The following is a 72,089-nucleotide window of genomic DNA, read 5'->3' as shown; positions in this document are numbered from 1 at the left end:
TGACCTAAGAATCTTACTTCTCCTCTATCCCAATTATTCTTATATTTGTTCTGTTAATCGTATCCTGGATTTCCTGGATGTTTTGCATTAGGAGTTTTTTTATATTTTGAATTTTCTTTGACAATTGTGTCAATCTCTTCTATGGTATCTTCTACACTTAAGATTCTCTCTTCCAATTCTTGTATTCTGTTGGAGATGTTTAAATCAGTAATTCTTGACCTCTTTTCTAGTTTTTCCATTTCCAGGGTTGCCTCTATTTTTGTTTTCTTTATTGTTTCTACTTCTACATTTAGGTCTTAGACCACCTTATTCAATTCCTCTACCTGATTGATTGTTGTTTTCCTATATTTCTTCAAGGGATTTATTTGTTTCCTCTTTAAGGGCTTCTACCTGTTCACCAGTGATTTCCTGTTTTTCTTTCAGTCTGGGCATCTCTATCTAGAGCTTGCTTTTATTGTCCCTGGGTTGCTTCAGGTCTCCCAGTAGCCCTGTGGCTATGGTTGTAGCAGACTTCCTATGGGGCCTTCCAACTCGAGGGTAGTCAGAGGGGCAGAGATGCTGCTAATCTGTTGCCCTGGCTGCAGCAGATCTCCTGGGAGTTTTGGAGCCTGTTAGGTCTTCAGAGAAGTGGTCAAGCTGTAGTTCTGTGTGAAGAAAAACAATACAACAATATCAACCAACCAGACACCCCATAGCTCCCAGGGACTAAACCACCCCATTCTGTGTTATTCTCCCGGAGGGGGGGGTATGGACTGTGGTTTCTGTTCCCTGTGTCCAGCAGAACTCCAAAGAGGCTTTTAGTCTATTGCATCAGTTGCCCTGCATGCTGCTGAGCTCCTGGGAGGTCTTTAGAATGTGGTATTTCTTTGCTCTGTTGCTTATGTGCAGAGGAACTATTGTGATTTTTGTTAAACCTCTAGTCTTTTTTGAATCATTTTTAGTGGTGACTTTATTTATTTGCATTTCAAATGTTAAAACCTTCCTGGATTCCTATCTACAAACTCCCTTTCCATGCCCACTCCCTGCTACTATGAGAATGTTCTCCTACCCACCCACCCACTCCTGCCTCACTGCCCCAGCATTCTCCCATCCTAGGTCATCAAGCCTTCTCAGGACCAAGGGGCTCCCCTCCCATTGATGCTAGGTTAGGCCATCCTCTGCTACATGTGCATCTAGAGCCATGGGTCCCTCCAAGTGTACTCTTTTGTGGGTGGTTTAGTCCCAGGGAGCTCTGAGGTATCTGCTTGGTTGATATTGTTGTATTGTTGTTCTTCCTAGGCTTCCAAACTGCTTCATTTCCTTCATTCCTTCCCCTAACTACTCATTGGGGTCCCAATGATGCTCAATCCCATGGTTGGCTGCGAGAATTTGCATCTATATTAGTCTGGTTCTGGCATAGCCTTTCAGGAGACAGCTACATCAAGCTTCTGTCAGCATGCACTTCTTGGCATCAGCAATAGTACCTGGGTTTGGTGTTTGAATATTGGATGGATCTCCATGTGGGGCAGTCTCTAAATGGCCTTTCCTTCAGTCTCTGCTCCACTCTTTGATTCTGTATATCTTCTATACAGGAGAAACTCTGGATTAAAATTTTGGAGATAGGTTGGTGGCCCCCACCCTCGATTGGGTGCTAAGCCTATCCTCTGGATATGTTCTCTACAGGATCTCTCTCCCCTTTGTTGAATATTTCAGCTAAAGTCTTCTCTGTTGGGTCCTGGGAATCTCTGGGTTTCCTGGCATCTGGAACTTTCTGGTGGCTACCCCAAGTTCCCCATCCCCCATTGCTACATACCTCTGTTCAATTTTCTGACCCTCTGTATATATACCCTATCTCCTCCCCTACCTCTTCTCTTATAGCTATACCAGTAGGCTCTGAAGTCTGTCCATCATATTAAAATTTTATTCAAATAACTGAGGCTAACTTCTGCTGTGTAGAATCAGGAATGTTAATGGCTTCTGTCCATTTTTTATCACGTGTAACCATTACAATTTTAATGAAGGTCTAGAAGGTAGCAAGACATAGAACAAGAAGTGGTAAGCGAATCAGTTCTGGCCAACAATTTTTTCCCTAATAACATAAAGATTTGTCACAAAAATGTGATGTCATAATCCCCTGCTATGAGCCTTTATTAGAAGGAACACAAAAGCATTTTTTTCTTCTTGTTTATGTAGTCTTTTCCATGAGAACACCACTGAAGAGAAAGCTCCCTGCAAGCTTGGATAAATGCTTCCAACTGAAACAAATACTACTTATATTGCTGAAGGTTGACTAGAGGAATAGAACTGAATATATATATATATATATATATATATATATATATATTCTTATAATCTATGGACCAGCAAGTCCAACAATGCTCTATCTACAGAATCAAGATTCAATAATTTTAGTAGTTGTTCAGTCCATGAGGGTGAATGCTCAACTGTTCTCCAGTATATTCCAGAATCAAGAGAAGTACACTCTACCACCTGTAGAAAAAAATTTGACTTGCTAATGAGATCAAGCAGTCAACAATAGGACATTCTTCCTTCTTCCTTGTTTTTACAAATGCTGGCAGCAGAAGGTATGGCCAAAGTTAAAGGTTCATCTCCCCACCTCAAAATATCTGGATTGTATATGTACCTTCATACTTCAGATATTCTGATTAGATGTTGGTCTTCCAACTTCAAATTATTTAATTAAGAAAAAAAAACCCCACAGATGTGTCCATCCATTTGGATTTAATTATTTTCAGATGTAGTCATGATGACAACTAAGAATAGCCGTCACACCACTGGAACCCAGGGTCCATAATATCCTTGACTCTTGTGAGAACAAACTTGACTCCTTGGATAGTTTGTTATGTTAACACAAGCATTTTAAAGCAACATAAATTGACAGAATAACATTAATATTTGCAGGCATATTTTGCGAAGCCAATAAAGATAGTCACCTAAGATATCACTCATCAAAGAAAATGAAAATTTCTCTTCTTAAAAATTAAGTCTGGGAAATGGGGCACTGTGGATTTTGCTATTCATTAACATTTCATATTATGTACAGGCCTGAAAGTTCTGCCAATTTGCTGTAAACATATCTTCGTTAGAGAACTGTCAAACTCTTCATTAATATAAAATGTCTCTGGATCCTTGAGGCAATTAAAATATTAGGTACAAGGGATGGAAGTGAGAGAATAGATAGGCATACCTGTGTATGTATGATGTTAATGCTTACATATGAACACAATTTAGTTGAGATAATTCAAGTTTCTAAAATATAATATTCCATGGTGAATTAACAGTGTGGACAAACTATGGATCCATTGTATATCACCCACTACCATCTACTATATATTTTTCTACTTGAAAATGCAGAATATAGTAATAAACATAATTTCTCAAAAATAAAAATATAAATCACATAAGTCATAATATAAAAATTTTCTACTTTGTTTAGAAGTAAGAATAAAAGAACTTGATATAAAATCATAGTTTAATGATAGTCTCTATCTGGACCAACCCCAGAAGCCCCTCTTAGGGCTGACCATCAGCTACTTTCCACACCCACTAAACTGGAGAAATTCTTTAGTGAGTAAATTCACTTGCCTCCAAATGATCTCAACTTTAACCCTATGCTATGGCATAGAAGTAGAAACACAAGTGATTATCTTTGTCAAGCAGTCTTGTTAACCATATAGTTATCTGATTGAAGAGATATTGATAAATATCTCTCACTGGAATAATTACAATGCATTGTTATTTAATATACATCCTGCCCCTACCTACAATAATATTATTAAATGAATTTTCTCTCATAAAATGGGGAGTCATAGAAAATATTCAACTACAGAAAGAAATATAACATTTTCACATAAAAACATAAAAGAAAAACAAAGCAAATTGTTTAATCATCTCAGTATAAAATCTTTGAGAAAACTTACATAAAAGTACAAAGAATGCTAAATATCTAGATGCGAAGGGAGAAAAGGAGCCAATGTAATTTAAGGCTCCAAACTAGGAATTATTTCAGATGAAGAGATATAGATGTTTTATCTTTAGTAGAATTCAGAATAATATTTTGTTGTATATTTAAATATTGCAACACTTTACATATATGTTACACTTGTGTTGCTTGGTATTCTTGTGGGTCTACTGACATTGAGAGCAGGGGCCATCTCTGACTGGTTTGTCTACTTTTGAGGCACTTTTCCTTATGCTAGTCTACCTTGTCTGACTTTAATGTGAGAAGAGATGTCTATTCTTAGTGCCACTTGATATGCCAAGTTTCTTTGATAACTGTAGAATGCTTACCTTTTTCCAAAGGGAAATGAAGGAGGAGAGATGAGGAGGACATAAGTGGGGGTGCTGAGGAACATGCAGGAGGAAAGAAAAATGTCTTTAAAACTCATGGAATGTGGCCCAGAAGTTACACAGGCTTCTCACTGAGAAGCATGGTCCAAAGTACACATGTCCCGTGGACTTCATGCTGGTATGGAGTTTCACTCTTCATATCACTCTTAATCTAAGTGTTGTGTGAAAACTGTAAATGGGCTTCCAGGTCCTCACTGGACAGTATCATTGGCACTGGCCATTGTAATGCTTGATCTCTTTCAGATATTGCTGCTGGGACAGATTAATAATTCATTCATCACTGTAGGAAAGAACTGAGAACTGTAGATTGTCAGCTATGACCACTGTCCTTAGAAATCATTTGGAAAAATAAATTGTTTATGAAGTTAACTGGTTTTGTTACTGGCTCAAATGTAGAAAACCATAGGGAACAATTTGAAGTTCAGAAAGGCACACTCTTAATAGTTAAGCTAGGGAATTTTAAGGTCAAGAAACAAGTACAATATACTGATGCTTACTGCATCTTTCAATTGTGTATGTGTGTGTTTGTGTGAGTGTGTGTATGTGTGTATGTATATATGTGTATATATGAAATGTTTGGTGCTTTGCTCCATCAATGTGTATATATCTGTCTGTCTGTAGGTCTGTACGCATACATGTATATATAAAGTAATTGGAGACATGCTTTTGCATCATTCACTCTGTGTGTGTGTGTGTGTGTGTGTGTGTGTGTGTGTGTGTTATATGAATTTTCTCTTTTCTTTTCTTTCTTACAGGCTCCTACGAGTTAAAAGCATTCAGAGGTTTTTGTTTGTTTGTTTTGTCATTGTTGTTCATTTGTTTTGTTGGCTGGCACACCCTGTGGCCCACCAATGATTCAAGCTTTATTCCCCAGAGAAAGTCTGCTCAATAATTTCTCTAATCTCTGGCTGCCACGACTAGCAGCCCCTGTTGGTCTCTATCTGGACCAATCTCATCCCTCTTAGTGCTCACCACCATCAGCTACTTACAGCACTGACCCCAATCACCTATGTAGCAGTATGCTGACTGACTTGGTTTACTTCCTGTTGTGCAGAGGTGGTTTCTTGACAGGGGGATGAACTGGAAAGGGAGAAAGTCTGGCTGGCAAACTATAGTCAGGATGTAAAACATGAGAGGATAAATTAATAAAATATAAAGGGAGTAATTTATTGATACTATGATCATACCAGATTTCCTGATTGATACACGGAACAATTAACAGTAATGTTTAAATTTGGTTGTATGTTGTAATTAATTTATTATGTATATTTGTTACCAAATATTGCATGTTGTACAATAAAATAACTTCTTAAAAAGTTGCATGAAACTGCATGTTATCTCTTCAAAAAAATTCTATAATGGAGATTGTTTTTTTTTCTGAAAATTTTATATAAATATCACTGTGTTGCAGTAAAATTACTAATAAAAGTACCACAAAATAAGTAAAGTTAGCCAGTGAAATAGTTACCTACTTAAACATGTGTCTAGCCCTGAACTCTATATACCTTAATGAAACTGTATATAGCTGGAGTAGTTATTCTAAAGCTAGGTACTTTCTTAGGATATTAGAACTCAATGTTAATTACAGTTTATACATATATCTACCGGAAAAATATTGATGACAGTTGAAATTTGAGAAAAAAATATTGGACTATGTCTTTTGTAATTTTTTTTAGTTTAGTTTTTCCCCATCTTTATTAAATTGGGTATTTCTTATTTACATTTTAAATGTTATTCCCTTTCCCGGTTTCCATGCCAACATCCCCCAACCCCTCCCCCTCCCATTCTTGTGGTCTTTTGCTTGCATTCTGTTAATCATTATCAACTTCTTCCTATAGGTTAGGAAGGTGACTTCTGTAAATGATAAGAGATCAAAAAAATACAATCTGATTGCAGTTTGAATCACAATTCATTCTACAGAAGGAAACTATTCAATATTGTGGGGCATGTTAAACTGTGTCACCAGACAGAAAAACTGGTAAGGTCAAGCCACTTAAGCAACACAACCCTATAACTGGCACCACAATGTGGTCTTTCCCAACTGATGCAAACCACAGAGAGAGGCCCACATAGACCCCCATAGGAACTCCAGATTAAGCAAAGACCTTGAGTAACCCCTGGCCCTTGGTCTACTGGTTCTTCGGCACTAGCCCAAAAGACCCAGGTTTTTTCATTCTGAGTACAGACATTCTGTCCCTTTCCCACTTTTATTTTCAGGTGGAGTGACTATACTGACGTGGTCTAAAACCAGACAGTCCAATTGACCATTAACAAAGACTCCACCCATCCCTGCCAAGCAGGTGCCACCAAACCCATGCTTCTTGTCTTTCCACTCTACTTTTAAAGTTTACAAACACACACAAAACTACCTCTCTCTCTCTCTCTCTCTCTCTCTCTCTCTCTCTCTCTCTCTCTCTCTCTCTCTCACACACACACACACACACACACACACACACACACACACACACCAGTCTTCTAGCAATACCAGTGAAAAATAAACACTGTTGGAGGTGGAAGGGGGGAGAACCATCCTGCTAGAACAAATATCCATCATCCTCAGTGTGGCAGAGCAGGCTCCTCCCTCCATCTAGGTGAAAAGAGCCCATCAAGCAAATCCTAATGGATGAGATCTTGTTGTTGAAAATTTAAAAAAAAATCACACCTGAAACCTTTAACCCCTAGAATTCCCGTTTTTCTGTTTAAATGCCTAATTTTCTCCCTAACAGAAACACCTGAAACAATGTTCATGAAATTTAACCCAAAATGGTTCTAAATTTTTTCAATTTGCTTAAAATTTCTTTTAAGCTTCAAAAATCACATTTAATCTACCCCCATAGATAAAACCAACTACATTAAAAATCACTATTTAATACTTACTAAAATGATACTGACTACTTAAGCCAGGTTCTTTATAAGACAAGCTGTTACTGCCTACCCCAGATGTATATTTAATATGGTATTTTTTCCTCAGCTTCCTAAAGCAGGTAAGTTTACAACTCTTCTCTGCTTTCCTTAATTCCACACAGGTAACTCCATACTTAAAGGATTCCATCTAGGACTAAAATTCTTTAAACACTCCATTATTTTTCTAGGACTATAGCAACAGACAGTCAATGGGTTTCCAATGAAACTGTTATAGGCTTAACATATACAGTGTATCTTCTGTGCAATGTTTCTCTGCTATGATTATTCTACAGGTTTATCTCTACAGAAAGGGAAAAAGACAGTTCTGTCACTCCAGGTCAGATGGAGATTGACCCTCCATCTCCTTGGACCCGCCTTGGGCTGAGAAGCTGCTTTTATTCAGATACATCATCTCACTCAAGACTGTTGACAAAAGCAAACACTGAGATCCAGAGATGACAGCCTTGGTTCCTTCCAGTGACAGATGAACTCCCTTGCCAGACCCCAATGGTTACCAAACTTCGGAAACTTACAAGATCATAAGGAAAACGTTATGTCAATAGAGATAAAACAAATGTGGTTCAAACGCAGGGTTAATGCCCTGACAAACTCTGTACAAACTTACTCTCCATTTCAATTCACTGAACAATTAAGTTGATTCAACAATCCCTTGTGGTCCTAGCCACCACCCCTCACTACCTCTCTGGCTTATGTTGTATTTTATTTTAATGCTTACTCCCTGTCCCATCCGAAGTTTAATTACAAATAACATAAGAGACAGTCACTCCAATGACACCTCCCCTTTAAGAAAAGAAAAGTTAAGAAAAAGGAGAAGTTATGGGGCACGTTGAAACCTGTCACCAGACAGAAAAACTGGTAAGGTCAAGCAGAGAGCAATTCTAATAATTGAGCATGATGGGTGTTTGAATCTGCTTCCAATCTGATTCATCTCCTGGAGCAGGTAATCCCACTAACAGAACCATGAGAACTAGTCACATAGCATGGAGCCCAGAGTTCTCCATGCTAATGAGTTATCTAGATGGGTCTTGCCTGAGGGTTTAACCAGTCAGCTTCCCTTCCTGGACATTAGTTACTGCAATAAGTATATCATAGGCACCCTTGTCACTATGAATAATCAGTTTGGACAAGCAAGAATTTTGCTCTCTCATCAAAAACTGCCTTGGGGAAAAGTATTTCTTACCAAGCTGCACTGCCTAGGTGTCCTGTAGAAGGCCCCTCTGCACTTTTGACACTCATATAGAACCATAGCCATGGCCCCACCCTGTGTCATTTCTCATGCAGAGAAACATGGATTGATACCTCCCATCCTTGGCTATGTTCTGCCTCCCATGAGCAGGCATCTGTGTATCAACAGCCCAGCACCCCGATGGTGGCAAGGAAGGAATGTAGTCAAGCACATCTGAGTTGCATCTCCCAAGGAATCCTTCACACACCATGGTGGCAAGGAGAAATTCAGACCCACAGAGTTAATTATAAATAGAATTAATAAAAGTATACTTTTGATATTGATATTGAATATTTTCTTAATCCAAACTTTAAATATCATGTTACTATTTAGCAATGACCTGGATAATTATTAGCATTATTATTATATTATAGCAGTATATTATATAGAGATGGATTATACATTATAATCTATATTATCATTATTCATACAACGTGTGTTTTAGAGAGCTACCTTCTTGATATTTATCATTTTTTATAGCAGCAAAAATAGGATGAGTGAATAAACAGACATTTTAATACTACCATTTCATAATGCATCATAATAGTGCTACCAAAATTATTAATAATTATTATTAATTTTTGAATCTTTATCTAATTTAGAAATATTTGGAGATGAAGCTTTTGCTAAGTTTTCATCTTGGTTTAATATTATTTTTAATTTATTCAGTTTCCCTTTTCTATATGTATTGTACTGGACTCTGGACCATGTGAATATTCTTGAAATGTAATTATGATCCGAACTGTTAGAACTGTTCTCATTTTTTTAATTGTATAAACTCCCAAGGGCATGTTGGATCTATGAGAGAAAATTATTGTTCTTCTCTATTAAGTTATTGGCATTTCAAAGATGAAATTTAGCTCCACATTATTTCTCAATGTTTTTTTACTTATGAGGGTACTTTTATGAAAATTAGAAAACAAATACAGACTAGAAAGTAATGTTCTAATGGTTTAAAAAGTATTTTTAGTGCCAAAATTTTCCTTCAGTAAAAATGTTATTCTTAAGTAATAAGTATATTAAGTCTAGATTTTTAAATGTATTTGGAATAAGTCGATATAGGTCTTAATATTTAAGCATAAAAATTTATAATTGTCTATTTAACCTTGTCAAAAATTTGAAACTGATGCTAGTTCCAGATAAAACTTTTAATGACTAGATTTAAAATCTTTACTTTCTTTGTAGATTTTTTTTTGTTTTTGAATAGAACAATGTGAATACTCACTGCACTGTTGTGTTTTATTAATCGCTACTTCCTCTGCCTTACTTTTGTCTCAATTATCTTTCCAGACTGACAAGCAAACTTCATAAACTTCCAGCAATGGAAAAATGATTCATACATTTAAATTTTTATGCATAAAATCATTTAACAATAATGAGAAGTGATAAATATATATCAGTTAATGTAAAATTTTGATGAATGTGTCACCCTTACTATTTTGGTCTTCTTTGTATCTGTGTGAAAAATGTCACTCTAAGACTTCACTGACAAATACTGTTTAAAATGATAAGAGAATCTGCAGAAAAACTGGCTAAACTTTCTACTTTTAAGAATATCATTAACTTGAGTGTCAGGTATGGTATTTGTTACCTATAGCAATTGTTAGACCACATTCAAAATATGTTTTTCCATAATTTAGGTTTTCTTGATGTAGGAAATAGATCCCTATAGGCAGCAACAACAACACCATGCTGATGGTGAAAACTGCTCATAAATGTTGCAATGAAGTTAAAAGGGAGATTAAGTGTTAGAGTATGAGGCAGTGAAGAATATGAATAAATGAACATGTATTTGGGTATAATAACAATGTTAGACAGATAATAAGGGAGAAGGCTGTATGCCAGTAAAGCAGGCCAACTGGCTCTCAAAATCCTAGAGAGAATAGAATGACACTCTTATCTTTCCTTATATTATACTTCTAATGCGACTAATTAAAAAATATTAATTTACCAATAATGATGTCATCTAACAGGAAGCTTCCATCTAAACTATCACCCCAGACAACCCCATACACAAGATACCAAATATGAAGTAAGCAAGAAAGAAGGCAGTTACAATTCAAAGTTTAAGATAGAATTAACTATCTACCACGGCTGACCATGTAAACATGACAACAAAAGTAATGCAGCCTAATTAATAGCAAAATTCATATCTGAAATTTCAGGGGATCAATTAAATGCTGCTCAAATAAAATAAGTGAAAATCAAAAGTCTCAAAACTAGAGTCAGGGAAAAGCCCAGTGCAGGACTTCAACCACACCTGCCTGGGTAAACTGATCACAAACTGCATCGTCATTGTCTCTAGTTGAGCTAGTACTAAACAAATGAAACGTGTATGACCTGCATTTTGCTCTGTACCATGACAATCCAGAGAACTGATCCATTTCATAGCAATTACTTCAAGATTTCTTTCATCCACTGCCATAGTCCACAACATCGCAAACAAAGAAATAGATTTTCTCTTTATGGAAAACAAGCTACCACTTTTAGGAGTTTTTCTTACTTTTCTTTAAATTCTTCATCTTATGAAATAATTCTTAATAAAGCCTGCTTTTGACTTGCATACTCATGCAAGTATCTATATGATTAATCTTCTATTTTGTAATACAATAAATCAGGGCCGCTGCACCACGTCAATCTTTAATAGTCATGAATGTTGGGCCATAGTTCTTTAAATCAATCATACTAAGGATATAAAAGGTCTTATCATTTTTTAAAACCTGTGGAGCAGTCCAATATACCTCCACATATTGCATCTCTTATTCCTGCTTCTACTGCGAATCAGATTCTCTTGGTCGATAAATAACAACTGTGCAACATGCTGGATTACATTCAAATGTATGATTACCTCAATTAATGAAAACACACTAGACTACTGAAACCAATCCAAGGATAGTATATAGCCGAATGAATTTACTGAGATAGCCATTAAAGTATGGGTGACTTGTACATACTGCACCTCTAAGAAGTTGCTGCTGACAAGAAGTGCATGCTGACAGGAGCCTGATATAGCTGTTTCCTGAGAGGCTCTGCCAGAGCATGACAAATACAGAATTGAATGCTAGCAGACAACCATTGAACTGAGAACAGGGTCCCCAGTGGAGGAGTTAGAGAAAGGTTTGAAGGAGCTGAAGGAGTTTGCATAAAAACAACATAAAAACAACAATATCAACCAACCAGAGCTCCCAGGGACTAAACCACCTTCCAAAGACTACACATGGACAGACTCATGGCTTCAGCTGCATATGTAGCAGAGGAAGGCCTTGTTGGGCACCAATGGGAGGAGAAGCCCTTGGTCCTGCCAAGGCTTGACACCTAGTATAAGGGAATGTCAGGGTGGGGAGGTAGGAAGGGGGGTAGGTGGGTGGGTTTTGGAACACCCTTACAGATGAAGGGGGAGGGGAGATTGGATAGGGGGTTTATGGACAGGAAACTTGGAAGGGGACAACATTTGAAATATAAATAATAAAATATCCAAAAAAATAAATAAAGTCATCATCTATAGGTGACTACTTGTGAAATCTGTATGACTAGCAATTTATGCAAGTCATACGGGCAACTCTCAACTGAAGAGTCTCTTTTCTCTTCCTCAATATATATGTGTCGGTTTTGTAACATTTGAGGAGGAATTTCTTAGTCTTGTAAATTTCATAAAATTACTGAATAATAATAGGTCTCTTTCTCCCTTCCAGAAGGGAAAGTTTCATTCCAGGTCAAACAGCTTATCAGCTTATGTTATGCAAAATGATTGTTTTGTATGCAATTAGTTACCAAAGATAGTCATTTACATAAAATTTGATGAAGCAGTAAAAGGTAACAGATATATACTCCAAAATTAGGTTGCAATCTTTGAAACCACTTTATTTTCTTAGTCATCTTAATTTTAAGACTTTGATGTGCAATGTTTTTCCTACTGGAGTTAGTTTTCCTGTAGATATGTTACAACTTTGTGTAAGTAATCCATTTTTCCTTTTTTAAATTGAAACTAGATACTTCTCCCATACAACACTTAACAATCCCTGTTTTCTTTTGCATCACTCATCCTGACTTAGACTATCACCACACCTTTATATGATCCCTCCATGTCATCTTCAGAAGAGAACAGGCAACCAAGAGACAAAACCTAAACAGACTAAATAAGATTAAGAAATAAAGGGGGGGGGGGCTCATTTAGAAACTGGACTAGGCAACCCAATAGTCTGAAGTGCAGGCAGAGTTGAAATACACTTGTTCCTACTGTAAGGTGTCTCAGAAAAACCACCAATCTAACAGCCATACATGGATTTCTCCATGAGAGGAAAAAAATCCATTCAGAGGGTTGCCTGGGTAGAAGAGAGGATGGGAACAGGAGGTAAATGGTAGGAGTAGGAAAGTAGAGAAAGGGGGAGGTAGAGACACATATACAGACACATACACAGACACAGACACACACACAGACAGACACACACACACACACACACATACACAGGAGAGAGAAAGAGAGAGAGAGAGAGAGAGAGAGAGAGAGAGAGAATCAATAAACTTTTACTAAGAATTAGTAAAACTTACTGAGTTTTCTGCCCAGATTTTGTTACAGTGTAAATATGCCTGAGTTTTTCCCCTTTTTAAAAGGGAAAAAAGTAGTCCGCCAGATGTGTTGGAATGTATTTCGCAAGAATTAATTCTAAATTTAGAAAATGGCTTAACATTTTTTTGAAAGTCAGAGCCTTGGACTGTACATTTCCCAGACTCCCGTTAGAAATTCTAGCTTTCCTATTCTGATGGAGACAACCACTTAGAAATACTAAATACTTTGTAAGTCGTTAGTCTGTAATCCTATCTCACATTTTTCACTCTTCCTGCCTCCGTGTCTTCAGCATTCACCTCCAGTACCGAGTCACAATTGTCTGTTGGGAGGAATTGTGCTCCTCTTTCACATATTTCTTTCTCTAAATGGTATTCCTGAATTCTTCAAGCTTACTAGATCATTTCGACTGTGAGTTCTAGAGTTCTGTGTGGCTCTCTACCATTTGAAATTCAAGGCTGTGTTTCAGTGTTCCTTTCATCTCAATGTTTATATGTTGGTTCACCAATTTCATAAAATCAAGGACCAACAGTTTTTCATACTCAGGAAAGAACGATGGTCCTTTACAAATAGTTGCTGAATTAGTGAAGAGATGGATGACACTCGTCTTGAAATACTGAAATGTTGGTCATTAAATATTTAAGTAAAAATGTGACCAAAATGTTTAAATGTGAAAGATATAAATTAGCACTTCAGGAATTAAGCAGTTTCCCTTGTTTTCTGCTGCATTAACACTTGTCCAGATGTCCTTTTTTTTAAATGATCACTAAACCTAAATTTTTGTAAAAGAACATAGACACATATACACACTTATGTACTCTGTATAAAAGAAAACTTAAATAATTAAATATCTTTTGAATGTTTTTAGTATTTAAGATAAAGTCTTAATTTATTCATATCTGTAATATTCTGCCAAGTTCCTAAAACTTCATTCCTTATTTTCAACATTATTAGGGCTGGGGATGATTTTTTATATGCCATAAGAATAACAATAAAAATTTCTTATTTTATTTTCTTCCTCACCTTTTATTTTATTATCATTACTTCTTTTAGATGTATGTTTATATTCCAGTGACAGAATAAAAGGATGTATATGGGGGGGCAGGAAAATTTAGGAGGAGTTGGATGAAGAGAGACTTTAATCAGAATATCTTATTTGAAAATATCTATTTTCAATAAAAAGAAAAACAGTAAATCTTCAGGGTAGCACAAGCCTAGCTATTTGGAAGGACAAAACAGGAGCACACACAGGTGGCCTGCCTGGGCTGCAGAATTAGCTACTATTTTAAAGGGTAGAGTGTGTGAGATCAGTTCTTAGAAGCAATGGAATGGAAATACAAAGGGATTTGAGGATAAGCTCACTGCTATAGCATTTGAATAATCACAAACAGGCCTCCCCCAAGGCTGAATGTGTTGTTTGTACTTTGATCACAAAATGAAAGGTTTAGGGAAGATGTACAATTTTATTGGAAAGGTCTTGTTGAATGAATATATTTGTTATTACAGAAAACTGAACAGGAGAGAAGAGGAAAGGGAAACTTTTCTGATAATAGTTAACAGTGTAATCACAATGGAAGTAAGCCTCAGGTTGCTTCGAAGACTACTTCTTTCCTGAACATATTTTAAAAGATAATGATTACTTTTGTATGAAGATTTTAAAAGATAAGTTATCATTGTCATGAATAATTTAATTATCCCCCTGATAGTGACAAAATTAAAGTCTATTAATGAAACTACATAGTAACTTAAAGATTCTACATCAATGCCAAGTACATTTCAAAGAAAAACTATTGAGATCCCGGGGAGGAAAATGGTTATAAGATACTAATTTTGAGTAGTCTCCAAAGACACCACTGCATGCTTTCTAACTATATGAATGAAAATATTTAAATGTGATGCTGTTTTTTAAAGTTATCACTAAAATATAATTAAGTTACAAAAGTCAAGAGGAAAGCCCCCAGGATTTTATACACGAGCCCTATGATCAGTGTTTATAAGAGGAGGAAGACCTCAGAGCTCCAGAATGTGGGGTGCAAAGGAAGAACTAAGGAAGAGTTGTGGTTATCTAACTTCCTTTGAACATAAGTACATCTCGGGAAGGGCAGAAATAGGGCCATAGTCCTAACTGAGTGTCCTGTGTCTTTCCTACTTTCTCCTTAGAGCCTTAGAACTAGGGACTTAGAATTAATAACTTAGAGTCAACCCCTTATTGCAGATGTTACAGATGCTGCTACATCCTTAATCACCAAGGAAGGCAAAATATCTAACATGTTAGTATTTGTATAGACAATACTAGTGAATATATATATACATACATACATACATACATATATATATATATATATATATATATATATATATATATACATTTACACGCCAGATTTTATTTCCCTCCCGGTCCCAGTCCACCCTCTGAGTGTTCCACATACCATACCTCCTATCTGCACCCAGTCTCCACAAGGATGTCCCCATCCCACCTACCCTACCAGACTTCTAAACTACCTGGGGCCTCCAGTCTCTTGAGGGTTAGGTGTATCTTCTCTGACTGAACCCCAGACCCAGCAGCCTGTGCTGTATATGTGTCGGGGGCCTCATATCAGCTGGTGTATGCTGCCTGGTTGGTGATACAGTGTCTGAAAGATTTTGGTATTCCAGGTTAATTGAGACTCTTATAAGGTCTCCCTACTCCTCAGCTTCCCCAGATTTCCCCTAATTCAACCACAGGGGTCAGCAGCTTCTGTTTATTGGTTGGGTGCAAATATCTGCATCTGACTCTTTCAACTGAATAATTTTTGGTGAAAATATTTACAATGCATTTGTAAGTTCAAAAATAAATGTGCAAATGTGGCAACCAGTATTAGTACACTGGTTAGTGTATACCTGCTATTATTAAACTCTATCAGTTGGAAGTTAGAGGTAGGTCGATTAAGAAATCAGTTATCCTCAGTTATACAGAAAGTCTAATACTAGCCTGGGTTGCATTGGATCATATCTCTATAAAAATCTTTAAGTTATACTTTTCAACATAATGTCTTTATTTTTATGACATGTTCATCATTTCTAAAATTGCTACACACATCACACACACACAAACACACACACACACACACACACACACACACACACACACACACACACATATATATATATATATATATATATATATATATATATATATATATATATATATCATGGCATTCAAGATGGCATTATGGTTATTAGATATAAATGTATGCTGCTCACTACAGCAGTTACTCAGCAATTTTTTAATCATGTTTTTCTCTGTTAAGAGACATTGATCTCTATAACACCTCAAATAATAAAACTGATAAGAAAAAAAACCTTTTAAAAATCATTTAAAATTTTAAGAAATACTAATTGTTCACAACAACAACAAAAACAACAACAACAACAACTCGAAATGCTATCAAAAACTACTTGTACATTGAGTATATACAAATAGCTATGTTAAATAAATGCAAAAAATAGCTGTGTTAAAATATTTTAGTTTAGCGCTTATGTTACTTAGTTGATTATATAGTATCAAGAAGAGATAGAAGCCCCGTTTGCTTGTATATATTTAGTTATATTTTGGGCTTCCAAATTGTTCATTCAAAAACTTCATTGAAAATAATTCTAACTCATGCTGCAAAAGCAAATCCCTTGCACAATGTACTATCAACAATATATTGTCCTACGCTGAGAGGTGTTCATTCTGGTAATTTTAAAAAAGGCTTTCAACTTGTGTAGAGAGTAGAAAATTTGCTCGGTGCTTGCATGCATTGCAAATTTACTGTTTTATTTTATTCAGCCCTAATGGTTTTCATTATCCCCCTAGTTGATAGAATCCATTTCTAAAACCAATAATCTCTTGAAATCCACTGAGCCTCAAATTACTCATTAGGGGACATTTTCAAAGATCATTACCTTTCCCATAGATTTTCACTCTTGTTCTCCTACATTCTCCCTGGCAATGCTCCTTATATCAAGAGAAGGCATTTACTCATTGACAGAGGAGGGTACCATGAAATACAAATCAGGAGTCGATTTACTTCTAGGAACCATCTACTGCACTGACTCATGATATATCACCTCATACTTAGTATTTTGTCTGCAGATGTAATAAAACATCGTTAAAATATAAATTAGATCTCATATTTTTTGATAATTTATTTCATTGCCTTATCATAGTGTTAGAGTATGAATAAATGTTAATTTCTCTTTATTGATTTACTTTAAGAGGTTAATAAAAAATTAATCTGAAAATAATACCATTAAATCACTTAATACTTTACATAATATAGATGTCTAATATCAAAGATTTTTTGTTGTAATAAAATGAATAACTATTTTTTTAAAAAGAAAATAACTTAATAGATACATTTTTTCTGGAAAATGTTTCTTCCACCAAAACTTAATATTGTGCTATTGTATGAAGAACCCTATAATACTGTACTCTGGAAAACCCGGCATACATATTCTAATATTTTGCATGGGAAATATTTAAATTTCAAAAAATTGAAATTCTTTCATATACATATTTCTCAAAACTTCTGTTCCTTATAATTTAAGTTTTTATTTTTCAACTTTGTGAATAGTGTCTACAACCAGAAACCTGCAAGAATTTTGTTTCACTTTTATCTTAAGTAATTATTAATCACCTGATTATGTGCTTGATGTTTAGATTAATAGCTCTCTGGTTTTTTGTTTGTTTGTTTGTTTGTTTGTTTGTTTGTTTCTGAAATAACTCTAAGCATAGTGTCTGGCAATTAGAAATTTTAAAGGTCTTTGACCTTTTGATGTTTTCAGCAGTCTTTACATTGCGAGTTTAAAACTGCTATAGTGTCTTCTACCAATAGAGTTGCCAGTGATAATTGCTTAACTTCCCTGGATCTAAAATAAACAAGATGCAAGCAGATGACCCAAGCTCTGGCACACAGATGCATAGAACTAGCGCAAATTCGGGGACTGTGACAAAGGAAGGGAGGTGCACTACCGTGCTTCATGAATTTGTAGAAATAACGGGACAAACAAGACACATTACCAGAAACAGCTTGGGAAATGATTTTAGGAGGTGCTGAGGTTAGCTAATATACACCAGCAACATGTTCTAGTCATTAAAATAAGGTTGGGGGGCACTTTTCTTACTGCTAAGCATCTGGCTAGTGTTCATCCTTGATAATGATTTTGTGAGCTGCCTAATAACTTCTTAATAAATTCCCTTTCTGCTTAACCCAGCAAGAGCCTTTTGAAATGCTTACAGATAAAAACACTCAGATGAGGAAAAGTCGTTTCCAAATGTTAAATAACAATTTTTTTTACACAGTAGATTATTCATAAGATTTACTAAGTAAACTGAATCATGCATTACGGGCTTGTCTGCCTGAATTCTTTTGAATTTGTCATACACATTACTTATCTCATAGATTTTTAAGTATAGTGTTTTCATTTAGAAGCATGTATAAATATAACTTTCTTAAATTCTACTACTGCGAAAATGTAGAGAATTTTAATTATTCCAATGAAGGAGAAAAAAGTTATCCAAATACTTGTGTACAATCATTGATAGAAAAGATACCTGATAGCAACTGTGCGATTTTAATATATGCAAGTAAGAGACTGTGCAAAAATTATGTCTATTATGATGTTATTTAATCTGTAGCTGCATATTCTTTCAAAATATTAAATTATCGTTTGAACATACACATGGAATACCTTCATTTTAACTATTTCATGTCATGCTTTGTAACATTACTAAAGCGGCCTGTTTGCATACTGTTTTCCTACAAAGTCTTGTTGCTAATTAATTCAGCCATATAAACCCATAAAATGAACACTAAAAAGACATAAAAAATAATTGACCTCCCTAAGGCAACTTTCTTGGCTGTTCTGGGAGGATATAGATTCATTAAAGTACTTGTCGTTACTTGTGTTCATTAAAGGAAGAAACAATCTATTTTGTCATCAACAAACCAAACATACTTCCTAACCTCTCACCAGCTCCAAGTTACCATTTACTTTAATTGGTCTGACCCTGACTATCCTTCGGGCTTTTGAGAAAATAGGCATATTCAGTGTGGAGTACAATTAAGTGGGCTTCTACAAAGCTCCTGAAGTAGCTTTGTTAAATATAAATTGACAATAAACAAAGTTCAAGTAAAAATGAATTATAAGTGCCTCTTGCATTCCTAGAAGTCTGAACAAATTACAGCCAGCCTAAAAACTACGAAAAAATGCTTTAGAAAGCTATGGATATTAATCAAATTCTTCTTCAATAAAGATAGCAATGGTATTACAGAATATCTTTTAAAGATCTATAGAATAAATATTATAGATGTGGGCTTGATAGGTTGTTATTATAATATGAAAGTTACTGACTAAGCAAAGGCAAGTGAAAAACAAATAACACATGCTTTAAAAGAATATAATAATCCCACCAAGTCCCCAAAATGAAGGCTTTGTGTAGTTAAGAGGCAGTGAATCGCCTCATATCTTCAGTGTGAGAAATTGCAAATATGTGTAACAAATAGCCATATCTAGTGCTCGGAGGATGGGCTAAATAATCTGTCTCCCCATATGCTTGTTTGATGGAAGCCTTAACTGAAATCAAGGGTAAGGGATTCTTACGAATCTATTTGTTCTGATCATCTGTTCTTACTGTAATATTTACTTTAATATTACTAATTAATATTTGCTCTATTACTCCAAAGGGTCATTTTTAAGTAATTAAAACTTAAGGAGTAAAGAATAATTTTAAATTTTATTTTTTATTCTTTGAATTTTCAGGCATGTACTGAAATTTGTTTCTTTGTTTACTACCCTTTTGTCATCCTCCTTTTTCCCATTTAAACTCTGTCATACTTTGAGCATCTTTCTGTATGTATTTCCTACTGATTTCAGTTATTATTTCTTTTATGAGTGTGGGGTGAAGGATATTTATTGTAGCATTAGCTACATAGCAGTGGCTACATCACTGAAGAAAATGACAGTTCTTTCCTATGTATTCATTAAATGTCCATAATCTGTCAGAGAAGAGTGGGGCTTTGTGAACTACCACAACATACTTTAAAAATGGTGATGGGCAATTTCTCAGAAAATTAGAAATAGTTCTTGCCAAAGACCCAGTTATACCGTTCCTGCACATATACCTAAAAGATACTCCATCATACTCCAAGAGCACATGTTAAATTATGTTCTTAGCCATAACTTTATTAACAATAACCATAAATTGGAAACAACACATTTGTCCTTCATCCGAGGAAAGGATACAGAAAATGAGATACATTTACACAATACAAAGCTATTCATCTACCTAAAACAAATGTAACCAAATTTTGCAGGCAAATGGATGGAATGAGAAAATTTCATCCTGAATGAGGTAACCTGGTCCCAAAAAACATGCATGGTGTGTACTCATTGATAAGTGGATATTAGACTAAATGTTCATAATACCCGTGATACACCCTACCAACCCAAAGAAGTTAACATGGAAGGAAAGCCCAAGTGAGAATAATTGAGTAGCACTTAGAAAGGGGAACAACATAACAACATAGTCATGAGAAGCAGAGGAAGGGAGCAATCTAGGTGGGGATAGGAGAGATTGGAGAATACGGGGTCAGGATCAGGCATAGAAAGAGGCAAAAGAGAGTTCTAGAGGGCCAGAAGAATGGATGGAATTATGCAGCTGACAGTGGACTGTCCTATAAGGGATTCTTTAAGAAGTCACAAAATCCTGGGATGAAGAAGGTTCTCAGGAATTAACTCCTGTGACCTTAGGCGAAATGCCCAACAGTGGGGATAGATAGCCTGAAGAGACCATGCTCAGTAGACAGACAGGATGCCCAAGGGAGGTATGGTGACACCAACCAACCGACAAAACTTTTGACCCAAAATTGATGGTGTCTAAAAGAAATGGAATCAGGAAAAATATGAAGCAGAGACTAAAGGAATGTTTATCCAGCAATCTATTTGTCAATTTTGAGATCCATCCCATGGGCAGGCACCAATTCTTTACACTAATGATGGTGTTGTGCATGAAGACAGGAGCTTAGCAAAGCAGCCCTCTGAGAGGCTCTACTTAGCAGTTGACTGAGACAGAGGCAGATTCCCACAGCCAAGCACTAAGTGGAGAGCAGGAACCCCTGTGCAAGAGTTGGGGGAAGGCTCAAAATCTCATAAGGAGATAGCAACAGTGTCAACTAAACTGGATCTCTGGGAGCTCTAGAGACTGAGCTACCAACCAAAGAGTATACACACACTGATCAGAGACCTTCTAAATGTATGTAGCACATATGTTTATCTATGTAGGAGAAGATGGGCCTAATCCTGCAGAAACCATTTGATGTACTATTTTGGGGGAAAGCTGGAGGGAAGTGCAGCTCTCTCTCTGAGGCAAAGGGAATGAGGGACGGAGGGAGGAACTCTGAGAGGGGACTGGGAGGGGAGAAACATTTGGGAAGTAAATAAATAAAAATTTTCAAACAATAGGTCATAGGAATTAAATCACATACAGCCTTTGTAGAGGCAATCACAACATCAGTGATTTTACAAGTGCAGTGATCTTATTCTGTTTTGTGCAGAAGATACTGTCTCTGTTTTACTGCATTGGTGCCAAGCCTTTGGATCTTCCATTTTTTTTCCAGACTTTCTGTAATGTTCCCAAGCCTTGGAGGATATGGATATCATGCTTAGCATTAACACTCAATAGTCATCCCTGGTCTTCACATTAAGCAGTTGTATATCTTATACCTTATCCTCCTGTCACTACAAGAAGCTTCTTTGATGAGAAAAAGGAGGAGCACCATTTTATGGGGTTAAACATAATCATATAGGAAGAAGTTTGATATGAAATGCAACTGGAAAAACAGTAATAGGTCCTACTTAGGACCTGAGATTTTTCCAGCGAGGACTACTTGACAATATGTATGATACCAGGCCTGAGTTTGCCTTTGTGAAGTAAAATATAAATCAGAAAGTTGCTGAAAGCCTCAATGGGAGATTACAGGAAGAAAAAAGGAAATTTGAAAACTTTTGTTGTTTTCTTGCTTGTCATTTGTAGGTACATGTCAACCCATATGCTTGTGTCTTCCCTGGAGATACAAACTATGAATGCTAGAGAGAAACTCTATAAAACATAGAATGACAGGAAGAAGAAGAGGAGGAGGAGGAAGAGAAGAAGAAATAACAAACAAGAAGCTATTTTTAAGACACGATGTTAACTAAGAAAAATAAGCAGGATTCTCCAATGGATAAACATGATTCTCTAATGTTTCTTTGAACATCTTTAGTTTTCTAAATTTGAAGTTTTGAAAAAAAATTGACTTGCAAATCTCTGAGATATTGCATTCCATGCTTCAGAGAGGCTCCCCATGAAAGGGAAGAAACAGCACAATAATTTCAGAAAAATCTCAGAAACTGATCATAATCACTAATCCCTTCCTGGGCAATATGAACTTCTGACAAATACTCTTAGACAGGCTGAACAGAGGCAGAGACCACTAAAGCTTCCTGAAGGCAAGCTCAGACGAATGGAGCTAACTCAATAGGATTCTCCCACTTGTTAGTCTGCCTGCAATTTGTGCACTGTATTCCATATTTTGTTCTAGCTTTTATTGGTTTTCATCCGTGCTGGGAAATGTTTTGGTTATGCGGTCATCTTTGAGTTTTTCCTGCTTCTTAAAGTAATTCCCATCTATTCACATAAGCAAACCCAGTGAAATCAATTGGTTTTCTAAAGTGGACTTTTATGGAAGTTGTTTTGGTCTGCCATCACTTTCTTCTGAACGTTAGTAGACGTTCATTTATAGCTCCCATGAATAGTGTCACTGAGTAACTCACATGCCCAAGACTGGGGTTGATTTCATGAATACACCTTATTATTTGAGGTAATCTATTGACCTGGAGAGGCATAATATTTAAAAATGTATAGAATTTTTGAACTGCTGTCTTCTGGTTTGCAAACAAGCACATTACTTGATGTTCATCATTCCTGGTTAAGAATTTATTTTTTAAACTAACTTCCTTTGTACATCTTTAGTTTCTAAATACAAACTTTTTAAAAAGAAAATTGACTTGCAAATCTCTGAGCCTATTCAATATTTTCTTCTGTCTACTATGATGGCTCCAATATACTGACTTCCCAAATAAAGTAATCTATCTCTCTGTCTCTCTGTCTCTCTGTCTCTCTGTCTCTGTCTCTCTCTCTCTCACTCTCTCTCTCTCCCTCCCTATCCATCCCTCCCTCCCTCCCTTTCCCTCTCCCTCTCTCCCTCTCTCTTTCCCTTTATAATTAAGGAGAGTCTTTCAAATTTATATTTTCTCATTTCTGAGAAAATTGCAATGTTATATACCAGGAAGCATAATATCTTGACACATTAGTTACTTTGCACTGGTCTCAGTTTTAAACTCTAGGACACCAGAAAACATCTAGAAAATGAAAGAATAATAAGGAAGAATAGAAGAGCAAGAGAACTGGATGGAGAAGTAGCTTACTTCTATCTGTCTTTAAGAGATTTGGCTAACATCAGATTAATATGGCACAAAGTGAGATTTAACTTGGAATGAGGTTTGAAATTCTGTTACTTTTTTTCAGGACACATTAATTAAATGAAATTATTGCTATATACAGACTGGGGACATTGGTTTCCTTTATGGGAAGTTGTTAGATTTTATATAAATATATATATATTACAAACAGCAAGTGGAAAATGCAGGTTCATTAACAAAATTATAATAGCCATGGATTTGAATATTGGAATTTTATTGAACTCAGTATCCCAGGCTTCTATGAACTCATCCTTTAATCTGATTTTTGTGACAATATATTGAAGTGACTTTTCAGTGCATTTTACATGATAATAAAATCTATTGTTAATTGTCAATAAATTATTTGTATGTCTTATTTTAAACATGTATACATAGAAAAATATATTAATTATTCATTGAAGTAATATGTCCATTAATTAACTCTAATAAATGTTAAACTTTCAACTGTCATTTAAATAACAAAATTGGAAATAGTAAATAGCACACATTAGTTTTGATGATATTTATTTGTGCAAGATTATTTATTACAGCTCAAGAGTTATTTTACCTATGTCTGTCCATGTCATAATTTATATTTCCCTCTTGACAACTAGCTCTAAGGAGGTACAAAGAAGAAACATTTTCTTTTTTCTGTGCTCAGGAATTTTATTTCCATTTAATAAGAATTCCAAATTGTATGTACCATCTAATCCCATGGGTGATATTAATGGTTTCTACATGGAACCTACGGTCTGTAAATACAGTTCTGTATAAGATTTCAAGAATAATGATTATACTTGAATAAATATGTCCTAAGGGTATGCAAATATCTAAATATCGGAGTCAAAAATACTTGCAGAAAAAATTAATATTCATAAAATGTACACTGTCCTGCCATAGATTTGATTTTTTCCATAAAGCATTAATGTTCCAGAAACTATAACCAATCCAAATGTGCAAAAATCTGTCTCTCTTGAAGAGACTATGGGGTCGTTAAAACTGAACATGTGCTAGTATTCAATAAAAGGCAAAACTAAACAAAGCAAAAATAAAGCAAAAAGAATGGAATCATGTTATAATTTTTATTTATATTATGATCAGATATTTACTGCTGACAAATAAAATATTTTAGAGAGACGTTGGCAATATCTTCAATCAACATATATTCCAGTATATGTAGAAACCAAAATATGTAAATGATATTTAGTAGGACTCTTTTTGAAGTTTAAGGTAAGTTTTCCTGAGAAAATAAAGTATAAAAATCATGGGAACCATATAAGAATACATAGGTGTTCACTAATAAAGTCTGAAAAGCATTATGCTGCACACCCCAAACAAGAAATCAACAATTAAACATTTTTATCCCACTTAAGGAAATAATAAGATCCTCAGTTGGAATATAATGGAAGACTAGAAGTCTTTCTTGTCTTGAAAATTGACTGTTATAAACTTTGCATGTGATTATCTTTTTCTTTTTTTTTTGACCCAATTGGTATGTATAATTCCTCACTTAAACATACAAAACCCAGTACCATCCATCCCTTAAGAACATTGATAACAACCTGTAAATACACAGAGCAGAATTGTAACATCACCTGCCATGGCTTCTCCCCTCTCTCTCTCTCCTGTCTCCTCCTTTCTCTTCTAGTCTACTCCTCTTCCTTCAAACTTCTCTCCCGTCCATCCTTCCTTCTCCTCCAATGACAGGCCTCTTTCTATCCTGGACCTACCCCTCACCTGTACTTTACAAATTCAATGGAGAGGTGGTTCTGGTGAAGTCACCTGAGTTCTGAGTACGTGACTAGGCAGCTGTCCTCGGGCAGTGGAATTAGCTTCAAAATACAGATAACTTCAGAGCAAACCACAACATTTCCCCATTTTTGTCCAGTTAAAAAGCCTTTTCACTTATATATAAATTGCGTACAATTATTACCATTCTACAATATATAAACCATATGATATACTCAACACCCAGTCCATCACTATATCAGTTAGACAGAACATTTAGTTATTCATTCCAGCTTAAGAAAGGCTTAAAATCGATATATCTTGGCTAGCTTGTACACTAACAAAACTATTTAATAAAATATGTATTACCAGAGTTAAACAGCCTGATAGGCTATGAAATTATAATTAGTCTTCAACCCCGTCAGAAATCTAAGAATGACCAAATATCTATACACATAGAAAGCCTAACATGGCTTCTAGAGCTGAGAGGTTGTAGAGACAAATTTCCACTAGCACAGTGCCCTGTTAGCAACATGAGAGTGCAAGTCTTCAGCCTTCTGGTCCAAAATCTACTGACAGAATCTCAAAGTGCAGATTTTTGAAGGGCTGATCACCCTGTCTTGGCAGGGTTTATCAGTCAACTACTCTGCATAATTTGTCCTTTTCTGGACAGTTTTAGTCTGCAGATGAAACAGGTCGTTTTGCCCAGTGGCTGCCTAGCCACAAAGTATTGCCGCACCTGGGGATAGAGATGTTCAAATTCTTCATTAAATACACCAAAGGGTAACTGTTAGGAGCAGATATGTCTCACCAAAAGATAAATAGCTTTAAATCTCAAATTTTGTGGATTTCTGACATTTTTGAAAACCATCTATCTATATAAGACAATCTGTACCATTGTCTCCATATCCTAAATTTTATCTTGAAGGTACTCTCACAAACCCAGAGCCATGACTTTGCTATTTGAATCTTAACTCACAGGTGTAATCAACTCAGAAGTTTGTAATGACAACAATAGAAGGACTGGCTCTAAACCTTGTACTTTTAAACTCTTTTGACAAATAAATTCTATATCAAAGCAAAGATAGGATTTTAACTTAGTTAACAAATGAGATTATGACTGTACAATTCAATCTAGCTAATTCCTCCCTGTTAAATTACAACCAATTTTAAATTCCTCATAAAAACAACTTTAGAATAACCATTTCCAGCCCCACAAAATCCAGGGAATTGGGGTGACAACTCCTCTGTAACTTCTTCAAGCTGTACATGGGCGTTGAGATTGAAAAGTTCTCAGGGAGAACTTTCCCTCGGGATGGAGACCCTCCAACTCAATGACCAGACCGAGACCACAGGATGCAATCAGCAAGAGGATTTGGTTTATTGTCGGGATACACAGGCACCTGTGGGCGCTTCAGTCACTCGGGGGACTGGCGCGCCCCACGGAACCAAGGATGGGCTTTTTATAGGATTCTGGGGAGCAGAAGCAAGCATACAGAAGCAGATGCATGGTTACAGGGATATAATTGGTGGATTCTAATGTGGCAAGGGTTCATCCCGGGGGCAAGTTTCCTAGCCACCTTCCTGGAACATAACGGCTGACTCGGCCCCCCACCAGGGTGTGGGACCTCTCCCGGGGCTTTTCTCATTGTCAGGCGCTCAACCGCAGTCGTCCTGTTGCCAGGCCTTCAACCATACACATCCTGCTTGGCAGCCGCTGTGTACTCAGTGTTCTAACCTTTCCCTGAACCAGTCATCTTAAGTACAGCCTTGCAAAATGGCGTTACTGCTGCTAAGCTGGGGTCTTTTATTCCCCCATTTTTTGCTAACTTTGAGTGAAATCTTTCACTCGACTTAGTCAAGACATTTCTGTCTCTTGTTGTCTCAGCCTATGGTACTGCTGCGTCAGTACGAGGGTCTGAATGACTGAAAGTCTATCCCTCATGAACTGTACCAGCCTATTAAGGATGTAGGGTCCAAAAAGAAGAATTAGGAGAAGAATAAGTAGGGGTCCCATCAGGGTAGACAGGAGGGTAGCAAACCAAGGGGATCGGTTAAACCACCCCTCGAACCATCCCTGTTGGGAATCAAACAGTTTTTGTCTTTGGGCCAGGCGTTCTCGAAGCTTAGCCATATTATCTCTTACTATTCCAGTATGGTCTGCATAGAAACAGCACTCTTCTTTTAGAGCAGCACATAATCCACCCTCGCGGAGGAACAACATATCTAGCCCTCGTCTATTTTGGAGGACCACTTCAGACAACGATGTTAAGGACTTTTCTAATGCACTCACAGACTCTTCTATAGCTTTAAGATCTGCATTCATGGCTGCTTGTAACTGACGGAAATGACCAGTTTCTATGAGTGCAGTGGTGCCGGTCCCTATACCCGAGGCCACTCCCCCCAAGGTGATCTCCTCCTGGCCAGGGGAGAGACTTGTCTATTTAGAGAGAACAGACCCACCGGATCGGTCCCTGTGACATATAAGCGCAGGGTGGCAGGCTCTCGTCGGAAACGAGTCTGTCTCTCGAAAAACGAGTATATATACTCGGATTCATGGTAGGTGACTTTGGGCCAAATTTCTACTAATACACAATAGTCAGAGGATTGGTTGAGGACTGTGGCTGAGATGCAGGGTGTTAGTCTGGTATTGCAGGCCCAGTATGTGCCTTTTGGGGATGTCAGGAAGTAGTTCCCGATGGGAATCTTCTCAGTGGTGTTGCTGAGGGTCTGGTGTGTGTGGGGTACGTTCCCCAAGCAGAGCCCTCGTCCCGAGACCTCGGGCAGAGTTAGTTTGTGGCTGGGGGTATTGGCACAACTGTCTGGAGCAGCAGTCAGGTTGGTATAATTTCCAATGACTGCCACCCCTTCATAATAGGGCGGACCGGAAACGAGGCACAACCAGCACTCCTGAGTCCTAAAAGGGTCTGAATAGTTGAGAGCCAGATATGCACCAGCCACCAAATTGAATAATCGATACCCGGGGCCTGGAGACGGGGAGATCAAAATGGTGGAGCCCCCCGTTGTGGAGAAGGGGTTTGTAGGGGTACTTCAGGGGCCTGGGTGACCTTAGGCAATGACGGGGGTTGGGCTTGTGCTGGGAGCGAGGGAGGCTTCTGATCTGGTAGAACTAGGTTGGGTCCAATGGGTCGAGTGGCCAGGGGAGAGACTTGTCTATTTAGAGAGAACAGACCCACCGGATCGGTCCCTGTGACATATAAGCGCAGGCCCCAAGATTTGGGCCCGTCCTGAGTCCCTGAGTCGGTGAAGTGGAGGACGAGGGGATTGCATTTCGCGCCCCGTTTACACAAGGTGTAAGGAAGCCGACCGTCTCGTTTCAGAGTTATCAGGTCCCAAGATGAGGATGGCTTCCAATACGCATCCCCAGTAGTCTCACATCCCCACTGGGCACAGTACCCACTCCCCGGCCCTCCGCACTGCCGGCTCACTCTGTGTCCAGGGCAAACGTAGATCTCTTTGCTGTGGGAAGCTGGACTGCAACCATAGTAGGTGGTTGAGGGATGCCAATTATGGGTAGTGCCAGGCTCCCACTTGTAGTCTATCACATCACAAAGGTCAAAGTATAAGGGAGGGAAGGCATCGGCCAGCGTCCCCCTTACGGAGGTAGCATTAGCCAGCCTTCCTGTCATGAGATTAGTGACTGTCCAGGTAATGTTATAAATGTGGTGGGGGCTTATTCCCCCACTGACTCTAGGCCACAAAAGGACTAGGAGAAGCCACGTTGGAGTTTTAACTTTAAGGGGTTTGGAGTGCGCTGAACTCTCCATGTCTGGGGTGTAGTGTTGTGATTAGTCAATTCCTCAGACCGGACTGCCTTGACGTGTGATGCGTGGATCCAAGCCTCGACTCAGTCTACCTTTAGGGTGGTCGGGGTAGTCAGGAGGACGGTGTAGGGTCCTTTCCACCGTGGCTCGAGATTCTTGGTCTGGTGTCTGCGCACCCACACGGTGGTGTCTCCAATCTGGAACGGGTGTGGCACCACCGGATGCTCAAGCTTGTCCTGGTAAGCAGCGGCCAAAGGTCTCCAGACGTCTCTCTGCACAATCTGTAGGGCCTGTAAATGGGCCCTCAGAGAAGGGCTGTCAGCAAAATCAGCAATGTTTGAATCAAAGAAATGGACAAATGGGGGTGGTGCTCCATACATTATTTCAAAAGGAGTTAGACCATGGGGGCCCCGGGTATTCCGGCCCCGATATAGAACTAGGGGAAGGAGGGCCACCCAATCCTTTGAGCCAGTTGCAAGCGTAAGTTTGGATAAAGTCTCCTTAATTGTTCTATTCATGCTTTCTACCTGACCTGAACTCTGGGATCTATAGGCACAATGTAATTTCCAATCAATCCCCAGCAATTTGCCCACCAACTGACTTACTTGGGAGACGAAAGCGGGCCCGTTGTCCGACCCCAACGCTTGAGGCATGCCATACCTGGGAAAGATTTCCTCGAGGAGCTTCTTGGTGACCATTTTTGCAGTCTCGTGCTTTGTGGGGAAGGCTTCGACCCATCCTGAGAAGGTGTCTACAAACACTAGGAGATACTTGTATCCATACATACCTAGTTTAATTTCAGTAAAATCAATTTCCCAATGGATGCCGGGACGGTGTCCCCTAGGACGAACTCCTTGTCCAATCATGGTCCTTCCCGGGTTAACCTGAGCACACGCTTTGCAACTCTCAGTCACCTTTTGTATCGCTTTGTCCTGATTCAAAAAACACAGATTTATCTCTTCCTGATCTAGTAAGGTTTTCATCTTCTTAAACCCCAAATGGGTTAATTTATGTAAAAAGGAGATCAATTCAAAAGTCATTTTTATTGGCATAACTGTCTTTCCTTTGTAGACCCACTGTTTTAGTTGAGGGTGGTAGATGGCCCCCATTTTTTCTAGGAGCTCTATGTCCTCATGGGCATAAACCCAACTGGTTTGTCCCACTGGTGGGGGCGTGGGTTGGTCTGGGCTATTTAAGGGCAAGATTTGTTTGCTCATGGCCGCTTCTCGCGCCGTGGCATCGGCCAGCCGTTTTCCTCGTGCCTCTGGGTTGTGCCCTTTCTTGTGTCCTGGACAATACATAATACTCAGTCTTTTGGGCAAGAATAGGGCTTTTAAGAGGGCCAGAATTTCAGCCTTATTTTTAATATCTTTACCCTCAGATATGAGCAGCCCCTGCCTCCGGTAGATCTCCCCGTGGATGTGTGCCATGGCAAAGGCATAACGGCTGTCTGTATATACATTTAGCCTCTTACTTTTGCCATCTTGAGCGCCTGAGTCAAGGCGATGAGTTCAGCCCGTTGTGCGGAGGTACCAGCGGGCAGGGCTTTCGCCCAAATCACTTTGTCCTTTGTAGTGACCGCAGCTCCAGCCTTTCGCTCTCCCTCTGCCAAGAAGCTGCTGCCATCCATGTACCATGTGTGGTCAGCATTCTGAAGAGGCTGGTCCGATAGGTCCGGCCTGGTTCCATGTACTTCTGCGAGGATTTGTAGGCAGTCATGCTGTTCTGCCTCCTCTGGTAGAGGAAGCAAGGTGGCAGGATTGAGGGAGACTACGAGCCCAAACTGAACCCGTTCTGCATCCAGTAACAAGGCTTGGTAGTGGGTCATGGGGGAATTAGAGAGCCAGCGGTCTGGGGGCTGCTTTACCAAGGCCTCCACTGCGTGGGGTGCTAGGATGGTGAGTGGCTGTCCCAAAGTCAATTTTCCAGCGTCCTTGCTCAGGACAGCAATAGCAGCCACCATCCTTAGGCACGGTGGCCAGCCGGAGGTCACAGGGTCCAATTTCTTAGACAGGTAGGCCACAGGGCATTTCCAGGGTCCCAACCTTTGTGTTAGGACCCCTTTAGCATACCCCTGTTTCTCATCGATGAACAGTTCAAAAGGTTTGGTAATATCAGGGAGACCCAAGGCAGGAGGACAATAAGGCGTGTTTGATGTTTTCAAATGCTTTTTGCTGCTCTGGTCCCCACTGGAAGAGCACCCCTGGTTTAGTGAGGGGGTACAAAGGGGCTGCCATTTCAGCAAACCCAGGAATCCAGAGGCGGCAGAATCCTGCCGTCCCCAAGAACTCTCGTAGCTGTCGGCCATTCTTGGGGGCAGGGATGCCGGCCACAGTCTGTCTCCTGGCCGGGGTCAGCCATCGCTGTCCATCCCGTAGCTGGTAGCCTAAATAAGTAACCTGGGTCTGGCAAATTTGAGCCTTTTTGGCAGAGGCTCGGTAGCCCAATCGTCCCAAAGTCTGTAAGAGGGATTCAGTTCCCCGTTGGCATGCAGTTTCAGAAGTGGCCGCTAGGAGGAGGTCATCTACATATTGCAGGAGTATGAGGGTGGGATGCTGAACCCTAAAGTCAGCTAAGTCCCGATGTAAGGCCTCATCAAAGAGCGTTGGGCTGTTTTTAAACCCTTTTGGCAGTCTTGTCCAAGTTAATTGTCCTGAAAGCCCTATTTCAGGGTCTTTCCACTCAAAGGCAAATAAGGGTTGGCTTTTCGGGCTCAGCCGGAGGCAAAAGAAGGCATCTGTCAGGTCCAAAACCGTATACCAAGTATGTGTAGGGGGCAGTGTACTGAGCAAATTGTAAGGGTTTGGAACAGTCGGATGAATATCTTCTACCCTCTTGTTGACCTCTCTCAAGTCTTGTACTAGCCTATAATCTCCAGTGCCGGGTTTCTTAACAGGCAGAAGAGGCGTATTCCAAGGTGACCAGCAGGGGACTAGGATGCCTTGATCCAGAAGCCTCATAATGTGAGGCCTTATACCTTGATAAGCTTCATGTGACAGGGGGTATTGTTTTATGGAGACTGGAGTTGCAGTGGCCTTTAACTGTATAATTAAGGGGGGCTGTTGGAGCGCCAACCCATCCCACCAGTCTCTGCCCAAGCCAGTGGAAAATTTGTGACCCAAGTGTCTATTTCTAGGGATTGTGGCTTGTCCTGTCCCGGTTCATATAGTCTATATTCATCCTCTAATTGTAGGGTTAGAACTTGAAGGGGAGTTCCGTGGGGGCCAGTTATTTGGGCCCCTCCTTCCTCAAAATGAATTTGTGCTTTTAGTTTGGTGAGCAGGTCACGGCCCAGCAGAGGGTACGGGCAGTCCGGAACATGTAAGAAGGAATGGGTCACCTTACCGGTAGCCAGCTGAACCCGGCGGTCCATAGTCCATCGGTATTGTTTCTCACCAGTAGCTCCTTGTACCCAGGCCGTCCGGTCGCTGAGTTGTCCTGAAGCTTGGGTGAGGACTGAATGCTGGGCTCCTGTGTCTACCAGGAAAGTAACCGGCTGCCCCCCAACTTTAAGCGTTACCCTGGGCTCGGGGGGGGGGGGGCTCCTGGCCCTGACCTCCCTAATCTTTATCTAGAGCCAAGAGGGAGGTTCGTGGTCGAGGCTTTCGGGGTCCGACAGGCTTCTTGGGGCACTCTCTGGCTCAGTGCCTTTCTCTTTGCAATAGGCACATTGATCTTTATCCAGCTTCAGCCCCTTTCGAGCTCCCCCCCCCCATCTCCCTTCCTTTCTTGGCCCTGAACTACGGCAGCCAAGATTCGACTCAATTCTTTGTTTCTTTTTTTATCTCTCTCTTCCCTCTCTCTGCGAACTATATCTTCTTTTTCTTCTTGTGTCTCTCTCTTATTAAAAATCCTTTCAGCTTCTTTAAGTAAATCCTGTAATGTATAGCCCTGCAAATTTTCTAACCTCTGTAACTTAGTCCTGATATCTGGAGCAGCCTGCCAGATGAAGGACATAGAGACATTCGTCATTTGTCCTGGGTCATCTGGGTCATAGGGAGTGTACATACAGTAGGCCTCCTTAAGTCTCTCTAGAAAGGCGGAGGGAGTTTCCCCTGCTTCCTGTAATACCTGTTTTACCTGAGCCAAATTAGTAGAGCGTCGTATAGCCCCTCGGAGACCCGCTAGGAGCAACTGGCGATAAAGGCGTAGGTGTCCCTTACCTTCAGCTGTATTAAAATCCCAGTTTGGTCTCTTAAGTGGGAATGCAGCATCAATTTCCTCAGGCAGCTGGGTGGGACACCCATCATCTCCCAGAACATGCTTTCTGGCCTCTAGGAACACTCTTTGTTTTTCTTCTGAGGTTAAGAGGGCCTGTAAGAGCTGTTGGCAGTCATCCCAAGTAGGCTGGTGGGTAAGTAAAACAGATTCTATTAGGTCGGTGAGTGCCACCGGATCTTTGGAGAAAGAAGGGTTGTGTTGTTTCCAATTGTAAATGTCAGCTGCTGAAAACGGCCAGTATTGGGTCTGGCCACCGGTTCCCTGTCTAAGTGGGAAAGCCTGGGAGGTTGAATCTGGCATCACCTCGAGCTTATTGCGCAATCTCCCTGCGACAGGGGAGAAACTCTTATCAGACTGTGGCCCGGCAACTGATCTGGCCAGCGGCTCTGCCTCCTCCGTTTCAGCCGGGCCTGTAGGTAAATGATATGGGGGAGGAGGATCTTCAGAGAGAAGATCTATGAGAGAGGAGTTTGGGTCTGCCGGGAGGACAGGTTTCTTAGAAGGCTCTGATTTAATTAGAGTGGGGTAGAGAGAGGAAGACGTGGCCGGCGGGCCGGGCGGGGCCGAGGGGACAGGCTGGGGGTTGAGGGGAGGCCAATTCGGGTCGACGAAGGGTTCCGCCCGGGGGGGGGTTCTAAGGCGAGACTCTCCCAAGTGATAATATAAGGAACCTGGTCAGGATGTCCGTGGATGACCCGATCTTTAACTTGTAAAATAATGATCTTATTAAATGTGCCATTCACTGGCCATCCCACTCCGAAAGTGGGCCACTCGGATGTGCAGAGAGTCTGCCATTTTCCTTTTTTAACCTCGATGGACTGGTTGTGTGCCCAGTCGTGGACGTCTTTCCAATGATCAAGAGTGAGACTTAGGGGCGTTGTTAGAGACTGTCCCATGTTAGTTCTAAGGAAGATTAGGACACAGAGAAAACAAACAACACCAACAGTCAAACAAACAACAGACAGGCATGCTGCACGGCTTTGGTACCAAACTGAAAGCAAAGAGTCAGATGGAGGTGGCAAAGGTCCGGGGCCCTCTGAAAGCCAAAAATACAGACAGAGTTGCCGTAAGTCCGGATCCTCCTCCTCTAACCAGAGTCCCAGATTGAGCCCCGAAAAGTCGGGCCCCTAACACCCTTGGAACGTCTTCCAGGGCTGCAGGGCGCCCAAATTCCAAACAACCTGGCTGAGCGCTCACAGAACAGACAGAATAGGGCAGAACGAGACAGAATCAGACAGACGCTGGCCGGCTTACCTCCCAGTGGGTGGTCGGTGGTCCCTGGGTGGAGGATCTCCTTTCCCAGCCAACGCACCAAATTGAAAAGTTCTCAGGGAGAACTTTCCCTCGGGATGGAGACCCTCCAACTCAATGACCAGACCGAGACCACAGGATGCAATCAGCAAGAGGATTTGGTTTATTGTCGGGATACACAGGCACCTGTGGGCGCTTCAGTCACTCGGGGGACTGGCGCGCCCCACGGAACCAAGGATGGGCTTTTTATAGGATTCTGGGGAGCAGAAGCAAGCATACAGAAGCAGATGCATGGTTACAGGGATATAATTGGTGGATTCTAATGTGGCAAGGGTTCATCCCGGGGGCAAGTTTCCTAGCCACCTTCCTGGAACATAACGGCTGACTCGGCCCCCCACCAGGGTGTGGGACCTCTCCCGGGGCTTTTCTCATTGTCAGGCGCTCAACCGCAGTCGTCCTGTTGCCAGGCCTTCAACCATACACATCCTGCTTGGCAGCCGCTGTGTACTCAGTGTTCTAACCTTTCCCTGAACCAGTCATCTTAAGTACAGCCTTGCAAAATGGCGTTACTGCTGCTAAGCTGGGGTCTTTCAGAGATATCCTTAGGGGTAGGGGGTAGGAAGAATGAAGCAAATGCTGTAGCAGGATGTGTCCTGACTGGACCCAGCTGAAAGTCCTTGAGACCAGGAATCCAAGTAGGCACACTCTGCAAAATACAATTCTCAAGACAAAAGTTTAGACTCAAGATATCTTTTTGTTTGATTCTCCTGAATCTAATTTTCAGGCGGTCTACCTCTATCAAATCTGATCAGTATGACTCTGTGAGGTTTCCAGAGCCTAATCACACTTTTTAAAAACACAAAGACAAACTCTTTATCCCAAAATACTGTGTTGCTTAGTCTGTAACCAGAAAAGCTTGTATCTCGCACTCTCTCCCAGAGTAATAATAATAAAACTCAAAGACACACTCATCATGAAGATTAAACAATTTTTTAAAAAGTAAGCAAAACAATGAGCCTGATAGGCTTTTGTACTCTGTGATATTAGGAAATTAACCCAAAGTTCCCGTGGAGCCCACGTTAAGAGAATTTCAGCTTCCTATTGTGGTAAATCTCAAAAGCAACCACAAACCCTCGCTAGCCAGCATCAACGAGCCATATGGCCTTTATCAGGGTAATTCATAAAACAAACCAAATACCTTCTATCAATTCTAATATTAATAAGCAACACATCAAATCAGGACTTTTGCCCAAAATATCTCAATCTGTTAAGCTCTGTACCAGGAGCCACAGATTTTTATTTAACCTTAATAACTTCTATAACATATGTCTGCATTCACTCTCTCTGGTGTTACAGACATTTATCACAACTTTCTGCTTGGAGTTAGTGACCAATTTTTCCCTATCTAAGTTCTGAACCATAGATGAAAATCCCCAAATGATTCTACCACGTGATTCTGGTAATCTCTGTACTCTCCTAAAAACAAACTTAAACACCTCCTATCAATTCTAAAACCAATAAGCAACTTAAAACTCAGGACTTTAACCCAAAATATATCCATCTGTTAAGCTCTCTGCCCAGAGCCACAGATTTTTCTTTAACCTTAATAACTTCTATAATACCGGTAATTAAGAAGTAGCTTGTGTAACTAGGATTTCAACCCAAAATTCCTGTGAAGCCCAAGTTAAAAAGAATATCAGTTGGGGGGAGGGCGGCAAGGGGGGGAGGATGGGGAGGAGAACACCCATAAAGAAGGGGAGGGGGGAGGGGGATGTTTGCCCGGAAACCAGGAAAGGGAATAACACTCGAAATGTATATAAGAAATACTCAAGTTAATTAAAAAAAAAAAGAATATGAGTATCCTGAAAGACTTTCTAAACAACTTTCTTTAAAAAGCAGCTTTTAATCTCTAACTTTCTGTGCTGCCATTACTTATCACACAGCAGGGAACTGACAGCCTGACAACCCAGGCTACTTCCGCATTTCTTTGTTAAATTCCCGCCCTTGAGATATCACATGACTTAAGATGGCTCTGGCTTCCACTTACTTGGAAAATAAAAACTTTCTCTCAACTCTTAAGATTACTAGTGGATTCTTGCTCATCACCTTGGTTCGCCAAGGTTGTTGTTAAAATATAAAAATAAAAAAGGTATTGTTAGTCTTTTACCCCGCTAGGTCCAGCACCTCAGTGCCCCAAGATATCTGCTAGATATCTGCTAGATATCTTGGCGGAAACACATCCAAGCCGCACTTTCCTACACTCAAACCCCGACATAAAAGAACACACAACATAATAATTTTTGACCCAATTTGTAAGATATAATTGCCCACTTAAGCATACAAAACCCGGTACCATCCATCCCTTAAGAACATTGATAACAACCTGTAAATACACAAAGCAGAATCTTAACATCCCCTGCCACAGTTTCTCCCCTCTCTCTCTCTCCTGTCTCTGATTATCTTTTTCTGCTTTAATATATTTTCCAGGCTTCCAAGCTCTTTTATTTTTTCTCCCAACATAATATTGTTATCAATTATTTGGGAATTTCACATTCAAAACCAATTCTCAGGTCTGCCCTTTTTGTGACCTTTCCTCATAAAAAAGAGCAAAGGAAAGGAAATTCCAATTTGTGTTTCCCATTCACTCACTCACAGGAGTGTCTACAATTAGGAATTAGATAAAAATAAAAGCCAGATATTCAGTTAGCTTTCTTCATTTTGTTCTACCTAGGATCCTACCATGTAGGATGCAGCTATCCATGTTTGCAGTGAATCTTCACATTTTAATCAACCATATCCAGAAACTCCCTCATAGATATGTCAGAAGATTATTTCCTGATTGATTCTAGATCTTGTCCATTGAAAATCAGTATAAACTATAATGGGTATTTATTTATCTACCTTTTTAAGGAATTTATTCCCTAGTGTCATACTACAAGATCAATATAGAACAGATGATTTTGAATAGATTGTAGACATTACCTTCCAAATGGTTAGTTTTGTTATGAGCTGCCCCTGAGTATGGGATTGACTAAAAAGGACAGAAAATAAAAACTGACAAAATGAAAGAGAAAATGAAGTCTAAATTATGCAGGATTTTTTTTATACATTCTAATACTTTTTGCCCTGAGTGAAATGGAGAAGCACTTCATTTCAGCGAATTGACATGGTCCAAATTATAATTATAATTTGGAGTATCATAGCCACTGTGGTAATAAACTGTCAGTATTGTGAAACAAGCATATGTCTAAGGAAGCCTCTGGAAAAATATAGAAATAAATGATCTAAGTGTCCACACTGGTGTTCACATTGAAGGGAAAGATACTTTTAGAGTAAGAACAAGACTTTTTTTTAATACAGCAAGTGTGCATGTGCACACTCACAAATTTCTATAAAATAACACATTTTATTTTATTAAAGTTACTTACTTTAATTGTAAATTAACTGTAGATTTTACTGTAATTAAGTGCAATGTACACTTTAACTCTTTCCATTTAGCCTAATGTCCAATATTAACCTTCAACTTTCTGTTCAAGATATTTCAGTAGAAAACTAAACATAGTATAAAAATTGCCAGATATATTTACCAAAACACCACAAAGGTTAAAAATTTACCTATGTATTATTCCTCTCTTTCCCTTGTTCTTGGTATCTACGTGGACTTAAGTGGAGGTACATTTTTTTTCCTGTGTACCTTTGGAGTAAGTTGTAAGACAATGATGCTTTGTCTAAAATACTTGTGTTTTTCCAAATGTAAAATCCATTATCTTATGTTCATAGCAGCCTTATTTATAATAGCCAGAAGCTGAAAAGAACCCAAATGCCCTTCAACAGAGGAAAGAATACAGAAAATGTGGTACTTCTACACAATGGAGTTCTACTCAAAAACAATGACTTCATGAAATTCATAGGCAAATGAATTGAACTAGAAAATATTATCCTGAGTGAGGTAACCCAATCACAGAAAATCACACAGGTATGCACTCACTGATAAGTGAATATTAGCCCCACAGATACAATCCACAGATCACATGAAGCTCAAGAAGAACAGTGACCAAAGTGCTGATGTGTCACTTCTTTTTAAAAGGTGGCACAGAAATATTCGTAGGCGAGGATATGGAGGCAAAGTTTGAAGCAGAGACTGAAGGAACGCCCATTCAGAGCCTGCCCCACATGTGGCCCATATATATACAGTCATCAAAACTAGATAAGTTTGATGAAGCTAGGAAAATGTATGCTGACAGGAGCCGGATATAGATGTCTCCTGAGAGACACAGCCAGAGCATATCAAATATAGAGGCAAATGCTAGCATCAAACCATTGACCTGAGAATGGGCCCTAGTTGGAGGAATTAGAGAAAGAATTGAAAGAGATGAAGGGGCTTGCAACCTCATAAGAACAACAGTGTCAACCAACCAGAGCTCTCAGTGACTAAACCACCACCCAAAGACTCTTCTTGGACTGACCTATGGCTCCAGATGAATATGTAGCAGAGGATGGCCTTGTTGAGCACCAATGGAAGGAGAAGCCCTTGGTCTTCCTAAGACTGGATCCCAGTGTAGGATGGGGAAGGGAACATCCTTATAGAAGAAGGGGACAGGGATGGGATAGGGGGCTTGTGTCCGTGAACCCAGGAAAGGGAATAACATTTAAAATGTAAATTTTTAAAAAATCCAATAAAAGAAAAAAAAGTAGCTTAAATCAAATAGTCAAAACCATTAAGTTAGCTTTGAGAGGTACTGTTTTGATTTTGTTTTTAGGGTTTTTCTTGATGTTGTTTTGGTTTTGTGTGTTTGTCTTTGGGTCTTTAGACTCTAGAACTACCAGGACTTCTTGCTAAATTAAATAAAGGTGTATTAAAAAAAAGAAAAAAAATCAAAGGTGACCGCTAAATGCTTTCAGATTTAAACAAACAACTTATGGAATGCTGAAAATGTAAGGAGAGAAGAAGTTTTCAGTTGGGGTAAATATTTTTTTTGTGTGGCAGACATGGTAATTTTAAGAAGGCTCTGAAAGTTGAAAAGAAAATTTCAAGTAGACACAAGGCCACATGAAGAGCAACTTCTGAAGAAATGTCCTTGCGAAGGAAGAAGACAGTCTTTCTAAATATTATGAATCAAATTCTCTTGGATAAACACGTAGAGTACCTCACAGCTGAAGGATAAGTAGTATATTGGATAGTTACACATTGACCTTATTTTCTTGATAAATAAAATTTGAGGCCTAAGTTCAGATAAAAAAGTAGGCAGGTAAACAATCACGGATGTGAAAGGACTCACATGAATCTTCACAGCATGAGAAGTAGGAAGTAGAAGGTCAGAACAGGCAATCAGACATGAAGAGTCTTATTTAAAAAAAAAATGTCCCCAGACATACATAGTAGGTGCTGGAAAAGAAATAAAAAGAGGAAAATAAAACCAAGAGGCTTTAATGAAAAAAAGAAACAAAAGCAAAAAACATTAATCCCATCCCCACCCTACCCCCTGCAATGGGCAAAGGGACATCTTGCTCTTGTCCTAGTGTTCTTTTATCAGTCAAGAGCAGAGCAGATGGTAATCCTTTTGCATCCTAGATTAATGCCTGGTTGAGAGGCACACCTGTTTTATGCCTAGGACACATAAAAATCAAATCAAATCATATCAAATCAAAACACAGCAGCCTATCATGAGAGGAGGGAGACAGATTGAGATATGTCATGAGTTGCCAGTGGAGAAACATGCCAACAGAACTAGTTTCCATTCCATACCACGGGGAGGCCATAGACACTCAGAACTTACCTAGCACCATGCAGTAAAATGAGAGAGGAGGAAGACCAACAGAGACCTGCAGACCGCCATGCTACTCACAGACCTGCCTTTATGCATGTGACATAGGTGACCCATAGACACTGGCTTGTCACCATACCATGCAGCAAGAACAGAAGATGTCACCCCAGGACCCAAGCAGCCTGTACCAGGATCTAGTACAATGTGCATGTATGTGCCGTTCAATACCAGGACAAAGAGAGGTGGGTCTGTTTGAACAGTGTGAAGAGGGATGGACCTGGAGAAGCAAGGGTGGATTGAACTAGGCTTTTGTGAGTGGACAGCCCTTTTAAGGTGGCTACAGAGTAGCAGGGATCCTGGCAATATCTGTGGCTTATATTATCATTAGAGAGCATGGAGACATTGGTTCAGGGGCTGTACAAAACTGGCCCCAACCCTAACTGGAAGCAATTCTCCAAAGAGCTAGCCTTGCAAGTGGCTCAGGAAGCACAAGGGAGATGGCTCTAATGGTTCCCATATGGGTGACCTGCCTCAAGGACTTGAATATAAAAGAAATGACCCCACCATTTGCCTGCCCTGGGGTGGCATGGGTGCATAGGTGACACATTCCCCACTGCTTACCACTTTAGCTATGGCCCACAGGGACATGGGGGAGCTAGCCCTACATGCCACCAGCTGCATCACTCAGGATAGTGAGCCTGAAGGTTGCCTGGACAACACAGCAGAGCTGACCGTGGTGGTGGAGGCACAGATGAGGCAGCACTGAGAGCAAGAGCACAAGAAAGCTAGACCTACCACTCATCTGACATGATTTAGTCTGGGGAGCAGTTGTCTAGTTGCCTTCTCCTCCTTCAACAAAGCAGGTGAGCTGGCTATGTACCTCAGAAGCTGCAGCATTCCAGAGATCTGGCCCTGTATCTTGCCTGAACAGCACATTTGTGTTGACCCCCGTTTATGGGAGTGCAGGTGAGTCTACAGGGCAAGAAGGTGAGAGAGCTGGCTTCAGTTGTGTGGTTGTGGGTGTGATGTCCTCTTCTTTTGAAGGTCAGAAGGGATGACCCTGAGGGCATTAAAGCAGGAGCGTTAACCCGACTTCCTGCCAATGGCAGCACTGGGTTTCTAGCTGGAGCAGTGTTAGAGAGCTCCTCATGGTTGTATGGATAAGGGAGAGTCAGCATGCTGACCAGCTCACCTACAACGTGGCCCATATCCAGGGCTCTGATTTGTCTCACTCCAAAATCTATATCATCTGGGAGCCACTGGTATGTGTGCAAGAGTAGTCCTGCTGATCCAAAGCTGCAGGATTTCCATGACACCTGGTAAGAGTAGAATAACCAGGGGGAGTCCCAGTGAGGATCCAATTTTGATGGTGTCACAGAAGCCAGACACTATGAACCATATCAATGATTCAACTATAATTTACACCTGAATATGTATGGACAGGAATATTTACTGCGGGATCCCCTGTGACATACTATAGTTTCCATAATGAGATGCTTTCTACACCTTGTTTTGTTTTGTTTGTTTATTTGTGTGTGTGTTCTTCTTATCGGAAGGGTGAAGGGATGATATGAGGGACGAGGAAGATGAGTGGGACTGCTATGCATGACGGGGAGCTCACAGAAAACCAATAAAATGTTAATTAAAAACTCAAAGATTGAAATACTACACAGAAATAAAAGAAGTGGAGATACACAAGGATGACAGCAGCATATGTTCAGAGAAATGTGAAACTCCGAAGATAGAACAAAGAGTTGAAGATATCATTTAAAGGAAAATCTGGCTATTGAAGAAGGAATGTGTGAGGTATTATTAATATTAGAAAATTGCAGCATATCAGGCAAGGCAATGTTCAAATAAAAGTCAATTGTATAGTTTAAATTATCATAACTAAAGTATCTACATAAGTAAGGACAGAGAGAGTCCTGAATCAAATTACTTTCTGTTGGTGTTGTGCCTTTTTCTCACAATGCTACAGAGTTATCCTTCCTCATATCTGAGGAGACTTTTCTTCACAGCTAAAACAAATATATTTTTCCTATTTGCCACATTCTCATGTAAAGTTTATTTGTATTCTTTATATCAACTGTGAGTCAATAAATAGAATCAAATTTTGGGGTAGTGCATCTCATCTCACCTAGCAAGTGTTTCATTCAGCAAGATTGTAAAAGCCCCTGTCTCTTATCTCTGCAGATTTGAATGCATTTCATTTACATGATAAGCTGTGGTTTTCTGATAAGTCAACAGCTCTCAAATATCCAAATCTTATCAATTCTATTTCAGTAACTGAATCTCATAACTGCCAAGGGGCGGGGGGACAGATGTCCCCACTCTACTTCTAGGCTTATGTGTCATTGAAAGGGTTTTTATAATTTGGGTTCTGGTGTTCTGAAATAGACCATTTCATCATGTTTTCTTTTCAATGGTAATCTGAGGCTAGCATCTTCATCTGCCATGAATAAAAGTGCTATTTCTTGCTAGCACATCATTAACGTCTGGCAAGAGTATAATAAATTACACCTCTTCTGTGCAATTTTTTTCAAGTAGCATTTCTTGTGGAAATGTTTAAACTAGGGAAAAACTTGGACAACCACTTGACACAGGAGCCCAGAAATATTTTATACTGTCAGAGCTGCTAACATAGTTAAACTCTCGATTATCATATTGCTTTCAATCCACTTGAAGAAGGGGGGAATTATAAAAATCTTTGAATGAATTGCAAAGCCAGGACTCATACTTAGTTTTGGTATGGGCAGCTTGCAGATGCATTTGATAATATCAGGGAAGATTTACAACTTACTAGTACTCAAGTGCTGAAATCCAGTGTTATGACTCAAGTATGATGATGTCATTTAGCACCTTGGTGGGTTTTGTTTGTTTGTTGTTGTTACTGTTGCTTTGTTTTTGTGCTTTTTTGTTTTGATTCATTTTGGCTGTGATTTTCTTATTATCTAAAAATTAGCAATTAGTTTGCTTTATTTTTTATGTATGTTTAACAAAGGAGAACCATGCAAAACTTATGAGGAAAATTAGCTTGAGTTGTTTAATTAGTATTATGCCTATTAAATAATTTATGTGCAACTCTACTCCTTGAAGGTCAGAAAACAGAAAATAGAAGCATTAAAAATTAAATTTTTCTATTTTGTTTTACTTCAAATTGCTTGTGGATAAACTGCATCATTTTTACTATAAATAATGATAAATTAATATTAACTATTCTTTGTTCTCTCTACTCTCCTGTATGTGTTCCCTTATCATAATATTAACAGTTATTTTGCACTCAGATAATTCTCTACTAACCTTATTGTCAATCATGTATAAGATAGATCTTTTGCCTTCTGGGATATTTAATGCATCATATATGTGTGAAATCGGGATGCCCTCTGGTAAAAACAAAATAAAATTCCCATAAAATTTCTTTTAAATATTTTTCAGCATTGTTGAGAGTTTTCTTATATAAGCTTAGTTATTTCTTTTGCTACAGCATAGAATTTATATAATTGTGTTGTAAATGCTCATTTTTCTATAGTAGTTGATGATTTACATATATAAATGTTCACAGATATAGATATATTGTTATATTCTTTTACTATTCTTGAACACTTACATAATCTAGAAACAAAGATTGAAGAGAAATGAATATACCCAGCATCTATAACTAATTTTATTTTCAATATATAATCCCTAGGTATTCAGTAAAACAATTGCCATACTGCTGTGGAAAATGATAGAGTAGAACTTAGACACTGTCCAGTGTGCCTTTATGTTTTGTACAGGGAAATGTTATCAGCATTTGTAAAACAAGAACAAGAACAAGATACTGTGTCTTTATAACTAGAACATATAATCTAAGTCAGAAGAGAAATGAGTTCCAAAATAAATATATCACCAGTAACATATAGAATATTTTTAAAATTAAAAGTCATAAGTACATGCTATATCACAAAGAATATTATCATAAAAATCTGATAAATGGAACAAAAAGAATTTCAAATTACTTGTTAGGAAATTCAAACAATATAGAAAGTGTTCATCCTGTGAGTAAAGTGTATGAATACTACCTCATTCAATTGTGTGCCAAATGTGGCCATTAAATTTCAAAGAGTATAATATTCAATGAAGAAGCAAAAGAAAAGAAAACCACGAACGAAACCTGACAATCTCCATCTCAGCTGAAAGACTGAATTCGTTATTCATGTTGATGAGCATATGTATCTTTGATTCAGTTATCTCTCCAAAAATTTCATAAGTCATGGGTAATTTAAGGAAAATATTAGTTGGAAAATGGAAATGGACTTTAATTAGAATTGTTAGATATTAATATGACCCAGGCAGTCCTCAATCAAGAGAGAATTCTATGGATTTTAAAAATCAGCTCTAGGCTAATTAGTGGGAGGTTACCCCTAATCTATAATTCTATTCACTAGACTTCCTAATGTCTAGCTGCATTACCCAATTACTTGCAGATTGGATCTCACCTAGACTGTTTTTGTTCAACAGCATATCCTCAGGCTCCATTTCAGTAGGGCACACGCACCTTGTCCTAACTGAAACTCTGCCTGTTCTATTCTCCACAGCAATTGGCTTTAGCCATCTTTATTTAAACAATAGTTTTGAATTGGGGAGAAAAGTTTACATAGCATCATTTGGTGTATATAAAGATCTGCTTGTTGGGTGCAAATGGATCTTGGGGACCAGTATTTAGCACTCACATACATAGCAGCAAAAGACCAACCTCCAACAAGAGAAAAAAAATGAAACTACATTCCTTGTGCTCTATTTTTAATAATATCAATACTTTAGTCCATAACAATTGACTGTATGTATATGGTTATGTTTTCTCTGTATGTTTGTTTGTGTTCCTCTGGAGTACTGTTACTCAAAAAGACCAGAGGACAGTGTTAGATCTCCTGAAACTGGAGGTACAAACTGACAGAAGCTAGGATGTGAATACTGGGAATCCAGCCCAGGTCCTATACAAGCACAGCCAGTGTTATTATCCACTTGCAATCTTTCTGCCCTCCCCATATATCAAACTGCTTGATTAACTGTATGTATTCTTTTTTTTAGTATTGGGAACCCATGTTGAGAAAGACTGAATAAAGCTAGGCACAAGAGTAAAATCTATGGCAAAGAGTCAAATTAAGTTATTTTCATCTTATGTATAATACTTTAAAGGACTGGATTTTTAAAGATTATGACTTTGTGGAAGAGGAGACAGTCCTCTAAGTTTCTGTGGCATCTCTTATCCCATTTATGTGAGCACTGACACATCATTCTTCACAATTTTGTATTTTCAAATTTTTCATCATTTTGTGGTCTATAGCTTATATTTATTTAATTGGGAAAAAGGTATGATTAACAGTATTTAAAAAATGCAAAAAGGATAAAAATGAAGTAGGAAAGATTAATTGAGACATCCAATGAAAAATAAAGTCCAATAAATTAATAGAAGAAAATATTTACAATAAAATCTTTAGAACAATGATAAATTCAGAAAACACAATTTGCAAAACAGGTATGTTTGATTTCAATATGCTTTTGTAAAGGCAACACCAAACTTTTTAGAAAGAAAAAGAGAATTTAAGGAATCTCGAATATGTACTTTTATTTCTATTAAATCTGTACTCTTATTTCTATTAAATCTGTATAGTTTTTCCTCTGTTATTTTTAATAAATTGGTCATTTATTTTTATTTAACCTATTACAATTTCCAAACAATACAAACTCTGCTACACAAGTGTTGCAAGTGATGCACCTCAGATCACAGTGCACACAAAGCTGTCACTTATTAGATCAGAATAAGATTTCCTAATGACTAAAATGCTGTGATGTAAAACTTGCTCTGATACTTTGAAATAGAATTATTTGTCTGCACTTGAGGACAATGAATAGGATTTCTGAGTCTTTGATGTTGAAACCTCAAAGTGAAAAAGAGTAAAATTTCAATCCTTGGAACCTCAAAAGTTTAAGAAAAAATAAGAAAAATGGTCCTTCTTCCTTTAAAATGAATGTTCAGTATTAATATAATTGTAATTATTTATGTTAAATTATCATAATTTATACAGTAGTAACAAAAAATTAAAATAGTTCTAGAGTATTTGCTGATATGTTGAAAGGATCACCCAAAGATTTTCTCCAAGAGACTTTGTAAAACTTGTGATTCATTGTTCATGTGAATTTTCCATTGGTTTGTACTGCAGAGTAGTCTAATTGAACATATTTAACATATATCCTATAAAGGAAGATAAAATGAGTACAAACTTTTAAACATTGAAACTACTATTTTACAAGTTTTAGAGAGCAGACAGCTCTAAGATCAATAGCAAAAATGGCTTTTCTTGCTAGAAGAAAACTTGTTAAGTCAAAACATATAAAGGGAGCTAAAACGAGGGGATGTTTTATGAAAGGAGGCTGACAAGGTGGTGAGACAAAAGAATGCTTTAAGGCAATATTAAAACTTCATCCTGCAGGGAAGCTCAAGGCAGAACCTATCCACCACAAAATAGCTTAAGGAAGTCCCTGAAACAAACAAACTGATCAGATTCCATAGACCCTCCTTTTTCCAATGGGCTATAAATAGTGAACACTGCTGAGAGTCACTTGGGGACAAGAAAAGCTTCACAGAGGACAAGCGTGGCTGTTTGGAAGGGTCAGAGGACAGCCAAGAAGGCCAGAAGAAGCAGAGACTGAGAAAACTACCTTGAAGAAACAAAATGCAGCTGAGTTGCCTGGGAGATCTTCAGACAAGCAGTGTGATCTGGGAAGGATGTTCTCCCACCTGTTGAGTTGTCTGCAGGCTGTGTAGTGTGATTCACATTTGGAGTTTTTGTGACTTTTTACCTACCCTGAAGTTTGTGGATCCAGCTGTTTTGAGACCTTTCAGCTCTTACAAATAACTCGTCACCCATATTTCGTTAAGTTACTCTCATAAGACTCATTTATTAGTCAAGTATGTCTATTCCTTGTTCTGACCTTGTTTGATTAAGTGGGATAACCAATATTTGTTCATATCTCTCTAGGAATAGAGTAGCACAATTATGGTTGGGTGACAATTTAGGAATAAGTTTCGTTTATTATCAAAATGAGAAGATTGTGAACAAAGAAAGTAGTAATATATTTGGTGTGCTTCTTTGTCTGCCTTAAATGGCACAAAATATTATTTGACCTATGTATATCTCCATGAAAAATAAAAAATACCAGGAAACTATTGTCAGTTCAGAGTCTAAGCACAAAGCAAAAACAGTATCTCCTAAAATTTTAACCTTGTAGCATAGCTTACAAACTCACTAGAGGTTAGTACAGTACATTAGGCATAATACCTTTTGAGGTCTGCTAACTGCTGATCATATTGACCTGCAATTTTTTTTCATTAAAACGATAGTTGTTCAAGCAATATATCACTATCACAGTTTCTCTTCCTTCTACTCATTTTTTCTCTACACAAAACTGGAAGCCATACAATACATGAAACCCATAGAGGGGAAAACAACCAAACTAATAAATAAATAAAATAAAAGTAAAGATGTAAATAGTCCTTATATGACATATGTTTACTCAAAAACTTCTTTGAAACAACTAAATTTTCATTTTCAAGTGGTTAACAATTGGAAATAGTTCTGGGTTAGAGACTGGAGCACGATTCTACTTCTACTTCCTACTCTAGGTCGCCATCTGGTGCCTATCTGTTGAGACCCAATACATGGTGCCTCAGTTTCCCTATTTGTGTCAGTCATGCTTTATTTTCAAGGGCTTGTTTCCTTGTTGTTTGTTATCCCCTTTGGATCTTACATGCTTTCTGCTTCTATTTCTGTAGAATTTACTGAGCCATAGGGGATGGGTTGGTTGGAGACATATATTTCAGGGCTGAGTATTCCAAGGTTTCTTACTCTATGCATAATTTCTGCTGTGGGGCTCTGTATTTGTTCCTATCTACAGTAGGAAGAAGATTCTCTGATGATGAGTGAGCAAGGACATTATGAATATAAAAAGATGCCATTAAGAGTCACTTAATTACAGCATTCCTTTGGCAGAACAGTAGTATTTTTCTTGTCCTCTAGATCCATGGACAATCTAGTCTCAGTTTCTTGGACACTCAAGCATTGTAAGTAATGAGTTGCACCTCATTAGAGAAGTCTCTAAATTCTATTAGATACTACTTGGTTAATCCCACAAAGTTGTGTCACCATTATCCTAGTATAAGTTGCCATCAGGATATCATTAATGTTCAAATATTTGTAGCTGGGTTAATATTTACTTTTCTACTTTGCTACCTTACAGAGTATCTTCCAGTACAAATGACACTAGCCAGTAGAAACAAAGGCTCTCAATAGGCACCAGAAATTATATTTTGTATTTTGTGAGATTATAATATAATACACCGTATTTCCCTTCCTTTTCTACCTCTAAATCCTCTGATACATCTCTATTTGCTTTCTTTAAATGAACAGCCTCTTTCATTTGTTGTTATTAATATTATTAATTGTTATTTTTAATTGAATAACTGATTGTTTAACTGACATACTTTCCAATGTTCTCCTAGTTCCCCCAAACTATTGCCCCACCCATTATTCCTCCATTTCTCTTCAAAAAAATGGGAGGACTCTCATGCATACAAACAGCCTTGGCATATCAAATTTTAGAAAGGCTAGTGAATTTTTCTCCTATTAAATCTAGGCTAGGCACTCCAGTAGGGTAAAAGTATCCCAAAGCCAGACAGCAACATCAGAGCCATCCCCTGTTCCCAATTTTAGGAGGCCCACAAGAAGGTCAAGCTACATAATTTTGACATATGTGCCAAGGGCCTAGTTAGGTCCATGCATTTTCCCAGACTGGCAGTTCAATCTCTGTGAGCCCCAGTGAACCTAAATGACCACAGGTGGAGATGATAAAGTATTCCACAAGCAAAAAATTTTTAAACAGTATCTATCCACAAATTTAGTCCCAGAGGACTCATCATTCTTCTGCATATAAGAAATACCCTTCAATATTAAAAATAAAATTGTCTCAGCAAAAGGGCTGAAAAAAGATTTTCTAAATAAATCGACCCAATAAATAAGTTGGTATGGATATTATAATATATAACAAAATGGACATTCAGCCAAAGTTTATCAAAAAAGATATAGAAAAACTCATCTTACTCATCAAACAAAATTCTACCAAGATGGCATCACAATTCTGAATAAATAAGCCCAAATGCAAGAACAATATCATTTGTAAACGAAACATTACTAAAAATTAAATCACATATCCAATCGCACACTTTAGTAGTGGGGGACTTCAACAACCTACTCTCACACTACTCCCTGCTCCCAAATCCCATGGGAGAGAGAGCACATCGCCCAGACAGGTGGGCACCTGTGATGTATCAGAGGTGTATCAGAGGATTTAGTGGTAGAAAAGGGAAGGGAAATACAGTGTATTATATTACACTCTCACAAAATACAAAATATAATTTCTGGTGCCTACCTAGAGCCTTTGTTTCTACTGGCTAGTGTCATTTGTACTGGAAGATACTCTGTAAGGTAGCAAAGTAGAAAAGTAAATATTAGCCCAGCCACAAATATTTGAATATTGATGGTATCCTGATGGCAACTTATACTAGAATAATGGTGACACAAACTTTGTGGGACTAACCAAGCAGTATCTAATAGAATTTAGAGACTTCTCTAATGAGGTGCAACTCATTACTTACAATGCTTGAGTGTCCAAGAAACAGAGACTTGATTGTCAGTACTACCCACCCTTGCCCACATCCCTGGCCCAAGAGGAAACTGTATAGGGCCTCTGGGAAAAGGAAGATAGGGGCACTCAAGCTGCAGGTTCCCTGCGGTCCAGACACCACCCGGATCTGAAGGGACCTGGACAAAGAGCTCCCTGCACACAAATCCTGAGGGAGGGAGAGCGAAACCTTCAGAGTGGCAGACACGCCTGGGAAGCCAGAAGAGACTACACTGTCCACATTTCTGACTCTAGAGGAAAACACCTAGCACCATCTGGGACAACTGTACATAGGGACCCAAGAAAAGGCAGGACAGGCCCTTTTAGTTGCTGCCCTCATGGAGAGCTGATAGGCAGCCCCTGAGGAGAGACTTCAGGCCTGAGACCAGAGGTAAGACCAACTTTTCTGCTCCAAGTGACCTGCCTAGTGGACTCAGGACACACGCCCACAGGAACAGCTGAAAACCTGTTGACAGGAAAGCAGAAAAATCTGTTCCAATAACTGGGTGAAAGAAAACAGGAAAACAGGTTTACAGCACTTGTGACACACAGGCCTATAGGACAGTCTAGCCACTGTCAGAAATAGCATAACAAGGTAACACCAGAGACAACCTGACGGAAAGATGTAAGCAAAGGAACCCAAGCAACAGAAACCAAGACTACTGGCATCATTGGAGCCCAAGTCTCCCACCAAAGCAAACACTGAATATCCAAACACACCAGAAAAGCAAGATTTAGATTTTAAATCACATTTGACCATGATGATGGAGGATTTCAAGAAAGACATCAAGAACTCCCTTAGAGAAACGCAGGAAAACACAAGTAAACAAGTAGAAGCCTATAGAGAGGAATCACAAAATTCCCTGAAAGAATTCCAGGAAAACACAATCAAACAGGTGAAGGAATGAAAAATGGAAATAGAAGCAATAAAGAAAGCACAAAAGGCGACGACCCTGGATATAGAAAACCAAAGGAAGAGACAAGGAACTGTAGACACAAGCATCACCAACTTCTGTATCTTCTATATACAAGAGATAGAAGAGAGAATTTCAGGAGCAGAAGATTCCATAGAAATTATCGACTCAACTGTTAAAGATAATGTAAAACAGAAAAAGCTACTGGCCCAAAACATACAGGAAATCCAGGACACAATGGGAAGATCAAAACTAAGGATAATAGGTATAGAAGAGAGTGAAGACTTCCAGCTCAAAGGATCAGTAAATATCTTCAATAAAATCATAGAAGAAAACTTCCCTAATCTAAAGAAAGAGATGCCCATAAACATAAAAGAAGCCTACAGAACTCCAAATACATTGGACCAGAAAAGAAACTCTTTCAGTCACATATTAGTCAAAACACCAAATGCACAAAATAAAGAAAGAATATTAAAAGCAGTAAGGGAAAAAGGTCAAATAACATATAATGGTAGAACTATCAGAATCACACCAGACTTCTCACCAGAGACTATGAAAGCCAGAAGATCCTGAACAGATGTCATACAGACCCTAAGAGAACACAAATGCCAGCCCAGGTTACTGTATCCAGCAAAACTCTCAATTACCATAGATGGAGAAACTAAGATATTCCATGACAAAACCAAATTTACATAGTATCTTTCTACAAATCCAGCCCTACAAAAGATAATAAATGGTAAAGCCCAACACAAGGAGGCAAGCTACACCCTAGAAAAAGCAGGAAACTAATCGTCTTGCAACAAAACAAAGAGAAGACAAGCACACAAACATAATCTCACATCCAAATATTAATATAACAGGAAGCAACAATCACTATTCCTTAACATCTCTCAACATCAATGGGCTCAATTCACCAATAAAAAGACACAGATTAACAAACTGGATATGCAATGAGGACCCAGCACTTGCTGCCTACAAGAAACACACCTTGGGGACAAAGACAGACACTACCTCAGAGTGAAAGGGTGGAAAACAACTTTCGAAGCAAATGGTCTGAAGAAGCAATTCTAATATCAAATAAAATTGATTTTCAATGAAAAGTCATCAAAAAGATAAGGAAGGACACTCCAATAAAAATAAAATAAAATAATTATAATGTGAAAACAACAACAACAACAACAACAACCACAAGAAAAGGATCATTAGAGGTGTTTTATAGGAATTAGGAAGAATAGGCCAATGGATGTCTATTGGAGATATAGTACCCTGCTGTTATAATGCCAAAGCCAATAAAATACACACATGCATAATTTAATAAAAATGGACATAAAAACAAAATGAAAAGAAGTTAAAAAAAAAACTCTCCTAATTCAAAACATCCATGAATTTCAGAAAACAATGAAAAGACCAAATTTAAGAATAATTGGAATAAAGGAGAACAAAGATTCGCAGATGAAAGGATCTAAAAATCCTCTTCAGCAAATTCATAGATGAAAACTTGCCTAACCTACCAAAGAAGACGGGATAAAGGTACATGAAACCTGTAGAACACTGAACAATTGGGACCAGAAAAGAAAATTCTCTCATCACATAAATATCAAAAGACTAAATGCACAGAACAAAGAAAAAATGTTAAAACCTGCAAGGGAAAAGGGCCAAGTAACATATAAATGGAGATCTATGAAAATTACACCAGACTTCTCAACAGAGACTTTGAAAACATGATCAGAGGTCATGCAGACTCCAAGAGTACACAAATGCCAGCCCAGACTACTATATCCAGAAAAACTCTCAAACAACATTGATGGAGAAATCAAAATACTCCATGACAAAGCCAAATTCAAATCATATCTCCCTACCATTCCATCCCTGAAGACAATCCTAGAAGGAATACTCCAACACATTTTGCTGCATGCAAAAAATACATATCAATAACAAAGACAGATAGTTCTCAGAGTAAAAGGATGGAAAAAAAATCTTTCAAGCAAATGGTCCCAAGAAGCAAGCTGGAGTTGCCATTCTAATATCCAATACAATAGACTTTCTACCAAAAGTTATACGGTGAGCTGAAGAAGGACACTTCATATTCATCAAAGGGAAAATCCACTGAGAAAGTTTCAATTCCGAACATCTATGCCCCAAATTCAAGTGCGTTCACATTCATAAAAGAAACTTTACTAAAGCTTAAAATACACATTGAACCCCACACAATAATATTGGAAGACTTCAACATAACACTATCCCAAATGGACATGTCATAGACAGAAACTAAACAGAGACACAGTGAATCTAATAGAGGTTATGAACCAAAAGCATTTAACAGAATATTTTACAATAAAGCAAAGAATACACCTTCTTCTTGGCATCTTATGGTACCTTCTCCAAAACTGACCATATAATTGGTCATAAAACAACCTTTAAATTGTACAAGAAAATTGGTATAATCCCATGTACCCTTCAGACCACCAAGGCCTAAGGCTGATCTTCAGTAATAGCAAAACAACAGAAAGCCCACAAACACGTGGAATTGAACAACTCGCTACTCAATGATAATTTTGTCAGGGAAGAACTAAAGAATTTAAAGATTTTCTGAAATTAAATGAAAATGTTGACACATCAAACTCAGATTGATGGGACACGATAAAATCAGTGCTAAGAGGAAACTTCATAGCACAAAGTACCCTGGATAAAAAAAAATGGAGATATCTTACACTAGCAACTGAACATCACAACTGGGAGTTCTAGAACAAAAGGAAACAAACTCACATAAGAGGAGTAGAAGGCAGGACATAGTCAAAATCAGGACTGAAATCAACCAAATAGAAACCTGAAGCAGTTCCACTAAAATCAGGGAATAGATTGGGCTGCCTACTCTCCTGATATCTATTCAATATAGTACTCTAAGTGGTAACTAGAACAATAGGACAACAAAAAGAGATCAAAGGGATACAAATTGGCAAAAAGAAATAAAGGTATTACTATTTGCAGATGTATATATAAGCGATACCAAAAATTATCCCAGAGAGTTTTTCCTGCTAATGAACAACTTTAGTAAAGTGGCTGGATAAAAATTATCCTAAATAAACCAATAGCCTCCCTTTATACAAATGATGAACAGGCTGGCAAAGAAATTAAGGAAAAAACCCCTTTCACATAGCAACAAATAATATAAAATAGCTTAGGGAAACTCTAACCAAACAGGTGAAAGATCAGTAGGACAATAACTTCAAGTCTCTGAGGAAAGAAATCGAGGCTCTCAGAAAATGGAGAAATTTCCCATGCTCATATATTGCCAGAATAACATATTAAAAATGACCATCCTACCAAAGGCAATCTACAGATTCAATGCAATCCCCATCAAAATCGCAACATAATTCTTCAAACACATGGACAAAGAAATTCTCAAAGTCACCAGGAAAGGCAAAATGAACTCAGAATAGTGAAGAACAATTCTTAAGAGTAAAAGAACGGCTGGGGGAATCACCATCTCTGACCTCAAGCTCTACTGTACACTGTAGGGTGTTGGTACAGAGACAGACAGTTTGATCAATGGATTAGAATTGAAGACTCAGAAATAAAACCACACACTATTATACACTTCATCTTTGACAAAGAAGCCAAAAATATATAATGGAAAAAAGAAAGCATCTTCAATAAATGGTGCTGGTATAACTGGTTGTCAGTATGTAGAAAAATGAAAATAGACCCATATTTGTCACCTTGCCCAAAGTTCAAGTCCAAGTAGATCAAGTACTTCAACATAAAGCCAGATACACTGAATCTAATAGAAGGTAAAGTGGGGAAGAACCTTGAACCCATTGGCACAGGGAGAACTTTTCTAAACAGAATTCTAATGGTGCAGGTTCTAAGATCAAAGGTTATTAAATGGGACCTAATGAAACTGGAAAGCTTCTATAAGGCAAAGAACTGAGGTAATAAGAAAAATCAGCAAACTAAAGATTTGGAAAAAAAATCTTGACTAACCCCACATCCAATAGAGGGATAATATCCAAAATATAAAGAACTCAAAAAATCTAACCGCCAAAAACAAACAAACAAACAGACAAACAAACAAACAACACAACTAAAAATGGTGTATAGAACAAAACTGAGCATACACAACAGAGGAATCCCCAATGGCTGAGCTGCACTTAAAGGAATGCTCAAAGTCTTTAGTGATCAGAGAAAAAAAACAATCAAGCCTACTCTGAGATTTCACTTTACAACAGTCAAAATGTCTAAGATCAAAACCTCAGGTGACAACACATGTTGTAACGTACACTTCTTCATTGCTGGTGGAATTGCAAACTGGTAAAACCACTCTGGAAACCAATTTGGAGGTTCCTCAGAAAAAAGGAAATAGATTTACCTAAAGACCCAGAAATACCATTTTTGGGAATATACCTAAAAGATGCCCCACCACGTCACAGGGGCATGTGTTCCACTATGCTCATAGCCGCCTTATTTGTGATTAACAGAAGCTGGACACAATCCAGATATCCCATGATAGAAGAATGGATACAGAAAATGTGGTTCATTTACACAATGGAATAATACACAGCTATTAAGAATGAAGACATCCTGAGTGTTGCATTCAAATAGATGGAACTGGAAAATTTCATCCTGAGTGAGGTAACTCAGACCCAAAAGGACATGCATGGTAAGTTCTCACTAATAAGTAGATGTTAGCCAAAACAAAAACAAAAGTAAGTACAGAATACTCATACTATAGTTTTCAGAACTCAAAAAGTTCATCAAGCTGAAGGGCCCAAGTGAGGACTCCTTAGTTCCAGTTGGGAGGGAGAAGAAAGATACCATGGTGAGGGGAGCAGGAAAAGTTCTGGCAGAGAAAGGGGAAAAGGTAGGGGAAGAGGGGAACATGATCTGATATTGGGTGGGGCAATAGGACTGATGCCTTGAGGGCCATCAGAAAGAATGGAAGCAGGCCACCTTGGGAGGAATGAGGGTAGGAGGAACCTGCAGAATGTACCAGAGACCTGGGAGATAAGAGACTCTCAGCAGTCAAAGGAGGGTAACACTAGATGAAATGCCCTAGAGTAGGGAGAGGAAACTTGTTGAGCCCACCTACAGCAGAAAGACAGGGCATTAAGTTAGGGATGGGGTTGCTATTCCACTATCAATACTCTGACCCACATTTCTTCCTGTCTGAAAGGACTGCAGGGATGGAAATAAAGAAAGCCTAAGGAAAAGATGGTCCAGTAACTGGCCCAAAGTGGGATCCATATCAAGGGGAGGCTCCAAGACCTGACACCATTACTGGGACTATGGGGCACTCTCAAAAAGAGACTTACTATTTCAACTTGAAAAAAAAAAAACAGAATAGTGAAAAAATTATCAACAATAAAACAACTTCTATGGGAATCACCATTCCTGACCTCAAGCTGTACTACAGAGTAATACTGATTTAAAAAAAAGAGAAAGAAAGAAAAAAAACATTAAACACATGGTATTGGTACATAAAAAGACAAGGAATAGAAAGGAAGACACAGAATTCAACCCACACACGTATGGGCACTTGATCTTTGACAAAGAATCCAAAATAACACAGTGGAAAGAAGGAAGCATTTTCAAAAACTGATGCTGGCTTAACTGAAGGTCTGCATGAAGAAGAATGCATATTGATCCATTTTATCTCCTTGAATAAATCTCAAGGCCAAGTAGATTAAGGACCTCCATAAAAGGGTTCAGTCTTAGCAGAACCAAGGGCTTCCCCTTCCACTGGTGCTCTTACTACGTTATTCATTGCTACCTATGAGGTTGGAGCCCAGGGTCAGTCCACGGGTAGTGGCTTAGTCACTGGAAGCTCTGGTTGCTTGGCATTGTTGTTCATATGGGGTCTCAGCCCCTTCAAGCTCATCCAGTCCTTTCTCTAATTCCTTCAACGGGGGTCCTGTTCTCAGTTCAGTGGTTTGCTGCTGGCATTCGCCTATGTATTTGCTGTATTTTGGGTGTGTCTCTCAGGAGAGATCTACATCTGGTCCCTGTCGGCCTGCACTGCTTTGCTTAATCCATCTTATCTAATTGGGTGGTTGTTTATGTATGGGCCACATGTGGGGCAGGCTCTGAATGGGTGTTCCTTCTGCCTCTGTTTTAATCTTTGCCTCCCTATTCCCTGCCAAGGGTATTCTTGTTCCCCTTTTAAAGAAGGAGTGAAGCATTCGCAATTTGATCATCTGTCTTAAGTTTCATGTGTTCTGTGCATCTAGGGTAATTCAAGCATTTGGGCTAATAGCCACTTATCAATGAGTGCATTCCATGTGTGTTTTTCAGTGATTGGTTTACCTCACTCAGGATGATATTTTCCAGTTCCCTCCATTTGCCTATGAATTTCATGAAGTCATTGTTTTTGATAGCTGAGTAATAATCCATTGTGTAGATGTACCACATTTTCTGTATCCATTCCTCTGTTGAAGGGCATCTGGGTTCTTTCCAGCTTCTGGCAATTAACAATAAGGCTGCTATGAACATAGTGGAGCATGTGTCTTTGATATATGTTGGGGCATCTTGTGGGTATATGCCCAAGAGAGGTATAGCTGGATTCTCAGTTAGTTCAATGTCCAAATTTCTGAGGAACCTCCAGACAGATTTCCAGAATGGTTGTACCAGTCTGCAATCCCACCAACAATGGAGGAGTTTTCCTCTTTCTCCACATCCTCGCCAGCATCTGCTGTCACCTGAGTTTTTGATCTTAGCCATTCTCACTGGTGTGAGGTGAAATCTCAGGGCTGTTTTGATTTGCATTTCCCTTATGACTAAAGATGTTGAACATTTCTTTAGGAGTTTCTCACCCATTCGGCATTCCTCAGCTGTGAATCTTTGTTTAGCTCTGAACCCCATTTTTAATAGGGTTATTTGTCTCCCTGCGGTTTAACTTCTTGAGTTCTTTGTATATTTTGGATGCAAGCCCTCTATCTGTTGTAAGATTTGTAAAGATCTTTTCCCAATCTGTTGGTTGCTGTTTTGTCCTAACCACAGTATCCTTTGCCTTACAGAAGCTTTGCAGTTTTATGAGATCCCATTTGTTGATTCTTGATATTAGAGCATAAGCCATTGGTGTTTTGTTCATGAAATTTTCTCCAGTGCCCATGTATTCGAGTTGCTTCCCTACTTTTTCTTCTATTAGTTTGAGTGTATCTGGTTTGATGTGGAGGTCCTTGATCCACTTGGACTTAAGCTTTGTACAGGGTGATAAGCATGGATCAATCTGCATTCTTCTACATGTTGACCTCCAGTTGAACCAGCACCATTTGCTGAAAATGCTATCTTTTTTCCATTGAATGGTTTTGGCTCCTTTGTCAATAATCAAAGGACCATAGGTGTATGGGTTCATTTCTGGGTCTTCAGTTCTATTCCATTGGTCTATTTGTCTGTCTCTGTACAAATATCATGCACTTTTTATCACTATTTCTCTGTAATACTGCTTGAGTTCAGGGATAGTGATTCCCCCTGAAGTTCTTTTATTGTTGAGGATAGTTTTAGCTATCCTGGGTTTTTTGTTATTCCAGATGAATTTGCAAATTGTTCTGTCTAATGCTTTGAAGAATTGGACTCGTATTTTGATGGGGATTGCATTGAATCTATTCATCGCTTTTGGTAAAATGGCCTTTTTTACTATATTAATCCTGCCAATCCATAAGCATGGGAGATCTTTCCATATTCTGAGGAAGTTGAACAGTGCTCTACTCAACGATAACCTGGCCAAGGAAGAAATTAAAGACTTCTTAGAATTTAATGAAAATGAAGGTACAATATACCAAAAATTATGGGACACAATGAAAGCTGTGCTAAGAGGAAAACTCATAGCTCTGAGTGCCTGCAGAAAGAAACAGGAGAGAGCATATGTCAACAGCTTGACAGCTTGACCTAAAAGCTCTAGAACAAAAAGAAGCAAATACACCCAGGAGGAGTAGAAAGCAGGAAATAATCAAACTCAGAGCTGAAATCAACCAAGTAGAAACAAAAAGGACCATAGAAAGAATCAACAGAACCAAAAGTTGGTTCTTTTTGAAAATCAACAAGATAGGTAAACCCTTAGCCAGACTAACGAGAGGAAAGAGAGTGTGTGTCCAAATTAATAAAATCAGAAATGAAAAGGGAGACATAACGACAGAATCAGAGGAAATTCAAAAAATCATTAGATCCTACTACAAAAGTCTATATTCAACAAAACTTGAAAATCTGCAGGAAATGGACAATTTCATAGACAGATACCAGGTACTGAAGTTAAATCAGGAACAGATAAACCATTTAAACAACCCCATAACTCCTAAGGAAATAGAAGCAGTCATTGAAGGTCTCCCAACCAAAAAGAGCCCAGCTCCAGACGGGTTCAGTGCAGATTTCTATCAGAACTTCATAGAAGAACTCATACCAATACTATGCAAATTATTCCACAAAATTGAAACAGATGAAGCACTACCGAATTCCTTCTAAGAAGCCACAATTACTCTTATACCTGAACCACACAAAGACCCAACAAAGAACGAGAACTTCAGACCAATTTCCCTTATGAATATCGATGCAAAAATACTCAATAAAATTCTGGCAAACCGAATCCAAGAGCACATCAAAACAATCATCCACCGTGATCAAGTAGGCTTCATCCCAGGCATGCAGGGATGGTTTAATATTCGGAAAACCACCAATATGATCCATTATATAAACAAACTGAGAGAACAAAACCACATGATCATCTCATTAGATGCTGAGAAAGCATTTGACAAAATTCAACACCACTTCATGATAAAAGTCCTGGAAAGAATAGGAATTCAAGGCCCATACCTAAACATAGTAAAAGCCATATACACCAAACCTGTAGCTAACATTAAACTAAATGGAGAGAAACTTGAAGCAATCCCACTAAAGTCAGGGACTAGACAAGGCTGCCCACTCTCTCCCTAATTATTCAATACAGTTCTTGAAATTCTAGCCAGAGCAATCAGAAAACTAGAGGAGATCAAGGGGATAGAGTTTGGAAAAGAAGAAGTCAAAATATCACTATTTGCAGATGATATGATACTATATTTAAGTGATCCCTAAAGTTCCACCAGAGAACTACTAAAGCTGATAAACAATTTCAGCAAAGTGGCTGGGTATAAAGTTAACTCAAATAAATCAGTAGCCTTCCTCTCCACAAAAGAGAAAGAAGCCGAGAAAGAAATTAGGAAAACGACACCCTTCATAATAGACCCAAATAATATAAAATACCTCGGTGTGACTTTAGCCAAGCAAGTAAAAGATCTGTAGAATAAGAACTTCAAGCCTCTGAAGAAAGAAATTGAAGACCCCATTTTCTCTTCTATTAGATTCAATATTAGAATCTATTAGAGTACAAGCACTCTGGAAATCAGTCTGGCAGTTCCTCAGAAAAGTGGACATAGTGCTTCCTGAGGACTCAGCTATATCTCTCCTGGGCATATGCCCAAAAGATGCTCCAACATATGTGAACCACTAGGTTCATAGCAGCCTTACACATATATATATGAGAGTAGCCCTCTATCAGATGTAGGATTGGTAAAGAACTTTCCCCAATCTGTTGGTTGTCATTTTGTCTTATTAAGAGTGTCTTTTGCCTTATGGAAGAAAACTTAGCAATTTTATAAGGTCCCATTTGTAGATTCTTGATCTTAGATCATAAGCCATTGGAGTTCTGCTCAAAAAATTTTCCCTGTGTCCATGTGTTTGAGGCTCTTCCCCACTTTATCTTCTATTAGTTTCAGTGTAATTGGTTCTATGTAGAGGTCCTTGATGCCCTTGGACTTGAGCTTTGTACAGGGAGATAAGAATGGATCAATTTGAGTCCTTTTACATGTTGACCTTCCTTCTTAGAAGGGGGAACAAAATACTCACAAGAGGAAATATAGGGACAAAGAGTGGAGCAGAGATTGAAGAAAAGGCCACGCAGAGATTGAAGGACCTGGGAATCCATGTTCTGTGCAGCCACCAAGCCAAGTCAGTATTGCTGATGCTGAGAAGTGCTTACTGATCAGGAGCCTGATATGTTATGGCTCCTGAGAGGGTCTGCTAGAGTGTTACTGATGCAGAGTAAGATGCTTGCAACTAACCATCACAGTGAACACAGAGACCCCTGTGGAGGAGTTAGAGAAAGAACTGAAGGAAGTGAAGGTGTTTGCAACTCCATAGGAATAACAACGATATCAACCAGACTCCCCAGAGCTCACAGGGACTAAACCACCAAATAAAGAGTGTACATGGAGGGAACCCATGACTCCAGCTGCATACGTAGCAGGGGATGGCATTGTCTGGCATCAATAGGACGAAAACCTCTTGGTCCTGTGAAGGTTTCTTTCCCCCATGTAGCATAATGCCAGGATGCTGAGGTGGGAGTAGGAGTGTGGGAGGGGGGAGAATCTTCACAAAAGCAGGGAGAAGGGAGTTGGGAGAGGGGGAAACCAGGAAAGCAGATAAAATTAGAAATGTAAATACTAATTATCAAACAAAAAATATAAAAATAAAAAAAGATGATTTCTCTACCATATTTATTGCTGAACTCTATGTGGTAGAGTATAGAACTAGAAGAACACAAAGCAGTTATTGTATTTTTGGACTTGGAGTTTACTGGTGTAATAAATACTGTTTATTATATGAAACACTGAGCAAGTGTGTGCCCACAGTCACACACACACACATACTCATGGTACACAGATATATAATTGTGTATATGCGTACAATACACAAAATTATTGAATATTGTCATACAATAAAATTTAATGAAATAAACCACATAAACAGGGGTAGATTCTCTATATGCCTTTTATTTTGTCATTTTCTAGTTATAAACTCTTGTCACTGACATTACTACAAGCCAGATGACAATGACTGTTAAGATTCACAGTGAAGTATCCAGACAATTTCAATTTATTTTCTTTCTCTGATGCTAAGGGATCAGGCTTGATTGTATATATTTATTTCCCATAATTCTAACATTTCCACATTTTTGCCTGCCAGTATTACAACCTCATGCTTTTGCTTTTCATCACATAAAATATTCTAATTGCTTCTGTTCGTTGTCCTAAGGATTATAATTTAAAACATAGATATTTGTGTGCCTCTTGTTCAAAACAACATAAATAATCTTATTGTTTACTGATTGATTATTTCTTTATTTTCTATAATTAATAAAGTAGCAAAAATCAGAAAGTACTGTGTTTGGATTTAAAAACAAAACCAAACCTGTTTCAGCTGCTTGGACTCATGGAACATGGGAACAGAGGACAAAAAATGCCTAGACCTCTTCTTCAAACCATAGTGAACTTATTGACTGTTACCACTGCATCAATATATGTAGAATAAAATAATGAACAATAAAATACAGATTTTTCATTATATGGTTGATCTAGTGCATATTTTACTGATAATATATCACAACATTATATTCATGGCTTATTTAAATATGTCCTTAATAATTTTGGAGTTTTTCCTGAAACCTAAGCTGTCTATGTCTAATTTATTTATTTTTTTATCTTCATTTTGCATGTTTTATATATAATGAAGATTTACAGTGTTTGGTTCTGATAGATAGCTTAATATCAGATGCATTTTAATGCCAAAGGATTATGATATGAGGGAGCAATTTATTTCCTGTTTACCTCCAAATTGCATTCTCCCAAATAGACTTAGCCGAGATCATAACTTTTGTTCCCAGGGAGGTAAAATTTATGGGAGATAACTACAGAAGTTATTACATCCCACAAACTCTGAGTTGTGCTTGATATAGAATTTCTGGTTCAGAAGGTGTTAGGACTGTCCAGGAAGAAATGCAAAAGCCTATGTATGTTGAACTCAGCTTTAATTCCTATCACACTTTTATAAAGATCACATATGGTAACTTGGCTGTTACTATGCATATCTGGATTTTAATACATGAGCTGCTTGGGGAAGAGATCTCACTTTTTCATGGCATTTGTCAAAGTGAACTAAATATTACTGTTATTTTGGGCAAGGTTAATTTTCCAAAGCAGAGAGTATCTGCATATTAAACACAGAGGCTGATTTTATTACTTAGAATCTATCATAAATGCTGGCAGTATTTGCATTTAAAAAAATCTGCCTCAGTTTTAAATCAAGGAGAAATGTTCCTATCCACTGCCAGTCATATAGCAGAAAATGGCTGTCTGAATCACCAGGAAATGTTGAAATAATGGCTGGTTTATGCAGATATCTTACTAAGTCTCTGAATATGAATTTATATACTTCTAAACATAAAACTTTCTCTACATCAATGCTACCCCAAAGAAAACCAATTATGTTATTTCCAAGCCAGCCCCAGGGGCATTTTTAAATTTGTCAGTGAAACAATATGAGCCTGCAGATAGAACCATTTGTCTCTGACTTGAAAAATAAAATAACAGCATGAATATTGAAAGCTCACTCTGATATAACAATGTAACTCTGATAGAACAGTTAACACCTAGAAGACAATATTGCCAATATTTTATTATTTCGCTTAAATCTCTAAATACATAGATTGCTGTGACTTTATTTATTTTACAAAAGAGTTACTGGGATATCAAAGGAATATGAATATGACCATGATGTTCAATTAACAAATCATACAGTCAGCCTACAAACCAGGAGCTGACATTCAAAAGCACGGTGATTAGGCAAAGTATTCTGCCACAATTAGTCATAGAAAATGAAAATTTTGGAGTGAGTTATTAGGAGAATTGCTGGGTCCTCTTATTGCAAAACTGTTTTTAACATATATATTACAAAGAAAATTGCAAATATTTTATGCTAATGCTAAATTTTATGGTAGATTGAGATAAACATAGTTTCTAGAACCTGGATTGTAACACTTGTAGAGAAAAAGATTTCTGACTTGAACTTTATACCGGTAGTTTTTAATCTACAACACTAAGCTATCTGTAGACTCTGTTTTTTTTTTTAAATTCTATAAATTAAATGATAATTACAACACGATTGTTATTAAAACAATGTAGATGTTTTTCTTTTGATGACATTTTCTGTAGAAGTTTAAAGAGCAACATCCAGATCAGGGAAAAATCTAGAACACATGTGAACAGCTTTATACATGTGATAATAAAAAGTCCGTCTAGGACTACTGGACTAGCAACCACCATTAGAGAAATAAATGCTGAAGAGAAGTCACTTTGCAATAATTTTCTTGGACTTTGTATCTTTTTTGGACTTTGCCTGTAGCAAAAAAATTAACAATAATAAATACAGAATGAATTAATTAAAATTTAATTTTCAGTGGTCACTTTAGAGGTTTTTATTTGAATGTGGAATTGTGCGATTTCACTTTTATTTTCTTGTCATATTCAATTATATATATATGTACATATATATATATGAGCATGTATATATGTAGTCATATAAATTAATACAGGTATATTTCAATGTTTACTAAAAATGCATCAAATCATCATAAGTTACTTATTGAATTATTTATATCAGTGGTATGCAATTTTTTGATATTTCAGGTGACCAATTCATACATTTGAGTCTATATCTTCTTGTTAATCACAAACAAAAACTGTTTTTCTACTGTGAAAATAACACTACAGAATTAAATTTAATATGTACTGCACTTTGTAAGATTATCAGTAATAAGACTGATATTATGATATAGTCTTTATATTTCTCTTCTCATCGTCTACAAGCAAGATAATTAACACAATCCTTAGGATAGTGCTGGTAAACATTTAGGAATAATAATATCTGTATTTTAAAAATAAATCTATAATCTTGGTTAAAGTGGACCCAGGGGCTTGGAAGTGATACAAATGGCTTGGAAGCAATATTATGCACTTCTGAACTGAACTTTATTTTTTGAGTTTTCAGCCTTATGCTAGGTAATTAAAGTCCTTCATCAGTTCTCTTCCCCTTTATCACAGGCCCCTTTTATTTCACAGGCCATTTCCTCAACTTCATGGTGTTTTTCATCTAGTGGTTTATAACAAATTCCCAAAATAAATTTGGGTCCATTGTAACATCCAATTTCTTGCCAGAGTGAATCTGACCTATGCTGTTCTCACTTACTCTGCTCAGGTCGGTTATTTGCAACCTTTCTTTTGCTGGTATCACAAATGTGTGTAAGATAGAATGCCTTATGAACAGTATATGGAGAGTAGAGTGATAGCGATGGTACACAAATACCAAGTGCCCAAAACTCAGCATAAATGTTTTCAGTGAAACACAAGTGCAGATACCTGCAATTTCTCATAAATCAAAATTACTTTCCTCCCCCTTGCTGTCAACATTGAGCATCTGCAAATAATACAGTATAGAGGTTATAAGGTAACAAATCCTGTATGATTATGAGAAAAAAAATCAGTCAAAAGACAAATGTTCACATGCTAATTGTATTCTGTATTCTGTATACTGTATTCTGCATTATATTTTTCATTCATTAAATGACTCATATAATTTTTGTATGTAGAATGTTAAGCTGTTTATTCAAAGTAAAAGAGTAAACTGTTTTTAAATATATAAACACATGTTTACATGTTCACAAACTTGCCATTGCATATTCCACATAGAAAAGTGCAAGTCTGTAGAACAAAAGTCAGACATCATCAGCATTATGCTAAATACATCTAAGAATGTGTTCCTTACTTAAAAAATGATTGAGAGGGTAGATATTAAGAACTCACTCAAAATCTTAATTATATAATATTTTGCTTGCAATTTAAAAATCAGATTGTTTCATTGTGATACTCTTACAGAAAATGAATGCATAACGGGTTTTCTGAAATAGATATAATTTATTCTATAACTCTTGTGAAAGTTACTTACTGAATCCAGATTCTTTTTTGAACATGTTACAGGAAGTTCACAAGCATACAATTTTATACATGATTATCAAAGTTATTATTATGAAAAAAACCGACCTTAGTAAGGTATTTGGTGTCAGAAATTGACCAGTTCATTACATAGACACACCTTTATGCATAAAAAAAATCACAAAACATGCAAATGTGCACATTGATATGTGCAAACATGTCTCTACAATAATGTTTTCAGTATATAAGCTTAAAAAAGTGACCAGGTAACTGTTCACATTCTTATCTCCTCATTCCATGACTGATAGCTATCTCAGATATTAGAAATTCTGGTCTTATTACTATGAACAAATACATGGGAAAGCAAAGTAAGGAAGTATGAATTTATCTTACTTAGAGTTCTAGGAGAAAATGGCTGAAACCTGGATCAGGTCTGGAATGCAACTAGTTAGCAGCTGAAAGGGATGAATGCAGGGCTTCAGCTGACTTTTGAATGGAAATCCAGAAATTGTTTTATCAAAATTTAGAGTGAGCCTTCCTACCAACAGGAGTGTAATCTTGGTGAACCTTCATTGACATTTTCGGGAGTTCACCATTTAAGAGTTTCTACATCATGTCAAGTCACTATTAGCCATGGCAAATTCAGGAGCCCATGTAGAATTGTTTCAGAACTTTTACCTGACTCCTCCTCTTCCTCTTAGTCCTTCTCCTCCTTCTCCTCTTCTTTCTTAGTCTGGCTGTTTTTCTGATCCTCTTGTTCATCTTTTTACTTTCCTACTCCTCTTCCTTCTCCTACACATTCTTCTATTGAGTAAACACCTGACCTTTAAATTTTAGACAAGGCAGAGAATAGGTTAGCTTTCAAAAATATATTAAAGTAATCTGAATGAACATCTATAACTGGATTACAAATAGTATCAAATATTTAATGCTAAAAAGTGTTTATTGTACATGACTACATCCATATAAAATATTTTCATGCGGTAATGTCAATGACATGTTTTCATTTTTAGAAAAAAATCTGCTTCAATTTCAAAACATGTAAATTCAGTTCGATATTTGCCCAATGAAATAAAAACATCTTTTGAGTCCTTCAAGAACTCAATATGAAGATATCAGGTTACAAAAAGGTAACTTCTTTCTATACTGCTTATAATAAGGCTTCTAGTACAATTTCATCAATTTGTTCATTTAGTTGTCTGGTAAAAACACTTATTGTTTTCTTTATTTTCATATTAAGCTACTCAAACACTGACATACACCTCTTCCACAAATATACCCCACACAGAAACATACACCCATATATGAAGTTATGACTAATGTTTTGCTATGTGTTCTCTGTGGCTTTCAGAATAGCTGTCACAATATTAGGATTGTGGTTTAAACAAGAAAGGAAAAAAATAGAAATAAATAAGAAATACAACCTTCACTTATATTTCAATGAAAATGGAACACTGACTTGACTTCTACAAGAGTTCCTTCTCATTTAAATAGAGCCAGGCCCACAGGGTAATTCCTTGAATATATCTTTTTGATGATTTAGGAGAGAAAACTCAGTGCCAACCTATGAGCTGAGAATTAGACATGCAAAGTGACCTGTGCTTTATCACAGATTTCTCTAGGTGACATCACTTCATTTTTTCATCCATTCCTTAGTCACAATAGCTACAGTGTCCTGTCACAGATCCCTGTCCAAAAGAACAAATTATGAGGAATTTGACTTTCAACTGTACCATGGCTTGAGGAGTCTCAGTATATCAGGAATTTCATTATCTCCATTGTATTAGCTGTGAACACCATTGATTCTGTGTTTATCTGCATAACTCTCCTCAGACAGAGCACCAAATTAAAGGAGGGAGATTGAAAGCTTCACTGTGGTAGAAGCACGTACTGGTACAAGAAATATTTTAAAGCAAGTGAGTATCCACACTTTGGTCCTCCTTCTTCATGTGTTTAATGTGGTCTGAGAGTTGTATCATGGGTATTCTGAGTTTTTTCTTTGTTTCTTTGTTTGTTTGTTTGAATCAGTGAGTACAAACCATGTGTATTCTTTTGTGAATGAGTTAACTCATTGCTTCAGGCCTACTCAGAAGAAGAAAAAATAACCACTGGAGATAGAGGGAGGGAAGTGTATGGGAGAGAGAGATGAGGTGGAGGGGAAAGGGAGGCAGGATAAGGTGTGGGAGGAGACAGGAGGAAGTACAGACTGACAGGAAATTGAACGAAGGATACAAGTGGGGGATGGAGAACAGGGGTCTGTAGCCACTAGAGAGTCCCAGATGCCAAAGAACAAAGATGTTCCCAGGACCGAACAAGGATGACATTAGCTGAAATACCCAAAGAAGGGGAGAAAGAAACTGTAGAGACACTGTCCAGCGGATAGGCACAGCCCCAGTTTGAGGGATGGGGCCACTCACCTACCTCAAAAATATTAATCCAGAATTGGTCCTGTCATAGGAAATACAGGGATAGAGTGGAGCAGAAACTGAAGGAAAGACAATCCAGTGATTGCTCACCTAGGGATCCATCCCATCTGCAGTCACCAAACCCAGACACTATTGCTGATGCCAAGAAGGACTTGCTGACAGGAGTCTAGGCTAGCTGCCCTCTGAGAGGCTGTTCCAGAACCTGGTCAATACAGATGCAGATGCACACAGCCAACTGCCATTGGACTAAGAGTGCAGGGGACAGGGTGGGATGGGAGAATAGGGTTGGGGGAAAGATTGAAGGAGCTGAAGGGGTTAGCAACCCCACAGGAAGAACAACAATATCAACCACCACCACCCCCGAATACCCCTCCTTGTTGCCAAAATCCCAGGGACTAAACTAACAAACCAAGAGTAGACAGGGAGAGACTATTGGCTCCAGCTGCATATATAGCAAAGGATTGCTTTTTCTGCCCTCAGTAGGGATGGAAGTCCTTAGTCCTGTGGAGGCCAAATGACCCAGCAGAGGGGAATGCTAGGGCAAGGCTGAGGCAGGAGTGGGTGGGTGGGGGAGCATACTCATAGAAGCAGGGATGATGGGAGAGGGGATAGGGGGTATAACTGGGAAGGGAGATAGCATTTGAGATATAAATAAATAAATTAACTAATACTTAAAAAAAACAAGTGAGTAGTATTTAGGTCAAATTTTAGATTGTCAGGATGACTTCTTAAAAATATAAAACACAGGACCAGATAATAATAAATACCCCACCATCACAGGTGAAGACACTCTGAAGTCACGCAAATGCCACCATCCTATATTTATTTTCAATGTGGCATAGGTGTGTGTGTGTGTGTGTGCATGCATATAGCCTGATCATAGAAAATAATAAAAAGGAATGAGTCATTTTAAGTATGGTAAATATTTCTGATATCTCCTAACAGAAAATATGATGATAAGACTTGGCTATGCAGACAGTAACAGAAACCAATGTTGTTCCAACATTGTACAGGACAGAAATAGCACAAAGATAGAACTGGCATTTTTCCATTTATAGTCCCTCCTTTCCTTTTAACCAGACACCTTTAAAAAAAGAATCATGATCTTTTTTGGTTTCTTTCTGTATAAATTCCCTCTTTATAGGTTGTTAACTGTAGATAGAGAAAATTGTGTATGCATGTATCTGTGACTACAGATTGCATTTGAATTTAAACAACTTTTTTGATTACTGCAGTAAGAAATTAAACTATTTGAGTTTAATTGAATCCATACTGTCGCTCTCACCATCTTCCATCCTGAAAATGTCTCTGCAATTTGTTCTCTGTGTCCTCTTGACTTACCTTTCTCAGAAAAAAAATCCCATATTCTTGATTTGAAGTCTTGTCTATTCCCTTTTTAAAGACATGCATTTAAATTTTAAGTAATGCACTTACAACATTCATTTATATTTTTAAAGCTATTTATTAGAGTGTAATATAGACATGAGTGTTCATAAGCATAGTTCAAAATACCAGTGACTTTCATTGTGGACACAGAATCCCAGATTGAAACATTGAAAGAGTTCACAAGCACTGTTGTGTGCACTGCCTGTCTCTATTGTCATCCACAGAGCATTTTATATGAGATTGTGTAGTGTGCTGCCATGTGTCTGTTCTTTTGTTTCCCTTCTTCTGTACAATACAATGCTTATGATAAACCTATATGGAGCACAATCCAGAATATTTTTTATTCTTGTTGGGGAACAAATCACTTTATGAATATACTACAATGTGTCGTGTTCAACTATTTTTAGTGCTTGCTTCATACTTTAAAATTTCAGGTCAATTAAAATGCTGCTGTTCTAATTTAATTTTTAATTGAGAAGCCATATCTAACTTGTACTGTTTAATGCTTGTGGTTTATAATTATGCACAGTTATGTTTTGCAATACAAAAACATAGGTATTCTTCTGACCAATCACTGCAAATATGTGCAATCTTCTTGTCTTCTTACATTGATTATAAGGGATTCCCATTATCAGGAGGGAAAATAATAAAAAGACCACACAACCAAAGAAACCTCTTTTTTAATTCTGTGTGTGTGTAAAATTTTGTAATAATATGAATCACAAGCTTGAAAGACTTTGCTTTATTGGCTAGCTCTACGGTCTCTTATTTGATGTATAACCCTGAAACTAGGTTCTCCTCAGTTTAATAGCTTCTCTGGGGGAATGCAATAGTTTGCATCTCAAGATTTAAGCACATAGTTAACTGACTTGTTTCATACTTCATTTTAGCTTGGGAGATACTCCACAAGCTCATTGTCCTTGCCTTTAATTAATGTAGCACCTGAGAAAATAAATATTTACATAATAGCAATATTAATGTAACAGTATTAAAATGTACTTCTCCAAGCTAAAATATCAAGCTGACTGACAAAATTTATTGGGTAGTGTTTATTCTTGTGAAGGGATGAAATTGCATTATATATCTTGTACCTTAGAAATTCTATTACCATTTAGTTTTGTGGAGGTCTAGATGCACCTTCACTTCTGTGCATAATTAGCATTCACTCCTTGAATCTGCTTATCTGTTTTTCAGTTAGTCTTCTGGCAATTGAGATGAGATCCGCCTGTTGAGGTCATATCTAAGTAGCAGGAATAATAGCATTTCTTCACATCTGAATGAGTACGTTTCTGATATTGCACTTTTACACTAGTTCTCATGGAAAGATCATTTTTATTATACCAGTTGTAACTGTAACACACATATCTCGCTATGTGCAAGAATAAAGACTAGGTATTACAGGAAAAGTATTAATTAATTAATTCATTTATTTATTTATTTATTTATTTAATACTCCAGATTTTAGCTCGCTCCCAGTATACCCCCCCATCATTCAAATCCCCACCCCTCCACAAGAATGCTCCCACCTCACCCACACCCCAGACCTCTAAACTTTTTGGGGCCTCCAGTGTCTTAAGGGTCATGTGCCTCTTGTTTGACTAAACTCCAGACCCGGGATTTCTCTGCTGTATATGTGTTAGAGGCCTCATCTCAGCTGGTATAAGTTGCCTGGTTGGTGATCCAGTGACTGGACTGGGAGATCTCGGGGGTCCAGGCTAATTGAGACTGCTGATCCTCCTACAAGGTCACCCTCCTCCTGAGCTTCCTCCAGCTTTTTTATAATTCAAACAGAGGGGCCAGCAGCTTCTGATCATTGGTTAGGTGCACATGTCTGCATATGACTCTTTCAACTGCTTGTCCAGTCTTTTGGAAGGCAGTCATGGTAGGTCCCTTTTTGTGAATGCCGCATAGCTTCAGTAATAGTGTCTACCCTTCAGACCTCCCATTGAGCTGGATCCCACATTGGGCCTGGACCTTCTTTTCCTCAGGCTGTTCTCCATTTCCATCCCTGCAGTTCTTTCAGACAGGAAAAATTGTGGATCATAGATTGACAGTGGAATAGCAGCCCTATCTCTAACTTGAAGAAGTCTTTCTTACTGGAGGTGGGTTCAATAAATTCCCTTTCCCCACCATAGGGCACTTCATCTAGGGTCCTCTCTTTTGAGTCTTGAGAGTTTCTCACTTCCCAGGTCTGTGGTACATTCTATAGGGTCCTTCTAACCTTCCTTCTATTTCCATTCTTTCTACTGGCCCTCAGGGCTTCAGTCCTTTTTCCTTTCCCAATACCAGATTATGTTTCTCTCTCCCCACATCCCTTTCCCTTTCCCTCTCCAACTGTGGTTGCTTTCTTCTCCCTCCCAAGTGGGACTGAGATGTCCTCAATTGATCCCTTCTGCTTGTCGACCAGAATATCCAAGACACATTCCGAGTTCAATGGAATGTGTCTTGGATATTCTGTACTTTTTGGGCTAATATTCACTTATTATAGAAAATTTTATCTATAAAGCATGACAGGC

The 72,089-nt window shown here is 38.2% G+C and overlaps 1 pseudogene; it reads right to left on the bottom strand.

Annotated features, from left to right (window-relative positions):
• Window positions 1-26,972: 26,972 nt before the first annotated feature.
• Envl-ps1 (MLV-related proviral Env polyprotein-like, pseudogene 1) lies at window positions 26,973-29,503 on the bottom strand (annotated as a pseudogene).
• Window positions 29,504-72,089: the final 42,586 nt, after the last annotated feature.

The sequence above is a fragment of the Rattus norvegicus genome, chromosome 15, assembly GCF_021556685.1.
Source record: "Rattus norvegicus strain SHRSP/BbbUtx chromosome 15, alternate assembly SHRSP_T2T, whole genome shotgun sequence".
NCBI classification, from domain to species: domain Eukaryota; kingdom Metazoa; phylum Chordata; class Mammalia; order Rodentia; family Muridae; genus Rattus; species Rattus norvegicus.
Note: the sequence above shows the minus strand (reverse complement) of the source record. Positions and strands in the feature narration are given on the sequence as shown.